This window comes from Nicotiana attenuata, unplaced genomic scaffold, assembly GCF_001879085.1.
Source record: "Nicotiana attenuata strain UT unplaced genomic scaffold, NIATTr2, whole genome shotgun sequence".
Lineage (NCBI taxonomy): Eukaryota > Viridiplantae > Streptophyta > Magnoliopsida > Solanales > Solanaceae > Nicotiana > Nicotiana attenuata.
Window position 1 is genome coordinate 286,848 of NW_017671028.1, and position 72,089 is coordinate 358,936.

Below are 72,089 nucleotides of genomic sequence, written 5' to 3' on the forward strand. Positions count from 1 at the left end.
AAACTATTGTGCATTTTTAGCTTTATAACCGCTTTTAAATATTTAAACTGCTTTTAGGATTTATGAAATTATTTCTTGAACAAGTTACGATTGTCGTACACTTGTTTGTTTTGGAACATGCCGCAAACCACGCTACATGAAATGTACCCGCGATTCGCGACATGTTTATTTTATTATTGTTCAAAGTTGTTATGATTGGGTCGCATGAAATGCACACCCGATTTTGAGAATTAGGTATCATAACTATGTCACGGGAACCGTACCCATAGTCACAATGATTTAATTATAAAATGCGCCTAAAGCAAACTACGGATGTTCAAAGGATTATTTATTTCTAAGTTATAAGATTAACGTGAGGGACATAGGTTATGGATTTTATTTATGTATGGCACGCCTCATTTTATTTTAAAAGATTTGTACTCAATTAAAGCAATCTATGGTTGTTCATACTTAAAACAATCTTGAAATTCAATATAAGGCTATTAATTATATACATGCTTTGGGATATAAGTATTGGGGCTTTAATGATTATTTGGATAAGGGGAGTTGGGCCAGCTCTTAATCTACTGATTGAAACCATTTGGCCTGGCATGGGGGATAATAAACCAGCAATGTTAAGGTCACATGATTTCAGGCAGGATAAGGTAAGATAAATTTACCAACATTCGGAGTGCTCACACTAAATTTGCTAATAACACTGGGCAGATAAAACTATCCGGTTCCTACCTTAAAGCAATACTATCGTACGATCCTTAATCTAGACAAATAAGGTTGAATTAGTCCAAAAGAAACAAAGAAAAATCAAAGGAACAATCAACATAAAACACGAAATCAAGGGAAGAAGAGCCAAGGTGAGACGGGGAGAGAAAGGGGAAAATGCCAAAAATCCCCTCATCTGGCGGGATCCCAGAAAAGGATTAGAGTAAGCACTTAAGACCATCAAATATTTTCCAAAGTTAATCGACCCAATCTAGCCCCAAATCATTACATTAAACTATAAAGGAATCTCTAAAGTCATCATCTGACCTTAGTCCCTTCATATCAATTTATAGTTCCTAAGATAAATTTAACAAGAAAAAGCAAATGACAAAATGCTAATGAAACAATTAATAGTACGACATAAACCCATTTAAACTAATTACACCTCACAAAAATCAGGCACCATGAGAAATGGTGTTCTCAAACAGTAAGTAAGCAATGGTGTTCCTAACATGAATAAACATATTAACTATGACAACACATTAATAAAATTAAAATAACTAAAACATTGACATAACAGAACAGACTCTTTTTTGAGTAAATTTTCTTCATTTTATTGACATCTAAGTTTGAATTATAGAAGGACAAAGAAACATCGAACAACATACTCATGAAACTTGAGCAAGAATAATATGAACTCATATGAAACTTGAGCTATCTGGTTGGAGCTTAACAAAGCACGGTACAACGGCAGCAACAGCAGAAGAATGGAAAAGAGGGGCGACGAGAAGTCTTGTAGTATCAGCCAATTGAGATCTCAGTTCTTGAAATTGTTTGACTGTTAAGCCTTTATAACTGATTCCAGCTAAAAGGTAACAATCTTCGAGCTGTTATTTTACAGTTGCGACTCTTTTTTCTTTCTTGGTTCTGCTAATGGCTGAACAGATGATTAAAGTTTTGGAGTTGGGTTTGCAATGGGGGTGTGTGAGGACGGTGAGGGGGTTTTTTCTGAGAGAGAGAGAGAGAGATGAAGATGGATGAGGCGTCGTTTCTCTCTATCAGGAAAGGAGAAGGGTTCTATCTTGGTTTTCGATGGAAAAATGGAGAAGCTTTTTTAGCTCCCAAATGCGCCGTTTCGTTCAAGAAGGGGGGGGGTGGTGTATCTGATATTGTGATAATGTGTTAGGTCTTAATTAAAAAGGGAAGGGAAATGGGTCTTGGGTTTTGGGCTTGAAGGGATTTGGGTCATGAATTTTGGCTAATTAACTTTGGCCCAATACACTAAGACTAAATCAAAATCTTTTTCCCATTTTCTTTTTCTTTGATTTTAAAATCTAATGAAATCCTAAATTAGTCCTAAATCAATCTAATTTGTAAAAATTAAATTTTTTTTATCTATTAAAACAACTAATTAATTTAAAACTAAATAAAAATACTACTTTCTAAAGACTACAAGCTAAATATGTAAAAATGGCCATTTTTATGATTTTTCTTAATAAAATTAATTCCTACATGCAAATTGAACCTAAGATGGCATGAAATTAAAATGTGACAATTTTTTATGAATTTTCTATGATTTTAAAAGATATTAAAAATGCATGAAATGCAACTAAATAAAGAAAAACTTCTAAAATCCCTTAAAAATTATTTTGGTCTATTTTTTAGGAGTTATTTTCATGTAGGGCAAAAAATAGGTGCTCACATCACCTATGACCAGACTAACCCAGAAGGGTGCTCCGTTCCAGTGGACGGAAGAGTGTGAGGAGAGCTTTTAGAAGCTCAAGAGAGATTTGACTACAGCCTAATTTTGATATTGCCTACTAGTTCGGGGTCTTATACGGTCTATTGTGATGCCTCGAGGGTTGGCCTTGGAGCGATATTGATACAGGACGGTAGGGTGATTACCTACGCATCCAAACAGTTGAAGGTGCATGAGAAAAATTATCCTGTCCATGATCTCGAGTTACCTGTTATTGTCCACGCCAAGAAGATCTGGCGTCATTATTTGTACGGTGTGCCTTGTAAGATTTATACTGATCACCAGAGTTTACAGCATCTGTTCAAGCAGAAGGACCTCAATTTGCATCAGAGGAGATGGCTAGAGTTGTTGAAGGACTATGATATCACTATTTTGTATCACCCTGGCAAGGCCAATGTGGTGGACGATGCTTTGAGCCACCGGGCAGAGTGTTTGTGGAGTTTGGCTTATTTACCAGCAGCAGAGAGGCCCATGGCGATGGATGTTCAGGCCTTAGCCAGCCAGTTTGTGAGATTGAATCTTTCGGAGCCTAGTCGGGTTCTAGCTTGCGTAGTCTCTCGGTCTTCCCTGTTTGATCGTATCCGGGAGCGTCAGTTTGATGACCCTCATTTGCTTGTCCTCAAGGACAAGGTTTTTTATGGCAATGCCAGAGATGTGACTGTTGGTGATGACGGGGTATTGAGGATGCAGGGTCGAGTTTGTGTACCCAATGTTGATGGGCTTCGGGAGTTGATTCTAGAAGAGGCCCATAGTTCGCGGTATTCCATTCATCTGGGTGTCGCGAAGATGTACCAGGATTTGAGATAGAACTATTGGTGGAGGCAGATGAAGAAAGATATAGTTGGGTTTGTAGCTCGGTGCCTTACTTGTCAGCAGGTGAAGTATGAGCACCAGAGACCGGGTGGTTTGCTTCAGCAGATAGAGATTCCGGAGTGGAAGTGGGCGCGGATCACCATGGACTTCGTAACTGGGCTCCCACGGACTTTGAGGAAGTTCGATGCCATTTGGGATATCGTGGATCGACTGACCAAGAGTGCGCATTTCATTCCTGTGAGTACTACATATTCTTCAGAGCGGTTGGCGGAGATTTATATCCAGGAGATTGTCCGTCTGCATGGTATTCCGGTTTCCATCATTTCAGATAGGGGTACTCAGTTCACATCATGGTTCTGGAGGGCCGTACAGCATGAGTTAGGTACTCGGGTGGAGTTGAGCACAACATTTCACCCTCAGACGGACGGACAGTCTGAGCGCACTATTTAGATTCTTGAAGATATGTTCCGTGCGTGTGTGATTGAGTTTGGAGGGTCTTGAGATCAGTTTTTTCCATTGGCGGAGTTTGCCTACAACAACAGTTATCAGTCCAGCATTCAGATAGCACCGTATGAGGCTTTATATGGTAGGCGGTGTAGATCCTCGGTAGGTTGGTTTGAGCCGGGTGAGGCTAGATTATTGGGCACAGACTTGGTTCAGGATGCTTTGGAGAAGGTTAAGGTGATTCAGGATAGACTCCATACAGCCCAGTCCAGACAGAAGTGATATGCGGACCGGAAGGTTTGTGATGTTTCCTACATGGTTGGAGAGTAGGTCATGCTTCGGGTTACGCCTATGAAGAGCGTTATGAGGTTTGGGAAGAAAGGGAAGTTGAGTTTGAGGTTTATTGGCCCTTTTGAGATATTGATGCGTGTTGGGGAGATTCCTTATGAGCTTGCCTTACCTCCCAGCTTGGCAGGAGTTCATCCGGTATTCCATGTTTCGATGCTCCGGAGGTATCACGATGATCTGTCGTACGTGTTGGATTTCAGTTCAGTCCAGTTGGACAAGGATCTATCATATGTTGAGGAGCCGGTGGCAATTTTGGACAGGCAGATTCTAAAGCTGAGGTCAAAGAACATTGCATCAGTGAAGGTTCAGTGGCGGGGTCAGCCGGTCGAGAAGGCAACCTGGGAGACCGAGCAGGATATGCGCAGCCGTTACCCTCATCTTTTCACTGCTTCAGGTATGTCTCTATGCTCGTTCGGGGACAAACGAATGTTTAAGTGTGGGAGGATGTAACGACCCGGCCAGTCATTTTAAGAATTTGCGCCCCGATCCCCTATTAACTGCATTTCTCGTGTTTGTTTCTGCTATTGTGAGTTGCCGGGAAGGTTTATTTGGAAATTCGGAGAGTTTTGGGACACTTAGTCCCTAAATGAGAGTTTAAGTTTTAGAATTTGGACCGTTGCCGGAACAGTGTGAAGACAGCCTCGGAATGAAATTCTGTTGGTTCCGTTAGCTCCATTGGGTGATTTTGGGTTTAGGAGCGTGTTCGGATTGTGTTTTGGAGGTCCGTAGCTCATTTAGGCTTGAAATGCCGAAAGTTGAGTTTTTGAAGTTTGCGGTTCGATAGTGAGATTTTGATATCGGGGTCGAAATCGAATTCCAGAAGTTGGAGTAGCTCTGTTGGGTTGAATGTGACGTGTGTGCAAAATTTCAGGTTATTCGGACGAGGTTTGATAGACTTTTTGATCGAAAGCGTATTTTGAGAGTTTTGAAGTTCTTAGGCTTGAATTCGATGCTAATTGGTTGATTAGATGTTGTTTGAGGTGTTTTGAAGATTTGTATAAGTTTGTTCAGTGGTATATGACTTATTCGTGCTTTTGGTTGAGGTCCCGGGGGCCTCGGGATGGTTTCGGAGGGTTAACAGTTGAGTTAGGAATTCGGTTTGGCAGCTGAAGCTTTTCCATTGCTGTCATAACCGCACCTGCGGATAGGGGACCGTAGGTGCGGACTCGCAGAAGCGAGCATGGAACCGCACATGCGACCACACGCGAAGGCAGCAGAGACCGCAGAAGCGGAAGAGTTGCCGCACCAGCGGGACCGCATGTGCGAAATCTGGGTCGCAGGTGCGGAGTTAGAAATTATAGTGAAAACCGCAGAAGCGGTTCCTTCAACCGCAGAAGCGGTAGCGTAGGAGTGGGTATTCAACCGCAGGTGCGGATTTACTGGGCAGAAAATAAGAATGTTTAGTTTCAAAAGTTGGAAAATTGATTTGGAGCTCGGGAGACGGCGATTTTGGGAGATTTTTGAAGAGAAAATTAGTGGGTAACAATTCCTTATCCCTTTTCTAGTTGTATTGCATTAAACTATTGTTAGTTTTATCGTTTAATTTCGGATTTCAGAAGAAAATTGGGGAAGAAATTTTGGAGAAAGTTTTTAGACCTAAATTTCGAGTTTTGATTGGGAATTTGACGTTGGATTTTGATAATTTTGGTATGGTTAGACTCGTGAGAGTATGAGGATTTTGAAAATGTAAATTTTACCCATTCCGAGATGTGAGCCAGGAGGGCATTTTGGTCATTTTACCTAATTTTGCGTATTAGCTTAGAATTTATTGTAGAATCAGTTACTTGAAGTGTTATTTACATTATGCAATTGAATTGAATAGATTTGGGCCATTTGGAGTCGAGTACTCATGGCAAGAACGTGGTTTCGGGTTGATTTTGGAGCCGGTTCGAGATAAGTGGCTTGTCTAACCTTGTGTGGGGGAAACTCCTCTTAGGATTTGGTTTGTCATAATTGAAATGCCCTGTACGTGAGGTGACGAGTGCCTACTTGTGCTAATTGTTGAATAATCCATTTTCTTTAAGTAACTATTAATGTGATTTCGTGTTTCCTGTTCTTACCGCATGTAATTTAAGCCTGCTATTAGCTTAGGGAAGCATGTTTAGTTGAGTTAATTGCCTTACTTGCTCAAATTGCCCTATTTGGATTATGTGCAGCATGCTAGGCCAGAAATACCTGTTTATTTTGGTATGGAAATTTGGACCGAATTGAGTATTCTTTTGTGTTGCTGCTGTGTGTTTACTTTGGGACTACGGGACAATATCTCGGGAGATCCCCCTATATATTTACTTTTGGACCATGGATTTGTATTCTGGGAGATCCTCCCTGCACTTTTACATTGGAACTACGGGACTGTACCCGGTTGATTCCCCCAGTATTGAGTATTTATATTTGGGATTACAGACGTGGTATTCCGGTAGATCCCCGCGCATTATGAGTTGGACTACGGGACGGTATCCCGGGAGATCCACTGGATATTTATATTTGGGACTACAGGACGGTATCCTGGGAGATCCCCGGTTGTTATCTCTACCTTGAGTTGTATTTATTTTCGTGATTACATTGTTTCTGTTAAAGTTGCTGTTTTTCTTCTATCTTGTGTTACTTTTTACTGCTGCACTTAAGTATACTGTCTTATTCTACACTGTTATTACGTCTTGTATTTTCTTTAACCTCAGTAGGGCCCTGACCTTCCTCGTCAATACCCAACCGAGGTTAGGCTTTGCAATTACTAAGTACCGCTGTGGTGTACTTATGCCCTTCCTGCGCATGTTTTTCATGTGCAGATCCAGGTACTCCCACTCAGACTTATCACGCTTGAGGCAAGGCATTTTGTAGAGACTCCGAGGTATATCTTCCGCGTCCGCAGACCGAAGAGTCCCTTTCTACTCTCAGTACTAGTATAACCCTTTTCTGTATTTTCCCTTGTTGGTAGACATTCTGGAGATAGAGCTTATTATGTAATCTTTTAGCTTGTGATTTATGGGGTTCTGGATTTTAGGAGAGTGTTAGATTGAGATTTTGTACTTTTATATGCCAGGCGGCATCTTAAGCACTATTTAACCTTGTTATCTCGGTTTTTAATTACTTTCTTCCGCAATTTATTTCTTTTTCCGCATTCGTTAGGCTTACCTAGTCGTAGCGACTAGGTGTCTTCACGACAATTCACGGAGGGCGAACTGGGGTCGTAACACTAATTATCGCTTGTTCTAAATTCAAATTTAGAGATTGTGGTAACTGTTTTGGAAAAGTAAAAACTAGTCCTTATTAACATTTTTGTTTTGGCTTGCCTGACAACGGTGTTGGGCGCCATCACGACCTGAAGTGAAATTGGGCCGTGACACAAATGGAATTTCTTTTGAGTGTTTATTATTTTAGGAATTTATAGTAATTGTTTGGTAATTGTTTGCATTTAGTTACATTTTGGTGCATATTTAATATTTTAAAAATCATGAGAAATACCCTAAAATGTTCAAATTTCATGCATTGCACTTTTAGGTTGATATTTGCATTTTTAGGTTTAAGTTGTTAGTTAATGCATTAATAGATAAAAAAAATATTGGCCATTTTCTACACTTTTAGCTTTTAATCTCAAAATAGCAATTTCCTTGCATTAGCTTTAAGTTAGTTATTTATGTTTAGGTTAAAATATAATATTACAAATTAGATTTTAGTCTAAGGTTTCTAATTAATTTTAGTATGATAGAAAAATCAAGAAAAAATAACAAAAAAGAGATAAACTTTGAAATTGAGCCAAATCCAATTTATAAGCCCAATTTTTCGCCCAAATCACCCTTAGCCCAACACCCATCCCCTGTCACTTAAACCCAAATCCGCCCTGCCCAAACCAGACCAACCCCTAACCTGCCCCAATTTATTTTTAAATCTCAGCCGTCCAAACACTTTGATCCAACGGTCCACAGTACCTCACACCCCTAATATAAACCTAATATTAGAGAAAAAACCCTAATCCTATCCTTCTCTAACCCAAACGGCGCCCGCCCTATCTCCTCCGCCTCTCTGCCGCGAACAACCAACCCAAGCCACCGAAAAATTCCCCCCCCCCTAACCAATCACGTGGTTAATTCCCTTCCTTCCATCCACGTGGCCTGACACATAATCGTTTTCGTATGATCCGAATATTCCCTCGCCTCTCTCACGCGTGCTTACCCTCTTTGTGGACGGGTTTAAGATCCATGGGAGCCGTGGGATTGAATCCTTGATCCTAACCCTCCATTTGTCAAAAATCCATCCGATTCAAAGAGATCTATGGGCTGAATTCATTGCTTGGAGAAGAAGCATAGAAGCTTCGAAAGGTGAGTATATATTGGGTGGATTTTTCAGAAATTCGGGGATTTAGAGAGATTTTTGGAGAAAGAGAGCTAGGTTTTCTTTCTCTGATTTTCATTAAAAAAAAAGGTTTCATTTCCATTTTCCAATTTTCACATTCAAAAAAACAAAAAAAAATCTCTTGGATTTCTGGTTTCAAAACTGGTGTTCGTTTGAAGTCTGGTTGTCGTCGTGATTCGAGTCCCCGGATCCCGAATCACTCATCATTGTTTCACACATTTCTTGTTGAGTTTGTCGACATCAAATTAATCGAATTTTTTTTCATATTCAGGTGCACCTCTTTTTCTATTTTTTTTGTTGTTGTTGTTGCTTAATTTTGTTTGTCGTGGAATGAGACAAGGTGTTTGTTCATAGCCTATTCTGATTGATTTACTGCTTTCCGTTTGAAGCCTTTACTGTCATTTGGAAGTTTTGGTATTTGCTTCATTTTCCTCGAGTTTCATGCTTACTCACTTGTGTGATTTTCTGAAGTGTTATGGTTTGTTTAAGTTTCTCTTGGTGTTGATTCATGGTATTTTCTAAGGTCTCTCCCAAAGTTAAAAGTTACTTTGTCGAGCAGTATGGTAACCGATTTGCTGGAATTCGAGTCTTTGTTTGTTGAATTTAAACTGACTCCCGTTATTGTTATCCTCTGTTAAGAAAAGCATCAGTATGATCTCTCCTTGGTCATGCTTTAAGTGAGGTTTCAGCATCCATGTTAGAGGTTCAAATGAATGCTATTTGAGATTTTATCAAATGTTTGGTTTCTGCTTCATAACGATACTCGAGTCAGTATTAGTTTGATTATTCGATATTCTGTTATCACTATGCTGACCATGCTTGAGCACTCTTAGATAGCAAGAGCTGTAGTAACCAAGTTGGATTTAATCTCGCATTAATCAGCTTGCATTTCAGCTCCAGTGAGGTCTTATGCTGACTGTATCTACCTATGTTTCTCTCATAATGTTTGAGCGTGAGAATTGGCTTTACTACCCCTGTTTTGATAATCTGATGTTGAGAATGTAGCTTAAAGATCTGTTTAATCTCCCTGAAGTTTTATGGTATGATGGCGTCGTGTGCTTGAGTGAAAGTTCGTTCCTCATTGTTTAGGCTAATTGGTTCCTGATAACCTGTGAGTAAAATCATGCCCGCTATACAGTTTTATAACCCACATAGGCGCGTTGCTATAACCTAAACTCCTGTAATAAAATCATTAGCATGGCTATTGTGTTGTCTGCTTATTTGATAAGTCTTGTAGCCATGAAATCTTGTAGAAGTCTCCTTGTGTATAAGTTGGGTGAATTTGGTTGACCTTCCATATTTATGCTCATGTATTTTCTACTTGCTCTCATTCCGGAAAGATCATTGCTTATGTTATCATCTTCTTCACTTGAGATTACCTTATAGAATATGCCAGCTTTAAAAACTCAGTTGTATGGGATCTGAAAAATGGAAATCTGTTGTTGTCACTCTTAGGCCTAATGAAGTTCGCTGATGTTTCCTTGCCTTGTTTGAAAGTACACTGCACCATGTTGGATTGAATACCTTGGCTTGTTAAAGATCTAGTGTGAATCTGGACCACTGATTGGGAATCTGATAGTAATTATGTTTCTAAGTCCAGAGTAAACTGAGATTAATCTTCTAGCGTATATGTGTAATTTTGTTGGTGTTATTGCTCTTTAAGAAGGCATGAACTAGGTTATTAGTCCATGTACATAGTAGAGTGAGGATTTAACCATGAGTGTGAACTTCTAATTATTCTGAATACAGTCTAAATAGTGGTTAAGGTACTGTGAACTTAATTAAGGACTCATGTATGTTTGAATTTACCCGTCTAAGTTTGTTCTGTTTGCTGAATCTGGAGAAGGAGTATGAAATTCCTTAGCCACGGTTAATGCATAAAGTTGGTTTAAGTGTGGCACGTGTTGAAGTTTTAATAAATTTTTCTCTCATGGTGAGCATGAATAGTTGATTTAATTCTTTTCACAAGCCATAGTTGTTATAATAGATTAATAGTGTTAAGAAACAAGTTTGGGGCACAGTGATGATTTTAGAATTGCAAAAATATCCTTAGATTCTAGTTTTTTTCTATAAGTTATGGGATTTAATTGCTAAAGAATGAAGGATCCTTATGTCGTGATATGCTTGATTAAATATTCATAGCTTGGTTTAGGCGCGATTTAATATATTGTCGTGATTGTGTACACGTTCGCGTGACATAATTACGATCTTGAAAACTAAATCGGGGTATGCGTTCGCGCAAAATCGACTAAACCTTCTTAATATTAATGAAGCGTTATTAATTGTGGACGCGTACGCGTGACACCATTTTTGACGTGCCAAACAAATGAGTAAACGTATGCATGACACGTTTTAAGATAATTTCTTAATTAAAAGAGGTAAATACACATAGGTGCTAAAATAAGCAATTAGATAGTTTAATTGAGCCAACTATGATTAAAGAGACCGTGCTAAAACCACGGAACCCGGGAATGCCTAACACCTTCTCCCAGGAACAGAATTCTTTACCCGGATTTCTGTGTTTCGCGGACTGTATAACAGAGTCAAACTTCCTCGATTCGGGATTTTAAACCGGTGACTTGGGACACCATAAATTATCCCAAGTGGCGACTCTGAATTTGAATAAAATAATCCCATTTCGATCATTGTCACTTAAATTGGAAAAACTCCCTCATATCCCTTTCGGGTAGGAAAAGAAGGTGTGAGCTTTGACGACTCTGCTGGGGAGAAGAACCCAGAATCTCTGGTTCAGGGTTCAAGAATTCGAGCTTTTAAATATGATATTTACTTGGCTTTATTTATTTTTGATAATAGTGTAAGGGGAAAAGACCATTTTACTTTGATTTTGGTTTTTTTCTTTCCTTTAGAAGTTAAGAATTGGTTTTCGGAAAAGTCCACCGGAGTCAGCCCTAACCTTAACCATCCACAGGTACCAAGATGAACACTGTCCAGAACCCGGCACAATTGGTCATAGAACAGGCTTAGTTGCAGTTGCATATGTGGTGGTATGATTTGGATGAAGATGGTCAGGATTGGGTGAAAGAGCAGTTGGGTGCCCTTACGGATATTATGGAAATCAAACCACGGGACGATTTAATCAAGGCCTTTGGTAACCTTTTGGGATCCTGTGCACAACGTTTTTCGTTTCTCGGATTTTGAGCTCACCCCTACCCTGGGAAATAGCTGGATACATTCACTTTGTCAGGACTTGAGAAAACAACAGCTTATATTCCCGAGGGCCCCCTCTGTGCACAAATTCTTTGATCTTCTTAATATCAGCAAACAAATGAAGAAGGCTCATGTGAACAAAGGATGTTGTTCCTTTCACTTTTTGTATTCATGATTTGGGCATTCAGTCGGGTTCGAAACACACGAAAAGGGATTGAACAACAAACAAGATAAGAGCATTTGGCAAATTCATCGTAGGTTCGCTTTCATAGTGGTGTTCTTGGGAATCATAGTCTTTCCAAATGCAGAGGGGACGATAGATACCCGCATGGCCAGAGTTGCACAAATACTCACTACAAAGAAAGATCACACACTTGCTCCTTTAGTGTTGGCAAACATTTTATCGGGCATTGACATTGTGTAGATCTGGGGCTCAATTCTTTGAAGGTTGTAATGTTCTTATACAAATGTGGTTGATCGAGCATCTCCGCCATCACCCCAAATTCATAAGTTATGGTTCAAGCAAAGATAACTTCATCAAGAGTTACGAGGAAAGGGTGAAAGACTGCAATGCTCCAGAAGGGTTTGAAGCCTGGGTCTCCCACTTGAGAACTCTAAAAGCAAGTCAGGTCGAGTGGACTCTAGGATGGCTTTCGGTGACGGAAATCATACACATGACGGCTACAAAAGGCTACCTGATGCTGATGGGTCTGAGGAGTGTCCAGCCAGACGCACCGCAGACGGTTTTAAGGCAGTTGGGGAGATATCAGGTGGTGCCCGGAGATGAAGATTTAACCAATCAGGTCATTGAGCTACATCCAGAAGCTACATTACCCGAGGCTTTAGTCCAGCAGGATTGGAATTGTTTCCGATATTTGAAAAATGGCACCCAGGTACCAGATGTTGCAACGGGGGAAGTGGATCCAGATTATGCCATGTGGTTTGAGAGAAAGTCTTGTGCAAGTAATGAGCGAGAGCCCGAACCAGAGCCCGAGAGACCCGCAAAGAGAACGCATGTTCAGGCTTTTGATGACAAAGCCCGGGAAAGTTTGGCCTTGGAGAGAAGGAGAAAAGATATCAAGCGGCCATTCACGCTCTGGAAGAGAAATTGAGAAACGTTGAGTTCAATAATGATCTGCAAATGCAAGAAGCCGAAGGAGAAAGGAGAAGGTTGGTCCAAGAAAATGAAGCCCTCCGAGCTCAGATTCAGAGGATGAAGATCGCCGCTAAAAATCCAGCCAGAACCAGACAAGATGAAAAACTCATAAACAGTCTTAGACGGAAGGTGTGTGATTGCGGGGCTGACTTGGAAAAGACCGAAGAGGAATTAGCTAAAACCCGAGCAAGGTTGGCACATAATGCAGAAGGGAGGGCAAAGTTTGTTCAACGGCTAAAGGAAAGATATGAAAAAGAAGTCACGTTGCTGAAGAAGAGGCTGACTACCCTGGAAAATGAGATGGCCCAGCACATAAAGAATTTCAAAGCAGAAAGGGAGCATTGCTATGCACTGATTGGCCAATTGGAAGAAAGCATGCAACAATTACAGGACCAAAACAACACCGATACCCAAGTGTTGGAAGCTCGGGCACAGCAAATAGGGCGTTTGCTTCAGGAGAAAGGTGTCATCATAACAAGGATTAAAGAAATAGCTGACTATGTCGTGATGAAGTGTCACGGATGTGAGGACATGACTAGGTCGATGTTTTTTGCTTCGGTGATGACATTCGTTAGCCAGGTGATGGCTAACTTGGACCATCTTCAGCAGGATATTGCACAAAGTCCCGCGCAAAGACCGGATAATGTTCCGCAGGCTCCCAGGGCACCGGTGGAAGCTCTTATGTACTCCTGACTTTCTGTGGTTTAAGTCTGTATTTCATTTCTCGAGTCTAGTTTTTTTTAATGTCTAGTTTGTTTTTCCTATTCAGAGTCTGTATGTCAGAGTCATTGTAATAGAAAATCCAAAAAGATTTTATTTTAATGGAATATTGGAAACCCCAAAAATTTTCTTTCTTTTATTTTACATTTATCCCCTGGACTCCGTAATGATCTGATTCATGCGGCGTCATGATACATAGGCAATCCCTATAGGATTCGATCATAACCCTAAAATGGAAGGAGAGGAAAGAAACTGAGTGAGAAGTGAGAGTGGCAAAACAAGAGGGGAAAGAAAGTGATAAAATAAAAAAAAGGAGCGACAAGAACCAAGTAAAGGAAGGTAGGAGTGAAAAGAAAAGAGAGAAGAAAAAATGCAAAGTGAAAAGAGTTAGTTAAGGCCGGGATGAAGCATGCAACCGCTCAAATTCATAATAGAAGCGGTTAACTGTTTAGGTGCATTGCATCCTAAACGTGTTGTTACCTATCTGTTAAACTCTTAAACACTAACAAGTTTGCTGTTGTTATTTGAGTACAGGAAGGTGGTTAGTTTGTTTGGCATTCTGGCAAGTCACCCGTATAACACCAGGTCTAAACACAAGGCGATCATGGCTAGCAAAGAATTGGACGCAAGTGTTATTGACCCACCGAAAGAGATGGAGGAATCTGAGTCTGGTTTGAAAGAAGAGGTATATAAGGTGAAGCACCAAATGGCCGAAATGTACTAGGCATGGATGAAAGGGCATCCTCCATCGACATATCCCGCCAACCTTGCTTTCATCCCACCACTAGCTCAGTCTCAAGAGCCCACCATTGTTGATCTATCTCCACAACACGCAGCAAGATTTACCCCTTACCATCACTATCCGGGCACCTCTTCCCAAGTCATCCAAGCTCCACCAGCAAAGCAACTTCCCCCTCTGCTCTGCCGGCTGCCCCTGTCTTTGTAGCACCTCCACCAGCTACCCTCCATCGATCTTCCAGTGAGCCGTCATTCCAAGCCCAAGATAACCAGTACTATGACCTAGAACCTACCATCAAAGTCCCAGATCATTACTCTTACACACCTCAGTTTGAACTTCTTGCCGAAACTGAGAAGCCATCCAAAAACACGAAGCAAGGGGAGATATTTAGGAAGGTGAAAAGCTTGGAGCAGTCGCTGAGAAATATGCAAGGGTTAGGTGGCCAAGTGAGTGGCATATAAAGATCTGTGTTTGTTCCCTGACGTCCAGCTACCTGCCAGATTCAAAATTCCCAAGTTTGACTTGTACGACGGGCATGGAGACCCTGTGGCCCACTTAAGAGGATTTTGTTGCAAAATGAGAGGTGTCGGTGGGAAAGATGAATTGTTAATGGCATATTTTAGTCAAAGTTTGAGTGGTGCAGCGTTAGAGTGGTACAACCGCCAGGACAACAGCAGGTGGTACACCTGGGACTACTTGGCCCAGGCTTTCGCTCGGCATTTCCAGTACAACGTGGAGATTGTTCCAGATCGCCTATCCTTGACTAAGATAGAGAAAAAGACCAGTGAGAGCTTTAGGGAGTATGGTTTCTGGTGGAGAGAACAGGCAGCACGAGTCAACCCTCCAATGGAGGAAGCTGAAATGGTGGAGTATTTTCTTCAGGCCATGGAGCCTACCTACTTTGGGCATCTGATCTCGGCCATAGGTAAATCTTTCAATGAAGTTGTCAAGATGGGAGGATGGTGGAGGAAGGACTAAAATCAAGGAAGATCATGAGTTACTCCACCATCAAAGCAACTACACAAGCAATCCAGAATGGCACCGGAGGTGTGTTAGGGAAGAAGAAGAAAGAAGATGTTGCTATGGTCACCACAGGATCGTGGCATGGCCCAAGGGGTTCATCACAGCAGTACACCCAGCCTCGACCCCAACCTCAAACCTACACCCAAACCCCATATAATCCACCCCAACACAACTATCCACCACAAAGCCCTCAATATTCCGTCAGATCACCCCAATACCATGTCCACCACGCACAGTCATATGCTCAACCCCCTCCTTACCCGCAATGGCGTGCACCAGCTCCACAAAATCCTTATCCCCCTCCACAAACATACCGAAACCCTACTGGTCCAAGCTTTCGACCCAGGACGGAGTACAAATGAAAGACAGCAGCGGAAGAAAACTTTCACCCCGCTTGGGGAGTCTTATACCAGTCTGTTTCAGAGGTTGAGGCACTTGGATGTTCTGAGGCCAATTGAGTCAAAATTACCAAACCCCCCTCCAAAGAACCTGGATTATTCCCTTAGATGTGCATATTGTTCTGACGTTCCGGGGCATGACACAGAAAAATGTTGGCATTTGAAGAACACCATTCGGGAGCTCATCGATACAAACCAATTTGTGGTCCAGAGCCCGCAAACTCCAAACATCAATCAAAATCCATTGCCAGTCCATGCTGAAACGCGCATGATTGAGATACTGTACAAGGATGGGGAGCCCGAGAAGCCTTCGAAGTCTGTCATGATAATCTGTGCCAGTGAAAGTAGTTTAGTCAAAACTCCAGTTGTCACGAATGCAACATCTCCAACAGTTGACGGGCTGACAGACAAGCTGCGCCCACCCAATGTTAACCCGCCTGTATTGGTTGTCAAAGGGTCCCCAGATGATGTTGAAGTAAAGAAAGGAAAGCCAAAGTTTGTGGTGCCGGGAGCAGCAGGTAAGCCTGTCATAATCGTAGAAGGGGCCCGCACCGACCCCATTATTATTAAGCATGTGACTCAGCTGCCGATAAGTAACACCAAGGCTATTCCATGGAATTACAAGCAAGTGATAGTAACCTATAAAGGAAACGAAGTGGAAGAGGAAGTCAATGAAACCCGGGAGTTGACTCGTTCTGGGAGATGCTTTACCCTAGAGGATGTTAAGGAAATCTAAGCCACTCAAAGATAATCCCATCCTAGTGAAGAAACCAGTCACCGAAGAGGAGACAGAAGAATTTTTGAGAAAAATGAAGGTTCAGGATTACTCCATCGTAGAACAGTTGAGGAAGACACCCTCTCAGATTTCTCTTCTATCATTGTTGATACATTCGGATGAGCACCACCGGGCCCTCATGAAGATCCTGAATGAAGCTCATGTCCCTGACAAGATCACAGTAAACCATTTGGAGAAGATTGCCAACAAGATATTCGAGACAAACAGAATCACCTTCTTAGATGATGAGTTGCCTTTGGAGGGTACAGAACATAATCGGGCTCTTTATCTCACAGTGAAATGCGAAGATTCTGTGGTCACAGAGGTGCTAGTTGAAATTTGTTCCAGTGCAAATATTTGCCCTCCTTCCACTTTGCACAAGTTGAACATTGATACTGAAAGGATCCACAAGAACAGTATATGTGTCCGAGGTTTCGACGGAGGGGGAAAAGATTCTGCTTGCGATATCGTGCTCGAACTGACAATATGACCAGTTGAATTTACCATGGAATTCCAGGTACCAGATGTGGCCGTCTCCTATAATTTGTTGTTGGGCAGGACCTGGATGCATGTTGCCAAAGCACTCCCTTCTTCCCCGCACCAGATGGTAAAGTTTGAGTGGGACAGAAAGGAGATCGTCGTGCATGGTGATGAGAACCTGGGTGCTCACAATGATACCTCCCTCCCGTTTATTAAGGCCGAAGATGATAAGGGGCCTTGGGTATACCAAGTTTCCAAAACAGTGCCAGTTGAGAAGGTTCTAGAGGGGGAATGTATTCCAGTTCCAAAGTTAGCCTCCGCATCTGTCATGGTGGCATCTGAAATGCTGAAGAATGGTTTTGTACCAGGCAAAGGTTTGGGCGCATCTTTACAAGGTATCGTGGAGCCAGTGTCTCTAACTGAAAATCTGGGTACATTTGGTCTAGGATTCAAGCCCACAGGGGACGATGTGAAAAGGGCTAAAAGGTCGAAAAAGAATGCATGGTCACTCCCGAAGCCTATCCCACGCCTCTCCAGGTCCTTCGTCAAGCCAGGGGTCGTGAAGCGCCCAGTGTCAGAAGTCCCAAAGCATGTGGTCGACGTTGATGAAGAACTAATTGAAAGGTTCCAGAGGTTATTTGATGAGGTGAACATGGTGGAAATTATAGAAGGTTCCAGCAAAGCGGATGTGCAGTTCGTCGGGCCAAAAGTGAAGCTTATCAATTGGAAGGCTACTCCTCTCCCTACTCGGAAGGAGTTTTGGTAGTTTGCTTTGTTTTCCTTTCTGTTATCTGGGTTATTCCAGGGTTGTAATCCAGATTTTATTTTTTGCTTGTTTTTATGTACAAACCCTTCTATCCTTTATTTTCAATGAAATGCAATTTACCCTTTCCATTACTCCTGATAGTGTCATTTTTGTTTTTTTTCTTTGTAGAGTTCTTTTTATGCTGGTTTCAGTGACATGACATGCATGAGGAATTTTCAGCCAAGTCTTAAAAGTCAATCTAACACTGAAATAATAATCCAAGAAGTAGAGTGCGATGACGAAACAGAATACGATGAGGAGGAGGAATTTGAGGAAATTAGTAAAGAACTAAATCACTTTGAAGAGAAACCCAAGCCTAATTTGAATGAAACTGAAGCAATCAATTTAGGAGATCCAGATAATATCAGAGAAACCAAGATAAGTGTACACCTGGAACCACAAATCAAGGAAGAAATAATCAAAGCACTGTTTGAATATAAAGATATTTTTGCATGGTCGTATGATGACATGCCAGGTTTGAGTACTGACCTGGTAGTTCACAAATTACCAACTGATCCAGCATTCCCTCCCGTCAAGCAGAAGTTAAGGAAGGAGCAGGCTATTTATTATCTCAGCAAGAAGTTCACTTCTTGTGAGGTCAAGTATACTCTCCTTGAAAGGACGTGTTGCGCTTTGTTTTGGGTGGCACAAAAGTTGAAGCATTATCTGTCGTCCTACACTACTTATCTCATTTCTTGCGTGGATCCCCTAAAATATATCTTTCAGAAGCCTATGCCCACAGGAAGACTTGCAAAGTGGCAGATTTTGCTCACAGAGTTTGACATCATCTATGTGACTCGAACTGCAATGAAAGCCCAAGCCTTGGCCGATCATTTGGCCGAGAACCCGGTGGATGAAGAGTATGAGCCATTGAGGACCTACTTTCCTGATGAAGAGGTGATGCATATTGACGAGGCTGACCAGGATGAAATGCAAGGTTGGAAACTTTTCTTTGATGGGGCCGCTAACATGAAAGGTGTTGGAATAGGAGCTGTACTCATTTCTGAAACAAGGCATCATTACCCTGTCACAGCCCAGCTGCGTTTCTATTGTACCAACAATATGGCTGAGTACGAGGCATTTTGGGTTTAAGGTTAGCTGTACACATGGGAGTCCAGGAAGTACTGGTTTTGGGAGATTCAGATCTGTTGGTGCACCAGATTCAGGGAGAATGCGAGACTCGAGATTTGAAGCTCATACCGTATCGACAATGTCTGCAGGATCTTTGTCAACGATTCAGATCAGTAGAGTTCAGGCATATTCCTAGGATCCATAATAAGGTTGCTGACGCCTTGGCTACTCTAGCGTCAATGATACACCATCCAGATAAGGCTTATATTTACCCTCTACATATTCAAGTTCGTGATCATAGTGCTTATTGTAATGTGCTGGAAGAGGAACTTGATGGTGAACTGTGGTTCCACTATATCATGGAGTACATCAAGTCGGGGGTATACCCGATACAGGCCACAGGGTGATAAGAAGAGAACGATTCGATGCTTGGCTAGTGGGTTTTTCTTAAGTGGAGGAGTTTTGTACAAAAGAACTCCAGATCTTGGACTGTTGAGGTGTATAGATGCTAAACAAGCCACGACCATCATGACCGAGGTGCATTCCGGAGTTTGCGGGCCGTATATGAGTGGATATGTTTTGGCAAAGAAAATTCTTCGAGCAGGTTATTACTGGCTCACCATGGAACGAGATTGCATTAGCTTCGTGCACAAATGTCATCAATACCAGGTACACGGTGATCTGATTCATTCTCCGCTATCAGAGTTGCATACAATGTCCGCACCTTGGCCCTTTGTTGCTTGGGGCATGGATGTCATTGGACCAATTGAGCTAGCAGCGTCGAACAGGCACAGGTTTATTCTAGTGGCCATTGATTATTTTACAAAGTGGGTCGAAGCTGTAACTTTCAAATCGGTGACCAAGAAGGCAGTGGTGAATTTAGTTCATTCAAATCTCATTTGCCGGTTCGGAATCCCCAAGGTAATCATCACTGATAATGCTGCGAATCTCAACGGCCATCTGATGAAAGAGGTATGCCAACAGTTCAAGATTATGCATCAAAATTCCACCCCATATCGCCCCAAGGCAAATGGAGCTGTTGAGGCGGCCAACCAGAACATGAAGAAGATACTTCGAAAGATGGTGCAAGGTTCTAGGTAGTGGCATGAGAAGTTGCCTTTTGCTTTGCTGGGTTATCATACTGCTGTTCGCACTTCAGTAGGTGCAACTCCTTATTCGCTTGTATATGGCGCTGAAGCGGTTATACCCGCGGAAGTTGAGATTCCATCCCTTCGGATTGTCGCTGAAGTTGAAATTGATAATGATGAGTGGGTCAAAACCCGATTGGAACAGTTAAGTCTGATTGATGAGAAAAGACTGGCAGCAGTATGTCACGGTCAATTGTATCAAAAGAGAATGGCAAGAGCATACAACAAGAAGGTGCGTCCCCAGAAATTTGAAGTGGGTCAGCAGGTATTGAAACGCATCCTGCCACATCAAGCTGAAGCTAAAGGTAAGTTCGCCCCAAACTGGCAGGGACCGTTCATTGTAACGAGAATGTTGGCCAATGGTGCTTTGTATTTAACAGATATAGACGGCAAATGTGTAGATATGGCTGTTAATTCTGATGCAGTCAAGAGATATTATGTATGATTTCTTTTGTTTGTCGTCAATTGCGTTGTTTGTATTTGGCATTTCTCAAAGATTGGAATGACAAAGGCATCTTATTCTGCTATTCAAACACTTTATCCTTTGTTACCCCTTTTGGGCCTTATTTGTTTTCTTTCATACCCCTCTTTTGGAATCGGGAGTAGAGCTTAAGAATAGAGAAAAGAAAAAAAAGGAAAAAGAAAAGAGAAAAAGAAAGAAAAACACGAAAAAGAAAAGAGAAAAAGAAAGAAATAAGAAGAAAAAGAGAAAAAGAAAAAAGAAGGAAAAAAAAAGAAAAAGAGAAGAAAAGAAAAGCAAAAGAAAAAGTAACAAAAGCGAAGCAACTTTATGTCTTGAACTACGTTCGACCTGATTCCTTTTAATGATACGTAGGCAGCCTAACGGTTCGGTCCCATCAAAATAAAAGTCCAAATTTCCCCAGACTCAAAGAAACTGGGGCAGAAGTTGTGGTGTCGCGAAAGATCCGATTCCAAAAGTTGTAATTTTGAACGATTTTCTATCCAAAAGCTACATTACGGTCCAAAGAAAGACCTTCCGACCAATCTTTGAAAAATGCTAAGTCAAGCGAGCTAGAGGTGTGATCCACATCATGGGTAACACTTGTTCGTTGGGCAGAAGGAAAAATAAATAAATGAGAGTCTTATTGGTGAAAACCCTCACGGGCACCGTAAGGCGATGGAAAGTTGAGAAAAAATTAAAATGAGAGATTCTTATTGGTGAAAACCCTCGCGAGCATTGATAACTAGGGATTTTGATACATTTTATACTCCTTCTTGCTTAAGTTTTGATTAGAAATGTGTACAAAATAGTCCCAAAGGCTCACAAGTGGTGCTTGATTGCAGGTTTGATCAACAAAGTTAAAATAAGTCAAAGACCAACTCAAAAGGAGTGAAACTTGCACAAGTATCAAGACAAGACAAAGCTCAGGCAAAACAAGGCCAGTGCGGCCGCAAACCATTCTGTGTGGTCCGCACTGTGAGGTTCAGAGAGGTGGCATTCAGGCAAAAAGGGCAATGCGGCCGCACTAGGTATTGTGCGGTCCGCACTAGGATCAATGCGGCCGCACTGGATTTAGTGCGGTCCGCAGTAAGAAGGATCAGAGAGTTGCAAACTTCCGAATTTCAAGCCAATGCGGTCCGCACTCCATTTTATGCGGACCGCACTAGAAGCCTCCGCGGCCGCAGTCCATTCTCTGCGGTCCGCAGTGCTTAAGTTCAGAGAGATGGGTTTTCAAGTTCAGAGCCTTAGTGCGGCCGCACACCATTTTGTGCGATCCACACTAGCCCTGTAGGGGTTTTTTTGTCCAGAATTGTCAGCTTAGTATAAATTGCTTCTTTTCCATTTTTAGGGGAAGTAGATAGATTTTGTACTGAGCTGCGCTCGTGACTCCCGTTTCTTTAGCTATTTTGGGCAATTTTATCTTCATTTCAACATTGAATCTTCTAGTTCATCTTTGAAATTAATTAATATGAGTTTTTCTTCATCTATTTCTTTGTTTCTTTCTCTAATTATGAGTAGCTAGACCCATCAGCTAGGGTTGTGGCTCAACCCTAGTGTGGGTAATTGATGGGTCTTGTATTTTAGAGCTAGATTGACTATGGGTGTTTGATATTTGGGGTAATTCCATGTTTAATTGCTAAATTAGTGGTTGCAAACACTAGTTTGTGTTTAGTTGACTTTTGCTCTTCTTGAGAAAGAGAGCCTAAGTCTCTAGAATTAGTCCAACAATGAATTGGGCCGTACTTAAGAGAATTGATAGACCCAATTAAAAGGTTAAACCGAGAGATCGTAATACCCGACTTGATCAGCAATTGCTTGTGCAAATTCGCATACCCAATTGGTCTTGAGAAAGTCAATTCGGGCAAAATCACTCGAACAACCGAGAGGTATATAGTGAGTATAATCGAGCAATGGGTATATCATACTCCCCAAATATGTCAATCTAGCTTTAGATTCAAGAATCCGTCAATTGACCACCTAGGCGAGAGTCACTACCCTAGTGCCCTTTAATCATTTGAACAACTTGCAATAGTTTAATTCTACCTTATTATAGTTTGATTGAGCATTGTAGTTTATAGAATTAGATTCATAATTAAAACCCCAAAATGTGTAGAAGTGCAATTTGGAGCAAACACACAACTCCACTTAGATAGACACCCAACTCCAATATCTAGCTCTCTGTGGAAATCGATCCCGACCCTAAATCGGGTAAAAGCTACTTCGACCCTCTCTCGCTACTTAATAGTAGTGCGGGGTGGGTCGCGATCAACTTTTTGGCGCCGTTGCCGGGGAGCTAACAGTTTTGGCTATCTATCTAAATAGATTTGTGTTTTCTTCTTCTTTCCTTCTTTGTTACTAATTTGTTTGTGTCAATACTTCAGGAACAAAATGGCATTAAATGCTAATGACCCTCTTGGAAACGTGAATGCGGGGGAGGAGGTAAATGATAATGGAGAGGATGAGGTGCCTTTTGTACCTCAAGGACAACGTAGAGGCCGCCAGGCCAATGCAAATGAGAACGTCCCTGACCCTCCTCCGCCACCTCCAAGAGTGGCTCCTAGAGTTCTTCCCAACCAAGGCTATGCAAGTGCAATTGTTCCGCCCCGGATCCGGGCGGGCAATTTTCAAATAACCAACATGATGATGACATTGCTGGAGCAGTGCGGGTACTTCACGGGCACTGCCACTCAAAATTCTTACAAACATCTCAAAGGGTTCGTGGATACCTGTTAGGGGAGCAAGCAAACTAATGTGTCCGAGGATGCACTTCGATTGAGGCTTTTCCCGTTCTCACTTAGAGGGAAAGAATTGCATTGGCTTGAGTGACTCCCCAACCATTCCATCACAACTTGGGATGAGTTGGAGGATAAGTTCATTGCCAAATTTTTCTCACCAGGGCACATGGCAGCACTACAGGATGAGATCTTAGCCTTCAAGCAGGAACCTACTGAACCATTGCACGAGATTTGGGAGCGATATAGAACTATGGTGAAGGAATGCCCCAACAATGATATGACAGAGGCAATGATGCAACAGACCTTCTATCGGGGCATCAATACAACGAATCAGTGCATAGTGAATCAATTGGCTGGGGGAAATTTCATGAAGCTGCCTTATGATGAAGATTGTGCTATTCTTGATGAAATGGCTGACAATCCTTCGCTTGGCAAAGTAGAGCCAATGTGCCATAAGGTGACCCCACAGTCACTCATTTGCACAAAGAACTACATGACCATGGACAGGCTATAGCAGAACTTACAACAACAATGAACCAATTAGCAAAGGCACAGTTGCAACAAGTTCAGAATCCTCGCCAAGTAAATGCCATGGAGGGTGTTAACATGCTTGTGAACAATAGAAGACAGAGAGTTCAATAGAACCAAGGGAACTCGGATCAATTTGACAATGATTGTGGTGGATTCCAAGATGATTGCTATGATGGGAAGAACGAAGAGGTGCAATATGTGAATAATTACCAAGGTCAAAGAGGAAATTCGTCTAACCAACAACAACAGTGGAGATCCCAGGGCAATTGGGGTAACCAACAACAAGGCAACAATAACTGGAACAATCAACAACAAGGGAACAACAATTGGGGAATGCAAAATAATAATCTGAACAATCAAGGAAATTGGGGCAACAACGACAAACAGGGTGGATGGAACAATAACCAAGGAAATCAGGGGCAAGGCTTTCAAAGGCCCCCAATATACCAACAACCGAGCAACCCACCACATTTTCCATCACAGGGTTATAGTTCTTCCAACAATGAAATGGGTAAAATTGAAATGATGTTTGAACAGATGATGAAAAAGATGCTGACTCCAATGCACAATTGGCTTCTCACAATACTTCAATTAGGAATTTGGAGGTCCAGCTAGGCCAAATCTCACAATCTTTGAATACTCGCCCTAAGGGGGCTCTACCGAGTGATACGGTAGTGAACTCGAAGGGTGGGAACAATCATGTTATGGCAGTAACTACACGAAGTGGAAGAGGCGGTGATGTGAATGCCTCCAAACAAAAGCAAGTTTTGGGTGATGAAGTTGAGTTGCAAGAAGATGAACTTCCTTTGGTGGTTGAGAATGTGGTTGATGAGAATGTAAATCAAGAAGTAAGGATTGATATTCAAGATGCCGAGGTGGAAACACAAAATGACATGAACCCGTCTAGGGAGCACGTAATAGACAAGCCAGAGCCGGTTGTGCCAAAAGCCAAGGCACCCTTGCCTAGGCCACCTCCACCTTATCCTCAGAGGCTAGCCAAGCAGAAAAATGAGAATCAATTCAAAAAGTTCATAGACATGATGAAGAGCTTATCCATTAATGTTCCTTTGGTAGAGGCTTTAGAGCAGATGCCTGGCTATGCTAAATTCATGAAAGATTTGGTGACAAAGAAAAGATCCATGGAATGTGAAACTATCAAGATGACCCACCAAGTTAGTGCCATAGTACATTCAATGGCTTCGAAGTTAGAGGATCCCGGTGCTTTCACTATCCCTTGCACTATAGGGAGTGCAGACTTTGCTAAAGCTTTATGTGATCTAGGGGCAAGCATCAACTTAATGCCCTACTCAGTTTTCAAGACATTGGGTATTGGCCACTGAGGCCAACTTCCATGCGATTGCAAATGGCAGACAGATCAATGAACCGACCATTGGGTATTGTTGATGATGTGCTCGTCCGGGTGGACAAATTTATCTTGCTAGTAGATTTTGTTCTCTTGGACTGTGAGGTAGATTATGAGGTCCCGATCATATTAGGGAGACCTTTCCTTGCTACGGGGAAGGCTCTAGTAGATGTGGAAGCAGGGGAACTCACTTTTAGGGTGAGTGATGAAAAGGTCATTTTTCATGTGTGCAAGTCAATGAAGCAGCCCAATTGTACGGAAGTATGCTCATTTGTAGATCTTGTCACAGCTGTGATAATTGATGATACCAGTGCAATGATCAATGTGGAGGACGCTTTGGAGACTGTATTGTTGAATATTGATGTCAATGATGATGAGAGCCGAGTGGAGTGCGTGAATGCTTTACATGGAATGGGCTCTTATTCTTATGAGCCTAGGAAACTCTCTTTGGATCTCAAAATAGAAAGACCCCTCCAACAAAACCTTCAATTGAGGAACCCCCGGTGTTGGAGTTGAAGCCATTACCTCCACACCTCAGGTATGAATTCTTAGGCCCTAATTCAACTTTACCAGTTATTCTTTCCTCTTGTCTTACTAACATGCAGGTAGATGCCACATTGGCGGTGCTCAAAAAGCGAAAAAAGGCAATTGGATGGACTTTAGCTGATATTCGGGGAATAAGCCCTGCATTCTGTATGCACAAGATTTTTCTGGAAGATGATGCAAAACCCTCCTTGGAACATCAAAGGAGGCTGAACGAGGCAATGCAAGAAGTTGTGAAAAAGGAGGTGATCAAGTGGTTAGATACCGGAGTGGTGTATCCTATCCCTGATAGCTCGTGGACTTCACCGGTGCAGTGTGTGCCAAAAAGGGTGGTATGACCGTGGTGACCAATGCTAAAAATGAACTTATCCCAAACGGGACAGTGACCAGATGGAGGGTGTGCATGGACTACCGCAAGCTGAACAAGGTGACCCGCAAGGATCACTTCCCATTGCCTTTCCTTGACCAGATGCTTGAATTGTTATTCAGGGTACTATCAAATTTTGATAGCTCCCGAAGATCAGGAGAAGACAACCTTTACTTGTCCATATGGCACCTTTGCTTTTTCTCGGATGCCCTTTGGGTTGTGCAATGCACTGGCAACATTCCAACGGTGTATGATGGCCATTTTCACCGATATGGTGGAAGATATTTTCGAGGTGTTTATGGACGACTTCAGTGTTGTGGGTGATTCATTTGATGAGTGTCTGACAAATCTGGATAGAGTGTTGGCCCGGTGTGAAGACACCAATCTTGTGCTAAATTGGGAAAAATGCCACTTCATGGTTGAGGAGGGCATAGTGTTGGGTCATAAAATTTTAAAGAATGGTATTGAGGTTGACAAAGCCAAAATTAAGGTGATTTCAAGACTTCCTCCCCACTTCTGTCAAGGGTGTTAGAAGTTTTCTTGGGCATGCGGGGTTCGGTTCTACCGGCGATTTGTCAAGGACTTTTCGAAGGTAGTGAATCCTTTGTGTAAGCTGCTAGATAAGGATACAAAGTTCGTGTTTGATGAGGGATGTATGCAAGCCTTTGAACTTCTCAAGCATAAGTTGACCACCACCCCGATCATTACCGCACCCAATTGGAGCTTGCCTTTCGAGCTCATGTGCGACGCGAGTGATGTTGCGGTTGGGGCAGTTTTGGGTCAAAGAGTGAACAAAATGTTTCATCCAGTGTACTACGCGAGCAAGACAATGAATGAGGCTCAAAGGAACTACACGGTGACTGAGAAAGAATTGGTGGCTATTGTGTTCGCAATGGAAAAATTTCGGCCATATCTTATGGGAGCCAATGTCATAGTGCACACCGATCATGCAGCTCTTAGATACTTGATGACAAAGAAAGACTCCAAAGCTATACTGATGCGATGGGTCTTATTACTTCAAGAGTTTGATTTGGAGATTGTGGACCGGAAAGGTAGTGAAAACCAAGTGGCGGATCATTTCTCCCGCTTAGAGGAGGAAGGAAGGCCGTGTGATAGCCTAGAGATCAATGATGCATTTCCCAATGAGCAGCTACTTTCTGTGTCGATGAGTGATATGCCAAGATTTGCGGATATTGCTAATTTCCTTGTGACTGGCATCATCCCGTGTGATCTCTCTTCTAACCAAAGGAAGAAGCTCAAACGGGATAGTCTGGACTTCTATTGGGATGAGCCATACCTGTTCAAGATTTGCACCGACGGAGTGATCCGGAGGTGTGTACCTGAGGAGGAGCAATCTAGCATTCTAGAGGCTTGTCATTCCTCCCCCTATGGTGGCCATCATGGAGGGGCGGGGACAGCTTCGAAAGTTCTAAGTTGTGGATTTTATTGGCCAACTCTGTACAAAGATGCAAGTGATTTAGTGAGAAGGTGTGACCAATGTCAAAGAGCGGGCGGTATTTCGAAGAAAGATGAGATGCCTCTAAACACCATTCTAGAAGTGGATATCTTTGATGTATGGGGTATCGATTTCATGGGCCCATTTGTAAGCTCATGCGAAAGCACCTACATTCTTGTAGTGGTTGATTATGTGTGAAAATGGGTCCAGTCTATGGCTTTGCCCAACAATGAAGCTAGGAGTGTGGTTGCATTTCTAAAGAAGAGCATTTTCACAAGGTTTGGCACTCCTCGTGCAATTATAAGTGATGGAGGATCGCATTTTTGCAATAGAGCTTTTGACACCTTGCTTGCCAAGTATGGTGTCAACCACAAAGTGTCTACTCCTTATCATCCTCAGGCGAGTGGCCAAGTTGAAGTCTCAAACAGGGAAATCAAGAATATTCTGTCTAAAACGGTCAATGCAAATAGGACCGATTGGTCTAAGAAGCTGGATGATGCTCTATGGGCGTATAGGACTGCTTACAAAACTCCGATTGGTATGTCTCCGTATCGGTTGGTGTTCGAGAAAACATGCCATTTACCGGTTGAGTTAGAGCATAAGGCAATGTGGGCCTTGAAGGTTGAATCTTGATTGGGATGTAGCTGATAATCTTCGAGTGGAGCAACTCAATGAACTTGATGAATTCCGTTTCCATGCCTACTCCAGTTCTTCCTTGTACAAGGACAAAATGAAGTACCTGCATGACAAATATGCTCGTGGAAAGGAGCTTAGAGTAGGTGAGTTGTGCTCTTGTTCAACTCTCGGTTACGGTTGTTTCCGGGAAAGCTAAAGTCAAAGTGGAGCGGACCTTTTGAGGTAGTGTGTGTGACCCCGTTTGGTGCCCTTGATTTGAATAACAAAAATGGGGAGATTTTCTGGGTTAATGGTCACAGGGTCAAGCACTACTTAGGAAAGTTTGATGATAGCCATGTGGTGGCACTTGTTCATTTCAAATGACTGAATGGTAACATGCGTCGTGCTGCGACATTAAATCAGGCGCTTCTTGGGAGGCAACCCATGTGTTTTTCTTCTTGTTTTTCTTTGTTTTTCATTGTAGTATAGGATTGATTTTTGGGCTAACTGGTTGTGAGATGCTACAGGATTGTGTTGATGCAGTGCAGGACATAGTGGATAAAATGATCACGTCTCTAAAGTTCCCAATGCGGCCGCACTACATTTAGTGCGGACCACACTGAAGAAAGGGTGAAAATAACACTCTCTGAAGTTTGCCACTGCGGCCGCACTACATTTTGTGCGGTCCGCGGTGGACCACTACGGCCGCATGACATTTTGTGCAGATCACAGTGTGTAGCCTCCTCAAGCTTGGAAATTGCTGTATAGTGCGGACCGCGGTCCATTTTGTGCGGTCGACACTGGGTTGGTAAGATGGGCCCCAGGTCCTTTACTATAAATAGGGCCTGAGGCTCTCCTGTTACACTTTTCGAACCTTTGAATCTCAGAACCTTAAAAGCACTGTTCATCCTGCCTGCTACTCGTAATTCATTGCTTGGACTTGTTAATCTTCATCCCATCTCACATCTGGTAACTTAACGTCAATTTAATTGCTTTAATTTTGTTATCTTCTTTTCATTTTTGTTTAACTTGGTTCTTATTTCTCTTCTTCCCGTATTTTCTTCAATTGATTAGGTTAGAGCAATTAATCGCTTGATTAGAGTAGGCGTAGGTAGTTAAAAAACAATGGGCAACTACTTAGGGACTGTATTAGGTGTAAATTTAGGCTTAAAATCAAAATTCATGAAACCCTAACTTAGTGCCACAGCTGGGCACTCAGTGTGGACCGCGGTCGATTCTGTGCGGTCCGCGATGCCCTTGTGCGGTCCGCAGTAACATTTTGTGCGGACCGCATTGCTGAACGCTAGTTTTCTGAAGTTCGGGGACTACGGCCGCACTACATTTTGTGCGGCCCGCAGAGCAATTGTTCAGAGAGTGGGTAGTCTGAACCCTACCTCTGTGCGGACCGCGATCGATTTTGTGCGGTTCGCATTGACCGTTGTGCGGCCGCACACCATTTTGTGCGGTCTGCACTGTGTGACTTCTGCAACCTTCTGCATTTTTTCTGCAATTCTGCTTCTTAACTGCTGCAACTGATACTAACAAATTTATTTGGATTGTGTTTGCAGACAATGGTGAAACGACGAGGTAAAGCCTCTAAGCAACCAGGCAGAGGAGAATCCTCCCGAGGAGGGAAGGAGAAAATGATAAAACTGACTCCTCAAGCCCGAAAAAATATTAAAAGGACAAGAAAGTTGATAAAAGCTGCTTCCCGGTCCTCGGGAAGTGAGTATGAGCCCTCCCGGGAGATTTCTTCAGACTCCGTGCCAGAGTACATCGAAGACTGGCCGGAGAGGTTCCGGCTAAGAGAAACACCTATATCATGCCCCACTGCCCGAGCGTCAGTGAATGTTTCTTCTGGGTCGTCTGACGGCTCAGCTAAAGGTAGTGGGGAATACTCCACCTCTCCCACAGCTTCATTATCCGGAGAGGGTGCAGTAGGAGCTGAAGAGGAAGTAGGAGGAGCGAGAGATGTAGGAGAAGGGGGTGAACCTCAGGTTGGCGGGGTTGATAGAACTAGGAAGCCGGAGGCGTGGCAAGACCGGTTCGTGAGTGAGGTAGCATATCATAAATTCCGGGAATGGTGGCCGGTGAGGAAGTTGATCCCGGAAAGGAGTTTTGTGGATAGAGACTTGCTACCTCACAACCCCAATGTGAGAAGGCAGTTTAGGGAGAGAATTGGTTGGGAGTACCTTTTGAGTGATTGTGTAGATGCCAATGAGCACTTGGTCAAGGAATTCTACACCAACGTTGCCCACATCAAAAAGGGCACCAAGGTGCGAAACCTGAAAGTGTTATTTGACGGGAAGACTATAAATGACTACCTTGGCTTTGATGAGGAGGATGAGACATTGTACATGGCAAAGATGGAAATGGGCGAGGAGGTCTGTCCCTGGTTGGCACAGTATCTGGCAATCCCAAGTACCACCCCCGATTGGTTGACTGCGGGCGTCAAGATTCTGAGACGTAGTTTGAACTTCGAGTCAGAGGTGGGAAACGTTTGCGTGCAGCAGACTGGACCCGAGTACTCATGACAACACCCTCCCTCTTCACCGGGCACTATTGGTGGCCTCGATCATGGCGGGGTACCCGATCAATGTGGGGAATGTCGGATAATCTCTATTGTGGGTAGTGAACATGATAGAAACTACCCTTTCCCCAGCTTCTTGACTATTTACTTCAGGGACCTCAAGGTTTAGAAGAGGCCATTTGACATAAAGGTCAAATCGAAGGCCCCATTCTCTTAGTAAAACATGCAGGGGGATGACAACCCCAAGAGCAAGACCTTTAAGGGAACAGCTACTGCTTTAACTGGCCAGTCTGAAGAGCCAGTTGTGGTAGTGGCTCCTGCTGAGCCTGCCTCCACCTCCACTGATATCCCTCCTGGCCCATCCACCTCAGCGGACCCGGAGATACCATCTTCCCGTGCCTATCCAGTGACTTCCCACCGACTGAGCCAGGCTCTTCTCAGTATCAACAACTAGATGCAGACTATGTCATCCAAGTTGTCTACCCTTACTACCACAGTAGAGGCTCAGTCGGCACCTCCACCTCCATAGGTCCCCCAGTCCATAGAGGATGCTCTTAAGGAGATTTTGGCCAACCAACAGAAAATCCTCGACACTCAGAAGGTGCTCACAGAGGGAGTTGATTCACATAGCAAGGCTCTCAAGGAGCTTGCTAGGGAGCATAAGAAGCTGAGGAAGACACGGGCCTCCAAAGAGTCCGTGAAGGAGTTGAGAGCTGATGTTGACAGACTGAAGGCAGATCAGCTGCCTTTAGATTTACTGCTCTAGGACTTAGTACCAGCAGCTCATTCCCAGCCAGAGCAGTCATAGAGTCCTCCCAAGAGGAGGAGGATGATTCCCCGAGCGGACGATGCAGTCATTCAGTTGGCAGACCTACCGGAGACCTCCTCTAGTCAGCCACAGGATGCACCTCAGGAGCCTGTCCAGGTCCAGGCTCAGGTCCCAGCTGCAGAGCAGCAAGCCACAGTGAACTAGTCTGAGGTTCCCGAGCACAGTGAGGACCCAGGGACCACTCAGAAGCCCATGCAGACAGACAGGCCATAGGGAGTCTCTATATCCTTTTCCATTATCTTTTTGGTGCTTATTTTGTTTAGTTGGTACTGAGGACAATGCCAGCTTTCATTTGAGGGGGTAGGCCCTACATTTGGGTTCATTCGGATGATTGTATATATTTGATACTTTTTATGCTTTCTTTTTTTCTCATCTTTGGTTTGTATATATTTTTAACATTTCGCTACATTTCTCGCACTTTTAGTTTACTTTGGGTCTGTATATAAAGTTATGTTACATTGTATATATTCATCCCATCTATTGTATATTCGACAAATCCCCTCTTGTATATATTCATTTTACTTTCCGCAAATTTTTTGTTCTTAGCTTCTTAATTATGTTCGTAACTTCTTATTTTGAAAGTTTGCAATAAGCCTTTGGTTTTCTTAATGCCACGGTTCTTTCCAAAGGTGGAGTTTGTGTGAACCGGGTGGCTCTTCCCAATGATGGATGGCGTGACAACCTTCTTAAGGGTTTGAGTCCATTTTTTTTTCTTTTTGTTTTTAGTAGTTAGTGGTTAAGTGTGCCTCAAGCAAAGCTTCACTTGGGCCTAGCACATTTGCCTTTGATCTTATGGTCAAAAACAAATTGTTGTGTTTAGGATGGTGAAAGTTGTGACTTGAGACTCTTGTGTTGGCCGATAATCATCAAGTGGTTTTTCGGGACCATTGTGTGCTCAAATCTTATGTGTGGTCGTTGTGGGCCCCCGACTCTGTGTCATTAGTGATCCCATAGCGTGTGTGGTGAGAAATTGCATTGCAGGTCCAAGTCCCGAGCCATTGGTCCAGAACTTGCCCTGAATGTTTGTTGAGGCAAAATACTAAGTGAATTTTGACTTGAGACATGACTATAGGCTCTCCTTGTTCCAAATGATAGCTTGAACACATCCATAACCAACCAAAGATAAAAATCCCTAGTCAACCCTTTTTGAGCCTTAGACCTTTTTCTTTCAAAAACCATGATACAAGCCCTTACCCGTTCAAAACAATACCCTCTCTTGGCACCCGATCTTTCTTTTAGCACATGGCAAAAGTATAAGTTTGGGGGGAGAGACGATGATTGCAACAAAGTGGTAAAAAGGCATGAAAATGAAGAAAAGGAAAGGCAATGAAAAAGAAAGAAAAGCAAAAAGACAAAAAGAATGTTCAATATGAAAAAGAACAATGAATGAAAGGCGTGGAAATTTGAAAGAGGAGAAATGGTTTGAAATGTATAAGAAAGAGTGACAGTGTGTCTCTCTAACCCCTTAGAAAGAAGTGAAATGACTCAAAGAGTCAAGTGAAAGTGTGCCAAATGAAACAAAAGAAGTGCTTAAGGAAAGATGGAACCTACTTCGACCAAACATTCCCTACCCTGAACCAAAAGCCTTCACAATGTCTCCATAAAAGCCCTATATGATCTTGAGTTGAATGGAGCTTACATTAGTGGATACTCACATAAGGGGAAAGCATATGGTACCTAGAGCCGGACTTGTGACTTTCTCTTGAGAGAGATGAGTGAACTTCCATTGACCTCGTTCTGAGTGCCACTGTTCTAAAGGTGAGGTTTGCTTAGGGAGAGTTGAGGATGTGTGAGTTTGGGTTCCACAATAACCGAAGTAATAGAAAAGAGTTCTTTGATGTGTTGAGTCAATTCTTGATGCTCTTGTGTCGCACTTAATCCATGGAGTTTCAAATAGTAAAAGTTAATAATGATTCATTTGTATTGAGGGCAATTGTTAGTCCCAATTGAGGCTAGATGAGGTTAGTTAGGACAACTGAATTTTTGTGGATTTTCCCTTGAGGGGTGGGTCTTATTTTGTTTGCTTGAGGACAAGCAAAAGCTTAAGTTTGGGGGAGTTGATAACTAGGGATATTGATACATTTTATACTCCTTCTTGCTTAAGTTTTGATTAGAAATGTGTACAAAATAGTCCCAAAGGCTCATAAGTGGTGCTTGATTGCAGGTTTGATCAACAAAGTGACAAGAAGTCAAAGACCAGCTCAAAAGGAGTGAAACTTGCACAAGTATCAAGACAAGACAAAGCTCAGGCAAAACAAGGCCAGTGCGGCCGCACACCATTTTGTGCGGTCCGCACTGTGAGGTTCATAGAGGTGGCATTCAGGCAAAAAGGGCAATGCGGCCGCACTAGGTATTGTGCGGTCCGCACTAGGATCAATGCGGCCGCACTCGATTTAGTGCGGTCCGCAGTAAGAAGGATCAGAGAGTTGCCAACTTCCGAGTTTCAAGCCAATGCGGTCCGCGCTCCATTTTATGCGGAGCGCACTAGAAGCCTCCGCGGCCGCAGTCCATTCTATGCGGTCCGCAGTGCCTAAGTTCAGAGAGATGGGTTTTCAAGGTCAGAGCCTTAGTGAGGCCGCACACCATTTTGTGCGGTACGCACTAGCCCCGCAGGGGTATTTTTGTCCAGAATAGTCAGCTTTGTATAAATAGCTTCTTTTCCATTTTTAGAGGAAGCAGATAGATTTTGTACTGAGTTGCGCTCGTGACTCCCATTTCTTTAGCTATTTTGGGCAATTTTATCTTCATTTCAACATTGAATCTTCTAGTTTATCTTAGTAATTAATTAATATGAGTCTTTCTTCATCTATTTCTTTGTTTCTTTCTCTAATTATGAGTAGCTAGACCCATCAGCTAGGGTTGTGGCTCAACCCTAGTGTGGGTAATGATGGGTCTTGTATTTTAGAGCTTTATTGACTATGGGTGTTTGATATTTGGGCTAATTCCATATTTAATTGCTAAATTAGTGGTTGCAAACACTAGTTTGTGTTTAGCTGACTTTTGCTCTTCTTGAGAGAGAGAGCCTAAGTCTCTAGAATTAGTCCAACAAGGAATTGGGGCGTACTCAAGAGAATTGATAGCCCCAATTAAAGGGTTAAACTGAGAGATCGTAATACCCGACTTGATCATCAATTGCTTGTGCAAATTCACATACCCAAATTGTCTTAAGAAAGTCAATTCGGGCAAAATCACTCGAACTACCGAGAGGCATAGAGTGAGTAGAATCGAGCGATGGGTATATCATACTCCCCAAATATGTCAGTCTAGCTTTAGATTCAAGAATCCGTTCAATTGACCACGTAGTTGAAAGTCACTACACCTAGTGCCCTTCAATCATTTGAACAACTTGCAATAGTTTAATTCAAGCTTATAATAGTTTGATTGAGCATTGTAGTTTATAGAATTAGATTCATAATTAAAACCCCAAAATGTGTAGAAGTGAAATTTGGAGCAAACACACAACTCCACTTTAGATAGACACCTAACTCCAATATCTAGCTCCCTGTGAAAATCGATCCCTACCCTAAATTGGATAAAAGTTGCTTCGACCTCTCTCGCTACTTAATAGTAGTGCAGGGTGGGTCGCGATCAGGCACCGTAAGGCGACGGTGAGTTGAGAGATGAACAAATGATAGAGGTTTGTTGGTGAAAACCCGTCGGGGCACTATAAGCCGAATGAGGATCGCGACTTTGCAGAGAGATTGGTTATGGAAAATCCTGGTTTCGAAGTATGAAGACAAGGCACAAAATGAAATATGATTAGGTGAACGGTCTGGGCTGATTAATCCAAAATGCATGTCATGATCATTGGAGCCAGCTGCTTCACTCAGATAAGTCTCTTTCAATGTTATCTCTGTTTAAAATTTCCTCTTTGTCTTTGTTTCTCAAAGTCACTTTGCGTCGTTTTCTTTTGGGTCTACCTCTTTATGTCTTTTTCAATGTTAGCCTTGTTAAGCAAGCAAGAAAGGATTTCAAAGCTTATTACCAACTTTCAATTGCACAAAGCAAAAGTCCGGCCAGAGCACTTCACAAATAGCATGATCCAGAATAAGCAATAAGGTTTTATTGGGAGTTCAAGTGGTCAAGTGGCTCATGAATTTTGAGAAGTACAATGTTTCAAAATTGGCAAGATAGAGTTGTTAAATAACAGGCTGAGTGTAAGTTACTCGGGTCATTCAGGGTTCTGTGGTTGAGGTTCGGTCAGAAAGTCAGACAATTCTTTGCTAGCCCAATGCAGCTAACCGGAACAAAGCATAGAAGTGGAAAGGCCACCTTCAGCAAGAATGCCGCAAACTAACCACCATATTTTCAAACTGATAAAATTTTCTTTGATTGAAATAGGGGCAGGAAATTTCGTGTTTTGGAGGAACCCTCCGCGAGGAAAGCATGTGCCAGACAGGTTTGACCGTAAGTTTTCAGGACCCTCCTGGATAATGGAATTTAGTTTTAAGTTTTTAACACCCTCATAGATAATGAGACTTGGCATAAGTTTTACCTTTAGGAAATAGAATTTAGCTTTCAAGTTTTCACTCATGAGATGAGATTTAATTCTATGTTCTCAGGACCCTCCTGGATAATGGGATTTAGTTTCAAGACCGCAGGACCCTCCTAGATAATGGGATTTAGTTTTAAGTTTTTAAGACCTTCATTAGATAATGAGATTTAGCGTAAGTTTCACCTTTAGGAAGTAGAATTTAGCTTTCAAGTTTTCACTCCTAAGATGAGATTCAGTTTTAGTTTTCAGGGCCCTCCTGGATAATGGGATTTAACTTTAAATTCTTAGAGTTCTTTAGATAATAGGATTCGATTAACACTCACAGATGTTCCCGGTACCAAACTGGGGCAAAAAAGTTTCTTTTGTTTTGTCTGTTTTGTTGTAATGGCAGGCTCCCACCTGGAGAACAAGGGAATTCATTTCAAGTTCAAGCATCAGGCGCCCACCTAGAGAACAAGGGAATTCATTTCAAGTTTCAGCCTCAGGCGCCCACCTAGAGAACAAGGGAATTTATTTCAAGTTTAAGCAGCAGGCGCCCACCTGGAGAACAAGGGAACTTATTTCAAATTACAAGTCAGTATCAAGCGCCCACCTGGAGAACAAGGGAATTCATTTCAAGTTTTAGCATCAGGCGCCCACCCGGAGAACAAGGGAATTCATTTCAAGTTTTAGCATTAGGCGCCCATCTGGGGAACAAGGGAATTCATTTCAAGTTTAAGCATCAGGCGCACACCTGGAGAACAAGGGAATTTATTTCAAATTTTAAGTCAGCATCGGGCGCCCGCCTAGAGAACAAGGGAATTTATTTCTAGTTTTAAGTCATTAGCAGGCGCACCGCCTGGAGAATGAGGGAAGTAATTTCATAATTCAATTCAGAGTCATTTTTAAGTTTCATGTCAGTGGCAGGTGCCCACCTGGAGAACGAGGGAATTTATTTCAAGTTTCCAGTCAGTAGCAGGCACCCACCTGGAGAATGGGGGAAGTCATTTCAGAATTCATTTCAAGTTTCAAATCGGAGGTAGCACGAGTTGCCTGAAGAATAAGGTTTTTACCTCGAGGCACGGGGTTTGAGATGACCAAAGAAGAAGTCTCAATCTAAGAAAAAGAAAGAAAAGAAAAAAAATAGGGAAGTGAATCCAAATGCAGAATCAGGTGAAAGATGTGAGTTGCTCAGGACATGGCTGAAGTCACGAGCACTGCATGTCCGATCTTGATCCGAAGAAGCCGTGGAAGGATGAACTAACACCTGCAGCTAACAAGCATCAAGATTCAGATCAGAGTCCGCATGAAGAACCAACCAAGACTCATGATCAAGCTTCAGAAGACTCATAGATAGGAATCTTGTAACTCGTAGCTGATAGGCTTAGTTAGTATTTTTAATCTTGATTTTTCATATAATAACAGGACCGCGGACCGGAACCTCGACGGAACGGCACCTCACTCGACTCTCCAACTCATCCTTCCATCATTTTCCAGAACTACACTGACCTGATTCCTTTATAGCCAAGGATATGTAGGCAACCTGTGAAGCAAGATTCGGTCAAACTTTTCAAAATGCTTCCCGTGGAGTGTCCAAACGGGCAAAAATCGCTCATATTTTCTCACTTTATCTTTGCCCAAAAACTCCTCGTGTTCCCGAGCAAAGAGAGGCAGCTGTGAGCACGTGATTTTTGCCCGAATAATAACATTCCTACAAAAGTCACAAATGGAATTTCTTTTGAGTGTTTATTATTTTAGGAATTTATAGTAATTGTTTGGTAATTGTTTGCGTTTAGTTACATTTTGGTGCATATTTAATATTTTGAAAATGATGAGAAATACCCTAAAATGTTCAAACTTCAGGCATTGTTTTAGGTTGATATTTGCATTTTTAGGTTTAAGTTGTTAGTTAATTGCATTAATAGATAAAAAAAATATTGGCCATTTTTACATTTTTAGCTTTTAATCTCAAAATAGCAATTTCCTTGCATTAGCTTTAAGTTAGTTATATATTGTTAGGTTAAAATATAATTTTACAAATTAGATTTTAGTCTAAGGTTTCTGATTAATTTTAGTAGGATAGAAAAATCAAGAAAAAATAACAAAAAAGAGAGAACCTTTGAAATTGAGCCAAATCCAATTTATAAGCCCAATTTTTTGCCCAAATCACCCTTAGCCCAACACCCATCCCCTGTCACTTAAACCCAAATCTGCCTTGCCCAAACCAGACCAACCCCTGACCCGCCCCAATTTATTTTTAAATCTCAGCCGTCCAAACACTTTGATCCAACGGCCACAGTACCTCACACCCCTAATATAAACCTAATATTAGAGAAAAAAACCCCTAACCCTATCCTTCTCTAACCCAAACGGCGCCCGCCCTATCTCCTCCACCTCTGTGCCATGAAAAACCACCCCAAGCCACCGGAAAATCCCCCCCCCCTCCTTAACCAATCACATGGTATATTCCCTTCCTTCTTTCCACGTGGCCTGACACATAACCATTTTCGTACGATCCGAATATTCCCTCGCCTCTCTCACGCGTGCTTACCCTCTTTGTGGACGGGCTTAAGATCAATGGGAGCCGTGGGATTAAATCCTTGATCCTAGCCCTCCATTTGTCAAAAATCCGTCTGATTCAAAGAGATTTATGGGCTGAATTCATTGCTTGGAGAAGAAGCATAGAAGCTTCGAAAGGTGAGTATATATTAGGTGGACTTTTCAGAAGTTTGGGGATTCTGAGAGAGATTTTTGGAGGAAGAGAGCTAGGTTTTCTTTCTCTGATTTTCATAAAAAAAAGGTTTCATTTCTGTTTCTGTTTTCCGATTTTCACATTTAAAAAAAAACAAAAAAAATCTCCTGGATTTCTGGTTTCAAAACTGGTGTTCTTTTGAAGATTGGTTGCCGTTCGTGATTCGAGTCCCCGGATCCTGAATCACTCATCATTGTTTCACTCATTTCTGGTTGAGTTTGTCGACATCAAATTAATCGAATTTTTTTTTTCATATTCAGGAACACCTCTTTTTCTATTTTTTTTGTTGTTGTTGCTTAATTTTGTTTCTCGTGGAATGAGACAAGGCGTTTGTTCATAGCCTATTCTGACTCATTTACTGCTTTCCGTTTGAAGCCTTCAGTGTCATTTGGATGTTTTGGTATTTGCTTCGTTTGCCTCGAGTTTCATGCTTACTTCACTTGTGCGATTTTCTGAAGTGTTATGGTTTGTTTAAGTTTCTCTTGGTGTTGATTCATGGTATTTTCTAAGGTCTCTCCCAAAGTTGAAAGTTACTTTGTCGAGCAGTATGGTAACCGATTTGCTGGAATTCGGGTTTTTGTTTGTTGAATTTAAACTAACTCCCGTTATTGTTATCCTCTCTTAAGAAAAGCATCAGTATGAACTATCTTTGGTCATGCTTTAAGTGGGTTTAAGCATCCATGTTAGAGGTTCAAATGAATGCTATTTGAGATTTTATCAAATATTTGGTTTCTGCTTCATTACGGTACTCGAGTCAGTATTAGTTTGATTATTCGATATTCTGTTATCACTATGCTGACCATGCTTGAGCACTCTTAGATAGCAAGAGCTGTAGTAACCAAGTCGGATTTAATCTCGCATTAATCAGCTTGCATTTCAGTTCCAGTGAGGTCTTATGCTGACTGTATCTACCTATGTTTCTCTCGTAATGTTTGAGCGTGAGAATTGGCTTTACTACCCCTGTTTTGATAATCTGATGTTGAGAATGTAGCTTTAAGATCTGTTTAATCTCCCTGAAGTTTTATGGTAAGATGGCGTCGTGTGCTTGAGTGGAAGTTCGTTCCTCATTGTTTAGGCTAATTGGTTCCTGATAATCTGCGACTAAAATCATGCCTGCTATACATTTTTATAACCCACATAGGCGCGTTGCTATAACCTAAACTCCTGTAATGAAATCGTTAGCATGGCTATTGTGTTGTCTGCTTATTTAATAAGTCTTGTAGCCATGAAATCTTGTAGAAGTCTCCTGGTGTATAAGTTGGGTGAATTTGGTTGACCTTCCATATTATGCTCATGAATTTTCTACTTGCTCTCATTTAGGAAAGACCATTGCTTATGTTATCATCTTCTTCACTTGAGATTACCTTATAGAATATGCTAGCTTTAACAACTCGGTTGTATGGGATCTGAAAAATGGAAATCTATTGTTGTCACTCTTAGGCCTAATGAGATTCACTGATGTTTGCTTGCCTTGTTTGAAAGAACACTGCACCATGCTGGATTGAATACCTTGGCTTGTTAAAGATCTAGTGTGAATCTGGATCATTGATTGGGAATCTAATAGTAATCATGTTGCTAAGTCCAGAGTAAACTGAGATTAATCTTCTAGCGTATATGTGTACTTCTGTTGGTGTTATTGCTCTTTAAGAAGGCATGAACAAGGTTATTAGTCCATGTACATAGTACAGTGAGGATTTAACCATGAGTGTGAACTTCTAATTGTTCTGAATACAGTCTAAATAGTGGTTAAGGTACTGTGAACTTAATTAAGGACTCCTGTAAATTTGAATTTACTCGTACAAGTTTGTTCTGTTTGCTGAATCTGGAGAAGGAGTATGAAATTCCTTAGCCATGGTTAATGCATAAAGTTGGTTCTAGTGTGGCACATGTTGAAGTTTTAATAAATTTTTCTCTCATGGTGAGCATGAATAGTTGATTTTAATTCTTTTCGCAAGCCATAGCTATTATAATAGATTAATAGTGGTAAGAAACAAGTTTGGGGTACAGTGATGATTTTAGAATTGCGAAAATATCCTTAGATTCTAGTTTTTTTTTATAAGTTATGGGATTTAATTGTTAAAGAATGAGGGATCCTTATGTCGTGATATGTTTGATTAAATATTCGTAGCTTGCTTTAGGCGCGATTTAATATATTGTCGTGATTGTGTACACGTTCGCGTGACATAATTACGATCTTAAGAACAAAATCGGGGTATGCGTTCGCGCAACTTCGACTAAACCTTCTTAATATTAATGAAGCGTTATTAATTATGGACACGTACACGTGACACGATTTGTGACGTGCCAAACAAATGAGTACACGTACGCGTGACTTGTTTTAAGATAATTTCTTACTTAAAAGAGGTAAATACACGTAGGTTCTAAAATAAGTAATTAGACAATTTAATTGAGCCAAGTATGATTAGAGCGACCGTGCTAAAACTACGGAACTCGGGAATGCCTAACGCCTTCTCCCGGGTTAATAGAATTCCTTACCCTGATTTCTGTGCTTCGCGGACTGTATAACAGAGTCAAACTTCCTCGATTTAGGATTTTAAACCGGTGACTTGGGACACCATAAACTATCCCAAGTGGCGATTCTGAATTTGAATAAAATAATCCCGTTTCGATCATTGTCACTTAAATTGGAAAAACTCCCTCATATCCCTTTCGGGTAGCAAAAGGAGGTGTGACATACTTTAGCTACTTCGTGCCCGAATTCACTCCCTAATCACATTATGCAATATTCACTACTGCCCTCAAAGACCCTTAAAAATATAGATAAATCCAGCGTAACTTCTTATGGGGCACAAATTCTACCTCTAAAACACTCCACCTAATAAAATGGGACACTATCACCAAGCAGGAAAAATAAAGGGTGGTTTACGGATCCATACAGCTAGAAATAAGAATTTGGTTAACCTAACCAATCTTTCATGGAGACTTCTAGCAAATGCCTACTCACCTTGGGTTAAGATTATCCACGAGCTCCATGATAATAGGAATAACAGTAAAAATGGCTCTTTTATCTGGAATAGCATTATCCAATGTTGGGAGATTTGTAGAAAAGGCATTACTTGGATCCCCCACAAGTTTTCTTCTCTAAATGCCTGTGACAATTTATGGATCCACCAAACTCCTCCGTTACGTCAATGTATCTATGGTCCTCTTGGTCAGAATGAAAATTTACTCACTAGTAAAGACTTATGGATTAACAACCAGTGGGACTTCTCTAAATTATCTTTACAAATCCATGCTCCATTATTAAACAAAATTATAGACATCACTCCCAGCTCCTACAATTGTGACATTCCGATATGGTCACTAACCACAAATGGTCTTTTTTCTAGTAAGTCTTGCGATAATCTTCTAGACTCCAACCCTAACATAACTCGAGACTTTACTTGGGTTTGGGACCTAAAATGTCCAAACAAAATAAAATTCCTTTTACGGAAATGCCTCCACAACAAACTACCAACTAGAACCTACTTAAACCACATTGGAACCAACATTGATCCTAACTGCTCCTTTTGCAAGCACGATAAGGAAAGTATTACCCACATCTTTATGCATTGCTCAGCAGTCAAAGACTTTTGGCTCCAGTTAGGCATCAATATGAGTGGTTACAACTCGACAAACCATTCGTTGGTCAATATTCGTGACCTAAACTGTTCTCTAGGAAAGGGCCACGTAAATTGGAGTGATATGTTTCCCTTTGCAATATGGTCCATTTGGATAAACAGGAAGAACAACCTCAATAATAACACTACGAATAAAGCATGTATACAATATTCTTACAAGTTAGCGGTTGAATACAAATTTCTTACTGAAAAGGAATCTATGCCTCAAAAAAAGCATCCTTATTTCTGTGAAATGGATCAAACCAGCTGCTAACCATATTAAGCTTAATATAGATGGCTCCTTCAACAATGAATACATCCACATGTGGCTTTGGTGGTTTATTTAGAAATAGCAATGGCATATGGGTGCTGGGGTTCCAGGGATCTTCATATGGTTTATCTCCCCTGCATGGTGAATTATGGCATTAAAGAAAGGCCTACAGCTTGCAAGGGAACAAGGTTTTACTAACATTGATGTTGAGACAGACTCCACAGACGTCATTCTATGTCTACAACATGGTTACACACTGCTTAACAATATTATTCATGACTGTAGGTTATTGATGCACCAGGTGAAAGTTCAAATAGTGGAGCACAACTTCAGAGAGGCCAACAAACCAACACACAAACTGGCTAAGGATGCTCTTCGTATGAACAATGGCAGGGATCTCGGAACTATGCACTATCCACCACCTTTTGTAACCGCCGTCTTAGCAACTGATTATGAAGCTATTACCTAACTAGTTAAGAATATTAAGAAAGATGCATGCACTAAGCTTGCATCCCTTGGAAACAAAAATGTCCTTCGTGACTTTTCAATATTATGTAATAGCCAAGTAGATAACGCCCCGTTGGGCGACTTTGACAATGTAGCTACTGCTTTATAATTATTATAATATAATAGATCCCTGCTTATCAAAAAAAATATATGGAATTTAAGCAATGAACTGCATTATGTGTATCATGAAATTCGCGTTATGAGGGTCAAGATATCTCGCCACTTCTCAGTCTTAAGGGTCTCTCTCGTTTAGTAGTTGTTCGTTCTTGTCGGTCTTTGTTCTCCTCAACCTCTGAAAAGACCAAATTAAATCTTTAAGCCAGGCACCACATGAATAATTAAGTCTAAAAGTTCATTTTGGCCTCCATCCAGAATTGCATTGTGACACTTGAAGTCTCACATTGACAAGATAGGAAGACCTGAGCAGCTTATAGACGGTTTACGACTCTTCATTCTATGAGCTAATTTTTGGGATCGAAGATAGATAAACCGTAATGGAGTAATATCAAAATTTGTGTCGTCTCGTTTGAACTAGTGGTGTAGTTGAGTCTAGCGGTCGAATAGCTGCTACCGATCAGGTCTTGCTGATTCTAAATGGTGAAGGAGTGACACTCGAAATTGCACATGAAGTTGTTTGAGCCTGTGTCATAATTAAGTCGAACGACCCAATAGTAGTGAGGGCGTTACTAATTATACTCCGATAAATAATATCGTTACACTATGAATTAAGTTGAAAATTAATTAAATTAAAATGTTTTCTGAAAGTAAATATTAATGAGTGGTTTTGAGAGTGGATGAAGCTGAGAACTTTTCTTGTGATTATTATTAACCTTCAACCCGATCAACACGCCGATATTCATACAGCATTGTGCATATATATATCCTCATACTTGGAAGTTTGAACGTCAAGTTGTTTGTTTCTATCCTGTTTAAAATGATCTTGTTTGTCTTTGTACTTTTCCATACTACTCCTGCATGTAATAAACCAAAAGGCTCGAGTTTACATGAGATACAAATATAAAATAAAAGGCCTTTCAACTCCAGGTTTTGGGTATATGCCCATTCTCCGAGGCAAATACAGAGCCGAAAACCCCTCAAGCAATGAAGAGGCCACATCATTCCCCAGCCATACCTGATGATTAGCTTCTCCACTAAGTAATTAATAGGCGCGAAGGAATGAAGCGAAACACAAATAATCTTTTGCCCATTTTATTTTGACAACTAATATAATTAAAGAAGACTAATTAAGGTAAGAAACAAATACATACTCCTTTCAGTCCCTTTCTTTATGTCATTTTAATTCTTAAAGTAGTCCAAGATATTTGTCATTTTAGAAAATAAGGTGTTAATTTTTCTTTTCAATTTCACCCTTACTGCTATAAGTAAGCGTATAGTAATGAATTACATTTTACAAATTAGATTCTAACAACATTAAACTATAGATATGTTGATACGACTCCTAAAAAGCTATCTACTAGTATATGGATCGTTGTGAATCATTATTTGTAATTATATAGATCAACTAGCTGTTATTCATATTGAATTGTACTTATCCTATAATTTGGAAGTATGATCATGAAGTTATTGCCTCTTCGAAGGAATAGTTTGTTTCCTTCTTCGTTTTTATAATGGGAAAGAGGAAATGGACATTCACTGAATGTGCGACAATATCTTCCAATTTAAAGTTATGTTGTATCCTTCTTCATATCAAGCAGTTCCTCTCCGTCATATTAAATCTCCCACCGTTATGCTAGCCAATATTTCAAATTAAGCCCGTAGCCCAATCACCATCCACTAAAATTCCTAAATCACTCCAAACTTTCCTCAAGGGTGTAGTTATCCTGCCACTGAATCCACGTGCTGCTCTGCCACTCTCCCACTTTGGCCAAACCCTCTTCTTTAAGCAACTATTCGAATTCCGCTTCTTACACTTGGCCTTCTAGAAATTTAACCACCGCATTAAACTTTCCACATGTCCTTCATCATCCTTCGCCGCTCAGCCGATGCCTTAGATCAAAAATCTAACTCTGTAGCTCTTGAGCCAATAGACCGCTACTAACTTTAAACCTCTCCGAAGATCATCTCTTCTCGAGCCATCGACATTATAAACATCGATTCAATCCTGAATCACCGCACCCCGCGATCTCTGATAGCCGCTTCTCCAATCCTATCTTACAATATCCTGCCCCAAAGGCGAATTGTAGAAGGTCTTAACACCGGCGAACTTACTACATTCAACAAGGACAACGACACTTCATCACATATGAAAATTCCACCACGCTCGCAAATACCAAGCCTCGCTACTCCATCAACCCAAATCTGAACATTCTTAGCCTGATTGCCTTTCCCCTGCCGGGAATAAAATACCGAATCTCTAAATCATGCACTGAGTAAACCTCCATTCGAATCATTCACTGCCCCGACACGTATGCAAGCATCCTACCATCACCTCAATAATGCGCGAGAACCGTTCATAAGCATCATGGCAACATGTGCCTATCCTCAGAGTACTCAGAAGTACAGCTACTGAGCTGAAATGACAGAATATCATTCCACAAGGCGACGACAATAGTCAAATCAACTACGCTAGGAGAAGCATCCCGTACCACCTCTGTAGTACCTTTAAAATTTCTCAATTCCTGATTTATGATAAGCGCTTCATGTCGCATAAGATTAAATAGGAAGGAAATAAAGGCATAAGCCTCAAAGGAATCAAACCGCACGATGAGGAATCAAGAAGGGAAGTACTGCTAACAGCCCTATAACCTCCCGAAGATAAGTACAGACGTCTCCGTACCGATCCGCGAGACTCTACTAGACTTGCTCATGACTCGTGAAACCTAAGGGAACCTAGTGCTCTGATACCATGTTGTCACGACCCAAAATCCACTAGGGTCGTGATAGCCCCGGACACCGCTGTCAGGCAAGCCAACCATAAATACTTAATTAAATTCTCATTTGAATAATTGTGAAAACTATGACTTTTCTTTCAATTTGTCTAGTAAAAGATAATCTTTACAAAATAAATAAAAATGTTTCGAAGTTATTACAAAATATCCCATAATCATCCCAGAACCCGGTTCACAAGTGCATGAGTAATTACTAAGGAATCAAATAAAGTACAATAACTGTCCGGAATACAAATTGGACAGAAAGTAGATACAATACGCTGAAAGAGACTATACTAGCTGCGGGTCGCCTCGAGAAATGCAACTCACCTAGTCCCCGTATCATCCATGCTGCTACGCCCAATAAGCCACTAGAAATACAGGTGCATGTGCAACAAAAATGCACAACAAGTGTAGCATGAGTACAAAAACAACGTGTACTCAGTAAGTATCCCGCCTAATCTCGAAGAAGTAGAGATGAGAGGTCGACTTCGACACTTACTAGTGGTCCAATAATGATACATCAATAATATGACAAATTGAGGATTTATATAAACATGATTGTAATTCAATAGAGTGAAGCAAGTAAACAATCCTTTCTTTTATGTGAAATTCCCAAATTCCTTTTTCATCATTTATACATATATTCTCAAACCGAGAAGAAACAATATCAACTTCAATTAATTTCAGGGCAAGCAATACAAGCATGCGCAAATCATGCCGAGGACGTACGGCCCGATCCAACAATATTTAAACTGTGCACTGCCAGAGGGTCGAATGGCGCGAACCATAGATGCATCTATTACCCCGCTCGCGAATCATACATGCGACGCTGTCAAATATAAATAAACACAACAATCAGTAAATCAAGAATTCATCAGAGAACAGTTATCCAAAGAAAAGCCAATTCCCTTTTAACAATTCAAGAAAATGAAGTTTAATCTTTTTAGAAATTCATTTACTAATTCGATGTGATTTAAGCAATTCAAACTGTCAATAAGATTATAAATATTCCAAGTATAGCATGCTTTTGGGTCCTAGACTACCCGGACATAAATATAATAGTAGCTACGCACGGACTCTCGTCACCTCGTGCGTACGTAGCCCCCACAAATAGGAGCACAAATCTAGTTAATTCACCTATGGGGACAATTCCCTCTTACAAGGTTAGAAAGGAGACTCACCTCGCTCCATAGTTCCATAACCGGCAATCCACACCCTTCCGAAGACTCAAATCGAAGCAAAAGGCTCCAACACTAGCCAATAATTATGTAAACCCATTAATATGAGATCAACTACTCATTATAATCCAATTTATAACAATTCCTAACCCCGATCGAAAAGTTGACAAAATCTCCCTCGGGCCTACATGCCCGAATTCCGAAATTTTTTGAAAATAAACTTTGCCCATATCCCCACGAACTCAAATATATAATTTACTCTTAATTTCATACCCAAAATCGTGGTCAAAATCCGAAAATACAAATTCTAGGTCTTTCCACCCAAACCCCAAGTTTCTACCAATTTCCATACTTAAATCCGCAATAAAACCATGTATTTAACTTACAAGAGGTGGGATTAACTTACCTCATGATTGATGATGACATCCCTCTCTTCAATGGCTCCAAAATCGTCCGACCAAAGTGAAAAATGTGTGAAAATGAGCCAAAACTCGTTCTTTAAAGAACACACTGGCAAGCGCGACCTCCCCCACCTGTGGTCGCTTGACCGCTTCTGCGGTTTGCAGATGCGGTTCCAATACTACTTCTGCGGTCCTCCTCCAGCTACCCAAATTGCTTTTGCGCTGCCCAGACCGCATCTGTGACCTCGCAGGTGCGGGAGATGCATCGCACCTGCGGTCTCTGACCCTTCCACTTCCATCCGCTTCTGCAGGTCACCCCCCGAATCTGCGGGCCCGCACCTGCGGTGCTCCTCACGCAGGTGCGGTTACACCAGAAGCCCAGCTGCTTCAGCCCTTCCTCCAATTCCATTTTCGATCCATTGACCATCCGGAATCCACCCGAGGCCCCCGGGACCCCGTCCAATCACACCAACCAGTTCCAAAACACATTACAGACGTGCTCGAGGTCTCAAATCATGTCAAACAAAATCATGAATCGACCCCCAACCCAAGATTAATGAACTTTAGAATTTCAAACTTCTACATTTGATGCCGAAACCTATCAAATCACATCCAATTAACCTCAAATTTTGCAAAAAAGTCATATTCGACATTACAAACCTACGCCAACTTCCGGAATCAGAATCTGACCCCGATATCAAAAAGTCCACTTCCGGTCAAACTCCTCAAAACCTTCAAATTTCTATCTTTAGCCAAATGACTCCAAAATGACCCACGGACCTCCGAATTCACTTCCGATCGCGCTCCCAACACCAGAATCACCATACGGGGCTATTCCCAGACTCAGAATTCCAAACGAACAATGATAACACTGATATGCACTTCAACCCAAACTTATGAAATTCTTCCAAAAATGCTAACATCCAAAATAGGTGCCAAAACGTTCCCGGGTCATCCAAAACCCGTTCCGGACATACGCCCAACTCCGAAATCATCATACGAACCTGCTGGAACCTTCGAATCCCAATTCCGAGGTCGTTTACTCAAAAATCCAATCTTAGTCAATTCTTTCAACTTAAAGCTTCCGAAATGAGAATTCTCTTTCCAAATCAACTCTGAACTTCCCAGAATTCAATTCTGACCATGCGTACAAGTCATAATACCTGAAATGAAGCTGCTCACGACCTCAAACTGCTGAACGCCACGCTAGAGCTCCAAACGACCGGTCGGGTCGTTACAATTAATGCCAACTAAAAAAATTTGATTGATCATTAAGAAATAAGTATATTAGGTGGAACTCTTTCTTTACATTTACCCTTTGGGATATATGGATAAACAGAAATTCAATTAACCAAAACAACACAAGCAACCCATTAACATAAACCTCATTATTCAAAAGGCTACAAAATTGAAACTTCTTACTAAAAATAGCTTTAAATTCCTCTGCAATTTAGCAGCCCCTGGGAATGAATGTTGTCAAAGGAGGCTCGACGGCCGGCTCATTAGCTACCACTTCAGGGGCAACTGTTTCAGTACTAGCGGCCGGTTGAGAAGAGGAAGATACAACTTGTTAGGGGACGATTTTCGATGTTTTGGCCATTGTCATTCGGGAAGTGTTTGAAAATTTGAGGAAAGAATTTAAAATTTTGGAAAAGCGGGTTTTGAAGATGAAGAACAAAGTGTGAACATTTAAAGAAAATCTGGGTAGAAACTTAGAAATTACTAAGAAATTTTGAAGAACTGGGGTAAATATATGAGAGTTTGAAGAAGGGTAGTAATAGCTTGAAAACTCGAAGGTATAAGCTTGGTCAAAAGGTGAAAGATGAACGAAGGATGGAAGCTTTTATAGAGATTTCGTGTCGCTTCGCATTCATGGGTGACCTGCCAATGGCTAATGAGATGTTTTGGCTTCTTTTATATTATGGCATATTGGAGAAGGAATCGAAAAGCATCTGTCGTTTCTCATCATTTTGATAAACCTACTCTCTAAGAAACGAGGGGACTATCTGTATACAAGTAAAACTGAGCCCGCTGAATACCTCAATTTTCTGATAAGACAAACGGAGTAGAGACGTGATCATAAGGAATCAAAATCTAGGCGAGGAACCCCTAGTATCGGGGTTCGAGCAAAGCTCCTGCCTTCAGAGGCATCAGAACCGTGTCCTCCGGGTCTGGTTTGAGTCTCAAGACTTCTGAGAATATCATCACACGGATGCACACGACTAATGAAGGGCCGTGATATCTCTGCCCAACCAGATATCATGGTGTGAATCTCGGTCCATACCGGCAGAAAATTAGTGATTAGCGAAACGAAAGATTTTTACCTTTCTTAGAATTGTACTTAGGGTAAAATTCCCCTACTATATAAAGGGGGAAGATTATTATTCAACGAACAGATTGTAACACGCATACCAAGGCAATTTATTTCAATTCTCTTTATCGTTCAAAGTTCTTATTTTTGTTCTTAAGTTCTTCATAAGTGAAAGCTTGGAATCGAGGGCAGGTTCCTCATTGAGCGATCAACCGAGCTCGGCATCACTCGTATCACTGGTTTTGTTATTTATTATGTTTTTCATTTGCTTAATCTAACGCTATTGATCATTTTTATTGAAGTAATCGGCATATCCTTTAAACCACATACAAAATTCAATTGTTACCCGTTTTATAGGGTAAACTCTATGTTTTGTAGATAACCACTAAAGGATGGGGTGCAGTTGATGGGACTGATCTTCCCTTAACCAGAAATCTCGGGTTCGAGTCTTGGGTATGAAAAAAATCCTTGGTAGGGAGCGCACCCCCCCCCCCCGAATGGGGTCCTACGCGCCGTGAATCCGGATATAGACGGGCTCCAATACGGGTACTAGACACCAGGTGAGAAACCAAAAAGAAAAGTTTTGTGGATAGCATATTATGTTACTAAACTGATGAACAGATATGATATGAAGCTGACAAAAGAACCAGGTTCATAGCTTGATGACGTTAGATCCTGATCAAAATCGTGAAGAAAGAATACGTGTGCAAGTTGGACTCCAAAAAGAAGTCAGTTCGTGCGCAACAAGGAAAGATGGAGGAGTTCATGTACTAAAAGAAATCAATAAATAAGTAATTACTTGCACGGAAGAAAAAGATTGAGAAGCAGGACAAAATTAAGGAAACAAATCAATTAATTAGAAGAGGATATTCCTTAATCGAAATATTCTAAGTTTCGGAGCATTAATTGGAGAAGTATTTCCACCACCCTCATGCGTATATAAAGAGACCTATTGTTGTCGTCTACAACTAATTCATTCATACAAATAAAGCATTTGGCAATAGCAATTACGGCAAGAAGGTGTAACGACCCGATTGGTCGTTTTGGGTATCTGCACTTCGCTCTGTGTTTTGAGGGCTCGAGTATCTTCGTATGATGTATTATGACTTTCGTAAATCGTCAATATTTGTTTTCAAATTATCCGGAATCGATTTGGAAGAATGAACTTCGAGAGTTGAGTACTAAGTCGGAAAAGTTGACCAAGTTTGACTTTTTGGCAATTGACCTCGGAATGGAGTTTCGTTAGTTCCGTTAGCTTCTTAGGGTGATTTTGGACTTAGGAGCGCATCTGCACTGTAATTTGGAGGTCCGTAGTGGAATTAGTCTTGAATTGGCAAAAGTTGGATTTTTGAAAAGTTTGACCGGGAGTGGAATTTTTGATATTTAGGTCGGATTCTGATTTCGGAAGTTTTAATAGGTGCGTCATGTCAAATGTGACTTGTGTGCGAAATTTGAGGTCAATCAGAGGTGATTTGATAGGTTTCGGCATCAGTTGTGGAAGTTAAAGTTTCAAAGTTCATAGATTTCGGCTTGAGGTGTGATTCATCATTTCGAGGTTGTCATGCATGATTTAAAACTTTGAGTAGGTTCTTCTTGTCATATGGAACTTGTCTGCAAAATTTGGCGTCATTCGGAGTTGATTTGATAGGGTTCGGATGCTCGGTTGTGATTGTAGAAGGTCTTGAAGTTTAATTTGATTTTCATGCATTTTGGCGTCTGATTCGTGGTTTTAGAAGTTTTTTTGATGATTTGAGCGTGGCAGCGAGTTCGTGTTGTGTTTTTACACCTGTGTGCATACTTGGTTTGGAGCCCCGAGGGCTCGGCTGAGTTTCGGATTAGTTTCGGAATGTTCTTGCATAGTTTTTAATTTCTGGTTCTGGTATCTTATCGCAAATGCGGCCATCGCATTTGCGAAGAAACCTCGCATTTGCGAAGCCTGGGCAACTGGGCAGCTTTTCGCATTTGCGATGAATCAGCCGCATTTGCGAAGGCTGGTCTTCGCATTTGTGATGTTTTTGTCGCAAATGAGACCACAGCAGAAATCCTTCAGGTTCGCCATTGCGATGTGTTTTTCGTAATTGCGGGGTTCGCATGCGAACCCCCTGTCGCAAATGCGACATCTGCAACCTGTTAAGTGCTGAGAAGTCCGAGTTTTTGCTTCATTTTTCTTATTTTTGAACCCTAGCTTCGAGGTGAGGCGATTTTGAGAGGGGATTTTCATGCCAAATCATTGGGTAAGTAACTTTAACCAATTTCCAACTATATTTCATGATTTTATACAAGATTTAACATCAAATTCATGGGAAAACTATGGAAAAATTTTGGGATTTTGTCAAAGTTTTGAAAAATAAAAATTTGAGATTTAAGAGTCGAATAAGACTTGGATTTCAAAACAAAACACATATTTGGACTCGTGCGGCTATGGGTAGTCAAGACCTACCTTTGGACCCGGGTTTTGACCCGGCGGGCCCGGAATTTGACTTTTGTTGACTTTTTAGGAATTGAATAAAAATCATACTTTATTAATTGAAATTGTTTTCTCTTGCATAGTGTGGTGTATTCAAGTCATCATTGGCTAGATTGAGTCGAGCGGAGGCGAATTCGTAGAGGAAAAGGCTAAATTGAGTGTTGGATTAGCCGAATTGAGGTAAGTGTTTTTGCTAGCTTTGTTGAGGGAATTTTTCCTCCTATTTTTCATTGTTTGCTACATGCGTGGGTGATAAATATATGAGGTGACGAGCGTATATGTATGTGCCAGGGTTAATCATGCTCGGGGGGTGGATTATGTATATTTGTGTTTGTAGAATTTCGTGACAATCTGCCTAATGCCTTACTTGACTCTTAGATACTAAGGACATAATATTAAATGATAGATATCAAGACTTAGTTTGTCATAACTTGATCTAACTTGATGGAAGTTGTAAGAATATGTTAATGTATCTAATTCGGTCATCTCTATGCGAAATCATTACTATATTACTACAACCGATATTCTTGAGATGCTAGACTCTATACTTGTGTTGTGGATCATTTATGAGATTCGTGGAAGTATTTGAATAATACGATTCTTGAGGGTTGTTGAACCATTGTTGACTTGGAAGGTTGTGATTTGGAATGTGTTTGGAATATCCGTTTAAGCACCTCGATGTTATTTATACTTCCTGCCTTGCCATTTTATTGATATTCATATGCTTGGTAAGGAAGAGTGCAAAGCACGAAGGGTGATGTCGTGCCATTTTATATTCATTATCATGTGAGGAACAGTGTAAAGCACAGAGGGTGATGTCGTGCCATTTTATATTCATTATCATGTTATTGAGAGTAAAAGCACGAAGGGTGATGCCGTGCCATATCATTTGAGAGGAAAAGCACGAAGAGTGATGCCGTGCCATTTTATTTATATTTTATGCTTGTATGTTATGGTGAGGTCATGGTACGAAGGGTGCTTCCGTGCAGGTGAGGACGAGGGACATGCATTATGACGTGATATCTGTTTCCCGTGTATACGGTTGCGGCCCTTACCTTGAGGTGTTATTGTTGCATTTACATATTTGGTGTGACTTGTTGTTAATGTCCTGTACTTGACCTTTATCTCAATTGTTGTTGCATTGTCCATGTCTTTTACTTGCTTAACTTGCAAATACCATGCCTATTCCTGCTTTTATAAGTATACTCATGTTGTATCTATTCTATAGCACTTTAGTATAAGCCTTCCACCATGCTAGCCATTCATGCCCTTACTTGTTAACTTGTAAAGAACATGTGTTTCCTTGTTAATTATTATATTTGTACCTAGGCCTCCAATATGTTAGTTAATTGAAGTTGATATTCCTTGTTTCCCAATTGTCGTTGTTACTCACATGCTTTCCGCTGAGTCTTTTACTGTGACCCACACGTGTATCCTTGTCCACTGTTGTTACTTGCATATTTACTACTTAGTAATTCCTATTATTGTGTTCCTGTGATATGGTTGGCTCTGTTATACAATCACTTGGGAAAGATGAGTTGAACGCACGAAGGTGTTGCCGTGCTAATTGAATTATTTCACAAATTTATTTATACATGGTGAGGATGAGATAAAAGCACGAAGGGTGTTACCGTGCCATGTGATTTGACAATTTGACATACTGTCTCGCCGAGTTGCGTATGATATTTTTATCCGTTATACTTTGAACTAGTTTACTGTTAATCTAATGTATAGGTTATTTCAATAAGCATCTATTTAACTAAAAGCCTTGTCACTACTTTGACGAGGTTAGACAAAATAGTTACCAGTACATGGGGTCGGTTGTACTGATACTGCATTTCTACACGTCCCGTGCAGATTTTGGAGCGGAGTTGCTGGTGACATCGGGTGCTGATTCGGAAGATGTTCGTGCGGTTGGATATAGCTGCCACTTGTCCTTGGTAGTTTTGATTATTGCTAATCTGTTTATGTAACCTTCAAATAGAACGTGTATTTATTTGTATCATTTTTGAAATTCCAAATCTTAGAAGCTCGTGGTTCGTACTATTAGGTCTTGGTAAACTTGTAAAGGTTCAGTTAGCTATTCTCTATTTTTTTTAATATCTCAGTCGTATTGTGTTTTTCATGTTAGTTGGCTTACCTAGCGGGTTGAGTTAGGTGTCATCACGACTTGTAGTTATTGGGTCGTGACAAGGTGCTATTAGAGCACTAGGTCCGTAGGTTCTACGAGTCATGATCAAGTATCTAGTAGAGTCCTGTGGATCGGTATGATGACGTCCATACCTATCATCGAGAGGCTATAGGGCATTCAGGAAAAATTTCCCTTTCTTCTTTCCTTATCGTGCGGCCTTATTTCAGCTTGAAACCTATGACTTTGACTCTTCCCGATTTCTCATATGTGATGTTGTGCGCTCAGTATTCGCTATGTGCCGACGATTGGTGATGCTGCAGATGGATTACGACGATCTATGGATGCTTAATTATCATCGCGATGTGTTGTCTAGCCTCAGAAGTAGATGTAGTGTTAAATCTCCCAGTCGTTCATTTGTGGTGCGAGGCAGGTTCATATGTCTGATTGGTAAGCCCAGATTTGGAAAGATTGGTTGGTGGCCTGGCTATTGTGATTAAGGTTTCATGGAAAAATGTTTATTTGAGTATAACCGGTGGGCCATCTTCTACATGATAAGTTTGGATCGTGTGTCTCGTATGAGGTTTCCATTCACTAGAGTGCGTATGTTATCATTTCGGAGAAATTGGGGAGGTTGTTCGAATGATGCAATGATAGGTAAGTGCTTGTCAGTGTCTTCGGGGTTTTCTATGATCAACATTTTATGAGTTTTGATGTATTCAACTAAATAGTCGTGTAGTATCGGGGCATGCTGCGAAGGTATGGTACTTTGGGTTGTTGATGAGGTGTTCTGTGGCTTCGAGCTAAGTGGTGGAGGCTGCTAATGACGACCGGATTGTAGGATCATGGGCCGTATCAGTTTCGGGACCGAGAGCTTTCATGGTTATTTCTTTGAATGGGCATATGTTGGTGAAGCACCGGTTGCTCAACGCGTATTAGCTGCGTATTGAAGATCTGAATAAGATGAGTAGATTTAAGGACTTTTGAAATTATCTACGGAGCAGTGAATGGTAATCGGGTCGGCGGTATTTCCTTGTCAAGAAGGGTCTACATGTCAATGTTGGAGTGATGTGAGAAATGGCTTTGGGTTCCGAGGAGGTTCCCTCAGGGAGGGCATATCAGATTGAGTTACTTTTGGGTTGGCAGTCTGCATAACTCGGTTGAGTTAGAGGCGATTGGTTCTTATTCCTTAATTATGTGTTAATGAGTTCAGAAGAATTTATCATAGTTATGACCACGGTTGGAGTTGATATTTTCTACAGGTATAGAGGCTATATTGCGTGTGGTGGTGTTTTCCTGGATTGGGTTAAGGAAAGATTCTCGGTTGATGTGGTGTTCAATTTTCTTATGGTTTAGAGTTGGCTATGAGATTTTCGTAGTGTTGCGAGTAGCATGTTAGAGGCGATGCACCGTGTGGGGTTGAAATTTGCAGGTATAAGGTTGCAGATAGTTTCAGAAGGAAGGATATAAGTTGTTGATGGCGCGGACGAGTTCGGGTGTTTAAGGTTTTGCTGGCACTATGTGTTCCTATCGGAGTAGAGTTCACCTGTTGGCAGGTACCATATGTTTTGACTTATGGGTGTTTTTTCGTGAGATGACGGAGTATGAGTTACGTCTCAGCCATTGAGTAGCTGTGTTGAGATTGAGTATGAAAATTCTGGTATTCGTGAGGCTCAGAGACTGAATGTTCTTGTTGACAGACTATTCCTGGATTACGAGTTGAGAAGGAATGTAGAGGATTGGATGATTGACGGTAGGTGTTATGGTAAAGTTGCTATAGACTTTTGGAGGGTTTATTACATATTTGAGGAAGATCGGAATTTGGTTTGGGATTATGTTGAGCCTAATGAGAATTTGTATTTTGTATTAGATCGAATTTGTTTTATTGCACAGTTGTTACCACGAGTATATCATCGGACGGAATGGATGTTACTCGCACCATGGTTTATGTTATATATATTTCTCTCTCATGCTATGACGGTTTGTAAGTCACACGTATTGTGATTCAGTTTAGGCCTCATGGCATTATGGGCAAGGTGGCCTTTTTGTGATGTTGATTTGCTTATTGCACCATAGTTGTGCTTGTCTTTCTCAGTACTGTTTGTTCCTAATGATTTTTCCCATAGTTATATTTTTGTACACTCTATTGTGCCTGATGTTGACGCACATGTGATCAGTGAGCCCGAGCATTATGGCTCGAAGGGTACCCTATATGGATTGATATGATGGGATCGGGTTGCATGCCGCAATGGTACAGTGATGAAATGTGACTCCTCACCTGTTTTGTGTATTTTGATTTCACCTTGTTAGAAAAGTTCATAGTGAAGTGCTAAAATTTCCATGTCTGTTTAGTTTATTTAATAGACTTCTTATTTAGCTTTCTCTGGTATCTGTCATGTCTGAGTTATTACTTTTTAGTGTACGGAACCGGGTTCCATGTGGCTCCATATGATTATTGTCACACCTCCTCTTTACTACACCCCCGGAAGGGCATAAGGGAGTTTTTTCCAATTTAAGTGACAATCGAAATGGGATTTATTTATTTAAAATTCAGAGTCGCCACTTGGGATAATTTATGGTGCCCAAGTCACCGGTTTAGAATCCTGAATCGAGGAAAGTTGACTCTATTTACGGTCCGCGAACCAGGAATCCGGGTAAGGAATTCTGTTAACCCGGGAGAAGGTGTTAGGCACTCCCGAGTTCCGTGGTTCTAGCACGGTCGCTTTGATAATACTTGGCTTATTAAAATTGTCTAATTACTTATTTTAGAACTTATGTGCTTTTGCCTCTTTCACCGCTTTTAATTGAGAAAATTATCTTGAAACGGGTTACGCGTACGTATACCCATTTGTTTGGCGCGTCAAAAATCATGTCACGCGAACGTGTCCACAATTAATAACGCTTCATGATTATTAAGAAAATTTGGGCTGAAGTTGCGCGAACGCATACTCCGGTTTTGTTTTTAGAATCGCAATCATGTCACGCGAACGTGTACACAATTACGATGATAGATTAAGAGCGTACCCAGAAGAATACTAACGATATGAATTACTTGTAAAACAACAGAAGAAAAGCATACTTCCTCATCTCAAATAGCGTCGAATACTATCACATAATTAAAAATCCTACTGCAGCAAACTTATCATGACCCAAACTACAGAGCTCAGAAATTAAAACTTGGAAATTAGTAAAAGCTGAATCCTTCATCTAGCTAGATCATGGACTGTATTTCCATCAACAAGATGAGAGGCTTCAAGGGAAGCTTAAGGAACGTTTTTATTTAATTGAGAACTCCAAACCAATTGACACAGAAATCAACCAACAGTCCAAACGCCGAAATGCACTGCTAACAATAACACATTCAATCAAGTTACGTTCATGCCAAACAACATACCAAAAAACGAAATTCTCCAGCACAATGCTAAATTATCGAATCGGCAGTCTAATACTTCAAACGGGTTATGTAAAATTTATAACAGAGCATCTAACATACACGTTCCATACAAAACAACAAAATAAAACTAAGATTGCTAAAATGTTAATTGAAATGAGAAAGAGAACAAACCCTTTTGCTGAATTATTTTTTTTTCAAAAGTAAAATTCGAATCGATTCGACCCCAACGGGCTACTGACTGAACTACGAACCAGCGACCTCGACGGATTGAACCTCGACCCCGCAACTCGCCAGACTTCTCGCCGGTGTCTCAAGGTCACTTTTCAGAACTGTTTTGGTCCATTTCTGTTGCGTTTTTGTTGCTGGAAAATGGTGTTTCGGGAGAAGATTTGATGGAGCTTTCAATAACAAATGACTCAAAACTCAAGGTCGCTTTTGAGAACTGTTTTGGTCCATTTCGTTGGCTTTTGAGGGTCAAAAAGGAACGGGTGCTATTGTTCCATTAGAGCAGAAGAGGACGGGGGTGCTCTTGTGTGTTCTCTCATGGAGGTCCTCGTTCTCTAAGGTCGCGAAAATGAAGAAGAAGCAGAACGGATCGAGTGTGTAACGAAGACCCAAAAGCAGGGGGTGGGGGGGGGGGGGGTTCGTGTATATGAAAAACGGTGCTGCCTCTTTTTGGTTTTTGGACCCTTCCCTTTTTTTTTGGCTGATTAGTCTTAGGTTTTATAGGTGTAGGGTCTAGGGTTATGTTTTGTGTTTTTTTGCTCATTAGTCCCTAGGTCTTTTTGTGTTAAGTTCTTAGGGTCTTTTTATTTGTTTTTGTTCCAAAGAAGAGTCTAGAAGGGTCCCTAGGCNCCCTTCAGGCGTTATTCTTTGTGGTTATGCGATGTGAGGAAGATGAGAACGTATGAGGAGGGGTCCTGTGTTGTGTATTCGGCGCAGCTCTTTCAGAGTCCTCCGCGTTTTTGCTAAGTTTTCAGCATTTACGTTTCAGCATTACGTTTATAGGTAGAGTCTAGGATTAGGTGTAGTTTTTATGTAGTTTTGCCAATTAGTCCCTAGGGTTTTTTTGTGTTAAGTCCTTAGGATCGTTTTTTTAGTTTTTTTTTGTTCCAAAGAAGAGTCTAGAAGGGTCCCTAGGCTTAATGGACTAATCCGAATTGGACCAAGAATTGGGCTCTAAAACTCTTAAAATTGTGATCCAACACCTTAATTGACTTCCTTTTAAAATAAGATAAAAATACTACACAATGCAAAATCTAACATGAAACTATTACATATTTTTTGTATTTTCAAGATTATGTAAAGATAAAAATAAGGTACTATTTTTGCATAATTCTTATTTAAATTTATGAAAGATACGTAAGCTAAAATATTTTTTTGTAATTTTCTATTTTTATGATGAAAATAAAGGAAAGAAGTCAAAAATGGCTGAAATAGCTATATTAGGCCTACATTAAATATTTACATGCTAAAATATAAAAAATCTTGGGGAGGGTCAAAAATCATATGTCTACAGCTGCCCCTCTTTGACTGGAAATACGAAGTATTTTCAGACAAAGAACGACTAGACAGGTTTTTTGACCCGACCCTTATTTGGATAGACTAAAATTAAGAGAAAAGGGGAATGTGACCGAGCCCTGGTATCTGAGCTGCCTACATATCCTTGGTTATAAAGGAATCAGGCCACGTGTAGTTCAGAAGTGAGTGAGATGATGGAGTATGCCGAGATGGAGAGCCAGTCGAGGTGCCGTTCCGCCGAGATTCCGGTCCGCGGTCCTGTTATTACATCAAAATCAAAAGAAATAAAAAAGACTAGCTAAGCTTGACAACTATGAGTTACAAGATTCCTATCTATAAGTCTTCTGAAGCTTGATCTTGAGTCTTGAATGGTTTTTCATGCAGACTTTAGATTTGAACCTTGGCGCTTGCTAGTTGCAGGTGCTAGTTCATCCTGCTTCGGCTTTTCTGATCAGGACCAGGCATGCAATGTTTGTGGCATTGGCCATGTCTTGAGCAGCCCACATCTTTCATCAACTTCTGCATTTGGATTAACTTCTTGCCTTTCTCCTTTTTCTTTCTTTATTGTGAGTAACTTATGTTGATCACCTCGGACTGTTGCCTCGTATTCTTGCCGCGAGCTTCTTTTGTTGCTGACCTGAATTGCATTCTGAAGTGAATTCTCTTATTCTCCAGGTAGGCGCCTGATTGCTAACATTCGAACTGTCTTTCTTGGAGCCTTGCTGCTTTCCCTTGAAATTTGTGCTATCTTCCTTTGAAACTTGAATTGTTTTTCCTTCGTTCTCCAGATGGGCTCTTGATTACTGTCTTCCTTTGAACATTGCTGCTTTCCCTTTAGTTCTCCAAGTGGGCGCCTGATTTCCAACGCTTGAATTGTATTCCTTTCCTCTGAAACTTGAATTGTTTTCCCTTGAAACTTGAACTGTCTTCCCTTGTTCTCCAGGTGGGCGTCTGATTGCCGAAACTTTCTGTGTTCCCTTGTTTTCCATGTGGGTTCCTGCAATCAAAACAAACAAAACATACGAAATTTTCTGCCCCGGTTTGCACTAGGAAAATTTGTGAGTTGTTAGCAAAATTGTGAACCACTTATACTACTGATGCAATGATGAGAGTAAACTAAAGACTAGACTAGGATGTGCGTCTCCTACGAGTAAAACCAAGAAACTTTGACTAGCAAATGTGTCTGCTAAAATAAAACCTGAATGAACCAAACTAGGAAGTGCGTCTCCTAGGGGTGAATTTAAATGACCAAGGCTAGGAAGTGCGTCTCCTAGGGGTGAAAACTTCAGTGACTAAAACTAGGAAGTGCGTCTCCTATGGATGAACTCTTAATTTAGGAAGTGCGTTTCCTATGGGTGAAACTTCAATGACTCAAACTAGGAAGTGCGTCTCCTATGATGAACTCTCAATTTAGGAAGTGCGTCTCCTATGGGTGAAACTTCAATGACTCAAACTAGGAAGTGTGTCTCCTATGAATGAACTCTTAATTTAGGAAGTGCGTCTCCTATGGGTGAAACTTCAATGACTCAAACTAGGAAGTGGGTCTCCTAGGGGTGAAATTTCAATGACTCAAGCTAGGTAGTGCGTCTCCTAGGGGTGAAACTCAATTTAGGAAGTGCGTCTCCTAAAACAAAAATATAACCTACCCAAACTAGGAAGTGCGTCTCCTAGGGGTGAAACTTCAATGATTCAAACTAGGAAGTACGTCTCCTATGAATGAACTCTTAATTCCTGAAAGACCCAGACTAGGAAGTGCGTCTCCTAGGGGTCAACTCTTAATTTAGGAAGTGCGTCTCCTAAACAGTATAACCTGAAAAACCTAGACTAGGAAGTGCGTCTCCTAGGGGTGAAACTTCAATGACTCAAACTAGGAAGTGCGTCTCCTATGAATGAACTCTTAATTTAGGAAGTGCGTCTCCTATGGGTGAAACTTCAATGACTCATACTAGGAAGTGCGTCTCCTATGAATGAACTATCAATTTAGGAAGTGCGTCTCCTATGAATGAATTCTCAATTTAGGAAGTGCATCTCTAATGGGTGAAACTTTAATGACTCGAACAGGAAGTGCCTATGAATGAGCTCTCCATTTAGGAAGTGCGTCTCCTGTGGGTAAAACTTCAATGAAACAGACTAGGAAGTGCGTCTCCTATGAATGAATTCTAAATTTAGGAAGTGCGTATCCAATGGGTGAAAATCAACTTAGGAAGTGCATCTCCTAAGGGTGAAACTTCAATGACTCAAACTAGGAAATGCGTCTCCTAGGGGTGAAACTTAAATGATCCAAAACTAGGAAGTGCGTCTCCTAGGGGGAAAACTTCAGTGACTAAACTCATATGATCCAAACTAGGAAGTGCGTCTCCTAAGGGTAATGTGTGATCTTCTCAATAGCCTTTGCGTAAGCAGAATTGGGGCATTACACCTGAAATTTCAAGCTTCCAATCTTTGATATGAACATAGCTTCCGTCCCTGTTTTAGACAAAGAAAACTTGTGAGTTTAAACATGGTGGTTGGTTTGTGGCCTTGACTTTGCGGCAATTGCTCCTTCACTTGCCATGATAACTTTGATTTCACCTTGAAAAGACGTTGCTTGCTTATTGACTAACCAATTTCTTTGCCACCCTTATCACTGAAAATACATCTTCTCCGTTCAGACCCAATACCCTCTATCTGTTGCATTGCTCATGAACTGACATTTACCAATCCTTTGTGTTTCACATGAATCCCAAAGCACGTCAGTTGCCACACCACTCAGTGCGTATACTGTTCTTTCTCGACTTAAACCACTGGCCTTGGCCTTGAGGTCTATTGTTCCTTCACTTGCCATGATAACTTTGATTTTCGCTTGGAAAACCTTGTTTTTCATTGGTTAACCACTTTCTCTGTCAACCTCATCACAGATAATAGCTTTGATCCGTTCACCCAACATCCTCTATCTGTTGCATTGTTCATGAGTTGATATATACCAAACATTTGTATTTCGCATGAATCCCCAAGGCATGTTGATTATTACCAACTTAGTGCCGCGTTATTCTTTCCTGACTTATGCCACTTTGATGTGCTAGCCAGATCCCATTTTGTGCAATTGGAAAGCTGGTGGCCAATTTTGAAGTCATTTCTCACTTGTTCTGACCAAACAGACTCAGGAAGAGGAAGTAAACAAGTCAAAAGGAACAGAGTAAAGGACAATGGAAAGAGATGATTCCTAACAAGAAAACTACAAAGTAGAAACCTATCAGATATGGATAGCAATTCTAATGACCACGACATGCACCTGTAGCCTATTCCGTCAAGCAAGACTGATGTTCAACTCTTGTTATACCCCCCAAACCATGAACCTGTGCTTCAATGCTCCGATCATCTAATCTGATTCACGATCCTTATTCGGCTTGTAGTGCCTGAAGGGTTTTCACCATCAAGGCTCTCTCATTTTGTTCTTTCTCTCAACTCACCATCGCCTTATGGTGCCTGTGAAGGTTTTCACCAATAAGACTCTCTCATTTTATTCTTCTCTTTGTTCAGAGCGGAGTGTTGCCCCTGATATGAATCACCTCTAGTTGCTCGACTTGGCATCTCTCGAAGATTGGTCAGAAGGTCTTTCTTTGGACCGTAATGTGGGCTTTTGGATAGGGTTAGAAAGAAAGGGTATCATGAAGGCTCAAAACAACTTGAATGGGTTCAAACTTACAACTTTTGAAATCAGATCTTTTACATAACCACAACTTCTGCCCCAGTTTCTTTGCCTGTGGCTTTTGGATTTTTATTTTGATGGGACCGAACCGTGAGGCTGCCTACGTATCCTTAAAAGGATTCAGGTCGAACGTAGTTCATGTCATAGAAATTACTTTGTTGTTGTGATTTTTCATTTCTTTTTCTTCTTCTTCCTCTTCTTTTCTTTTCTTTCTTCCTTTTCTCTTTTTGTTGTTTTATTTTTTTTCTTTTTCTTTTCGTCTCTTTTTCTTCTTTTTCTTTTCTCTTTTTCCTTTACTTATCTCTCACGCTTATGTTTCTGATCTTTGCTACTGATTCTGAAAGAGGGGTATGAAAGAAAACAAATAAGGCTCAAAGGGGTAACGAATGATAAAGTGTTTAGACAGCAGAACAAAATGCCTTCGTCATTCCAATCTCCAAAACATGCCAAGTACAACAACACAACTAAACAAACCAAGGAAAACATTTATAACATCTTTCGATTGTACCAGACTTGATAACCATATCCACACATTCGCCTTCTACATCTGTCTACTACAAAGCACCATTGGACAACACCCTCACTCTCATTACCACGAACGGACCCTGTCAATTTGGGCAAACTTGCTGTTAGCTTCAACCTGATGCGGCATGATGCATTTCAATAGGGTTTCTTTATGTTCTATTTGCCCCAGTTTCACATGGTTCGTGCTTCAAATGATCTCAAAGTATCCAATTCTTTCCTTATTTCCCTCAAATGTCCCTATCATCTTCAGAATTGTTCCATTGCTTCATGAGTGAACTCATTTTAAGTCCAAGCCTAGAATTTGTATGCATGTCATGTCACTAGAACCATTTGGAACTGTAAAAGGAGAAAAGAACTAAACAAAATGACTAGAAAATGCAGAAAACCGAGAATTGCATTGGACACAGGGTAAAAGGGTTTAAACAACAAAACAAGCAACATAAACTGGGGTACAACCCTAGATAACACTAATGAGATACTAAGACTAAAGGAACTAGATAAAATAAAGGGATAGAAGGGTTTGAGTCACAAGACAATATCCGGGTTACCACCCTGAAATAACCTGGACAACAGAAATGACAACAAACTAAGCCACCAAAGCTCCTCTCCAGCTGACCAAGAAATGGAGCGTCTTTTCAATTACCAAGCACGGTATCTTAGCCACTAAATTCTGCATCAACAATGCTAGGGCCTTCACAAGTCTTCATTTCATTGTTCTTAACAAATTGCTTTTGGGCTCCTTTTGCCGGCTCGTTCTTAAGATCAACCTCTGATAGTGCTGAAATCTTGGTAACCCTTGGACCTCCGAGGCTCCCAGAAGAATTCTCACGTTCCTTTTCAAAATAAACCATGCCCACCATAAGCGTCTCATTGTGCACAGGTGATGGACTTTAGCTAGTGTTTGCTGCATCCAGACTTTGTACGACAATGTCGCCTGCATCAATAAGCTTCTGAATTGCTTTCTTCAGATCCCAACACTTCTCTATGTCATGCCCCGGGGCATCCGAGCAATATGCACACCTTTGAGAAAAATCAAACTTCTCTGACAGAGGGTTTGGCATTTTTATCTGGATTGGCTTCAACATGTCCAATTGCTTCAGCCTTTGAAACAAACTGGCATATGATTCTCCAATAGGAGTGAAAGCCTTTTCTTTTTTCAGCAGCCTCTTGTTCTTAAACGCTTGATTGGGCCGGAAACCTTATCCAGGGGGTTTTCGGTATGCTCGTGGGGGTGGGTAGGCATTTTGTGGAGCTGGGTACGGGGAAAGTGATGTACGATTTTGGGATTTTTGTGGAAAGAAATAGCATTGGGGAGGATCATCTGGTACACAAGGATATCCATGGGGATGATGTCGAAGCTGGAAGTGTTGATCAGGAAAGCCCATCGGATCATCTTTTCGGTTTTTCTTTCTTTTACCCAAGCTTATTTGGATGTTCTGAATGTCTTTCGAACAACTCACAATTTTGCCTGACTTGATTCCTTTTTCTACTAGCTCCCCATTTTTAACACATCATTGAAAGGCTTTACCAAGGCCGGGATCAAATGACTGAAGTAGGTAGGTCCCTGGGCTTGTAGGAAAAGCTCAACCATTTCTTCTTCACCAATCGGGGAACTGACTCGAGCGGCTTGCTCCCTCCATCTGAGCCCAAGCTCCCTAAAGCTTTCTTCCGGCTTCTTTTTCCATTTTAGATAGGAAGGAGCGGTCTGGGGTAACGCCTGATTTGTATTGAAAACGTCGCACAAAATCTTGAGCCAGGTCACCCAATGTATGCCACCTACCAACATCTTGATGAGTGTGCCAGTCCAAAGCCACCCCAGTCAGGCTCTCATTGAAATATGCCATCATCAAGTCATCTCTCTCTCCAACAATTTTCATTTCATTGCAATAGACCCTCAAGTGGGCTACCGGATCTCCACACCCATCATATAAGTTAAATTTTGGCACTTTGAACCCCGCGGGCAGGCGACCGTCAGGGGACGCAGACAGTTCTTTGTAAGCCATACTACCCTGGTCTCCCCTTCCTTGTTTGTTCTCCAATGATTGTGCTATGCCTTTTAGCCTCATAGGTATCACATATATCCCTTCTCTTCCTGTGAACCTTTTATTTTCAACATGTGGCTCATTCCGTAGGCCCTTATTGTATGAGTCAAGAACCTTGTGGGTGATCTTTGAGGGGTAATACTGGGCATCACAATCTTTGAGTGGGTATTCATTGTTGGGGGTAGTGGATATGACAGGAGGGCAATTTTGGGGAGAGGTAATTGGAGGACGAGTGATGGAGCTACTGGGGTGGTTGGGAGAGCTGTGATAAGCGGGTGTATCTGGAGAGTATGGAGGATCATCTGGCATTGTGTCCGAAATTTGGGTAATGGCAGCATTTAGGAAGCTAGGTGGTGGCAGGGGTGGTGCCTTCCCAGTCATCCAGGCCTGATACATGTCTGCCATGTGTTGTCTTAACATCTTTACCTCTTCCACCAATCCATTGTCCTGTTCAACCTGCTTTCGAGCACCAATATCAACCAACCCAGTTCTGTTGTTGTCTGCCATTGCCTTTTGACTTTGTGTTGTAGAGAAGAGTTACCACCACAAACCAACCACCTTTCTGTTATGAATATGACAAAAATGAAGCCACCACGTTAGCGTTAGGGCATTTAACAAATTGGTAACCGCACATTTGGGGAGTGAATGCACCTAAGCAGTTAACAGTTTATACTATGCATTTGCTCGACTGCTTGCGTCATCCCGACCTTTTCCTTATTTCCAATTGCAATCTCTTTTTTTTTTGTTTTCTCTTTTTCTTTCTTCCTTCTTTTCATTCTAACCCTTGTTTTCTCTTTGTTTTTATTCTCTCATTTCCTCTTGTTTTGCCATTGTTTCTTTCTCTTGGTTTCTTATTTTCTCTCTTTTTGGTTTTCTTTTCTATCTTGTTTTTCCTCTGTTTTCTTTGCATTTTCTCTCTTGTTTTTCCTCTCTTTTCTTTTTCCTTCTTTTCCTCTTGCCTTGGTTTTTCTTGTTCCTATTCTCTCCTTTCCTCAAAATTGTTTTTTCGCTCTTTTCTTTCCTTTTCTCTTGCTCTCTTTTTATTTTCTCTTGTTTGCCTTTTTTGTTTTTGGTTACGGTCGAATCCTATGGAGATTGCCTACGTATCATGACCCCGAATGAATCAGACCAAGCGTAGTTCTTGCAGATAAACGCAAAAATAAGGAAATAATTTTTGAGATTTTCACTTTTTCATTAATAAAACTCCGATTACAAAGATACTAGACTATTTGTTTTTCTTAAAAAGGAAAATTACAAAACAGACTCAAAATAGCAAAATACAGAATCGACAACTAGGAATACATCAAAGCTTCAAATCCTGGGGCCCGCGGGGCATCATTCGGCATCGCCGCGGGCCTGCGTGCAAGACCCCTTTGTAACTGCTCCAAATCATTCATAAGCTGACGAACAAATATCATCACTGTAGCAAAGAAATTGGTACGACCCATTCTTTCGTCGGCTTGACATTTCATGACAATATAATCTGCAATGCCTCTAATTCTTTCCGTGATCTGGCCTTTTTCCTGGAGGAGTCGGCTTATCTGCTGGTTGCGAGCCTCTAACACCTGGGAGTCGTGGAAATGATGGTCTTGCAATAGCTTTATTTCTTTCTCCATCTCGGCCATTAGCCTATAGCACTGTTCCCTTTCAGCCTGAAATTCTTTGTCCTGCCGGGCTGCCTTATCCTCAAGGGTGTTCATCTTTCTTTTCAGATTGGCAATGGTCCCCTCATAATTTCTTTTCATTTGTTATACAAATTGGGCTCTTTCCTCTGTCTTCTTTGCCCATTGTGCCCGGAGTTTTGCCATATTCCCCTCAGATTTCTCCAATCATCTTAGCCCTCTAAGACCTGCCTTTTCAGCCCATTTATCAATCTCTCATCGGACCGACTTCTTTCTTGGTTTTTAGCAACTATTTTCATTTGTCGGATTTGCTCTTTAAGAACCTCATTCTCTTGAGTCAATTTCTTTTTATCACCTTCGGTAGCTGTAGCTTGCACACTCTTTTCAAATTGAAGATCTCGGACCTGCTGCTCCAGCGCCCCTATCCTGGCCCGGTATTCCTTTTCCTTGGCTACCCAATCCCATTGTACCTGGGCTCCGTCAGTAAATTGTTGTACATGTGGCCTTTTGGCGGCTCTCTCGGGAATCTGAAACCTTTTGCCGAACCAGGTCAAGTATTTGGGGTCTACTTCGCCTTTAGCCTGATCCTGTACTATAGTCTTAGGCTCAAGGTACCTGCACTCATTCCATATTTGTCGGATTTTTCCTTCCGGAAATGCAGCTTTTGGACCTAACTCAATGATTTATCTGCACAGGTCTTCATCATTGTGAACAGTTTGGAATCTTCCTAGTTGCCTCAGAACTCGGTAAGGAGCGTAGGGTTGGATGCTTTGAATGGCCATCAAAAGAATATAAGGTACTTCTGCCGATGTGTACACAGCCTCAGTAGCGGGAAGCCACCCGAAAGCCCATTCAACTTTATCCGCAGTCAAATATCTCAAACAGGATAGCGAAGCCTCGATGCCCTCGGGGAACTCAATACCTGTTACCCGGGTTCCAAACTCCTCGATACAACTCAGCCCGTTAAACCATAGTTCATATACCCGTGCGATGACAAAGGTGCTCCTGTATCCATAACTGTAACAACAGATTATAACCTTGAAAGAATTTTACACCCTCTCGGCATAAGGTCAAAGCTCGATACATTTCTGCCACAATCAAGGGAACCACCGTGCTGTTGGACTTCTTTATAGCAACATCCAACATTCCCACAAGGCCAATATCTATGTGACCGTCTTTTCGTGGACAGATCACGACCCCCAGAAAAGCTACCATGAAAGCCAATCCCCGCCGGGCCTCCCATTTATCTTTGTTCCCGGCGTGTGTCAAACCGGTGTTAGGCTCTCCAAAACCTCGCAGGTTGCCATATCGGTGGTATAGGAAATGAAGTGTGCAACACCCTTCTGCTAGATGCTTATCTTGAATATCCGGACTAATGCTCAACAGGTCCAAGAATCTGTGGAGGGTGACTGGTCTTGGTGCCAATGGGTATCGACCCCTGAGGTTTCCATTAAGACCCGCATATCCCGCAATCTCCTCTAGTGTGGGTGTAAGCTCGAAATTCGAGAACCAGAATACGTTACAAGTTGGGTCCAAGATTGGTATCAGTGCTTCAATAATATCCGTTCTTGGCTTAATGTTCAACAGTCCGACGAGGCCACCCAGAATCTTTACCACTGTTTCCCTGCTACCTTTTCCTAAGTCATTCCACCACATGTGAAGCTTCAATGGGATTTCACTCAGGACTGAGAAGGTTTCAATGTCAACTGTACTCATCCTGCACATTTATTTAAAGGAATTTAATGACTTATTTCATCCTAAAAGGAAAAATGCGGCTATTTAAAGAAAAATGGCTATTTAATGACTCATTTTGACTTAAAAGTAAAAGTGGCTATTTTTCAAAAATTTTATTTAAGAAAACAAAGACTCGGTTTCGCAAATACGACCTTTCAGCACTTCCGGAAGGGAGATTTTAAGGTTGTGCCTGCCAACTGTTTAAAATGACTCAGGGTGGCTGATCTTGCAAAAACAGCCTTCCGGTGTCATTTTGGGGACATTCGGCTTATTTTAAACAAGAATGGCGTCACCCGACTTATTTTGACAAAAATTAAAGTTTTGGTATTTTTGGCTGTTTTTGCAAAAAGGAGGTTGGACCCGATGAGAGTTGCCTACGTATTTCACGCCCGGTGAGAATCAAACCAGCATAGTTCGGTCAAATTTGTCAAAACCAAATATGTTTTTTGAACAATCTCTTTTTTTGAAATATTTTCCTTTTCATTTTTCAAAAATCTGGCAGCATTTCGGTACTATTTGGGCATTGGTTTTTCAAAACTAGTGGTTACCCTCACTTGGCCCTAACACTGTTATTTTTCTCAATTTTCTCTCATTATATACAAGTCGGTCAACATGCAAATCCAAAGCAAATGAATGCACAAGTAGAACGTAAGATGCATCAGGATGGTCTTTTCATTTTAGGTCACCAGTCCTAGACGGACCCAACCCCTGTGTTGAGTCCCCTAAGTCAAATGCACATGATGCAAACAAATGCTCCTACTAGGGATCCGGCATGAGGTTTTGTTCTTCTAGGTTTAAACCCTAGGTTTATTGGTCTAGACCTGGCTTACCCGAGCGGACAACTCGGGCCGAGGGGGAGGCAGCGTACCGGGGATACAGAAGCTCCGCCGGCTTAGCAACTTATCCAAACCTCGTTCTAAATGGGAAAAGACTCTAAACAGAAGAGAAGCTACACGAAGTGCACCCTTCTCCATGATGTAGAAGACTCAGAGAGAGGAAGGGATTCGTATCAGTTTATATACAATTCAACAAATATCAAAGCAGTAAAACAATTAGCACATAAGGCATGAAACATGTAGGAAAATCAGATAAAGCCAAATATAACAATTTAACTGAGCTCGAATTCTGAACCCTGAATAAAAAGTTCTGGGTCCTGTTCCCCAGCAGAGTCGCCAGAGCTGTCACACCTCCTTTTTACTACACCCCCGGAAGGACATAAGGGAGTTTTTTCCAATTTAAGTGACAATCGAAACGGGATTTATTTATTTAAAATTCAGAGTCGCGACTTGGAATAATTTATGGTGTCCCAAGTCACCGGTCTAGAATCCCGAATCGAGGAAAGTTGACTCTATTTACGGTCCGCGGACCAGAAATCCGGGTAAGGAATTGTGTTAACCCAGGAGAAGGTGTTAGGCGCTCCAGAGTTCCGTTGTTCTAGCACGATCGCTTTGATAATACTTGGCTTATTAAAATTGTCTAACTACTTATTTTAGAACTTATGTGCTTTTGCCTCTTTCACCGCTTTTAATTGAGAAAATTATCTTGAAACGGGTTACGCGTACGTATACCCATTTGTTTGGCGTGTCAAAAATCATGTCATGCGAACGTGTCCACAATTAATAACGCTTCATGATTATTAAGAAAATTTGGGCCGAAGTTACGAACGCATACTCCGGTTTTGTTTTTAGAATCGCAATCATGTCACGCGAACGTGTACACAATCACGATGATAGATTAAGAGCGTACCCAGAAGAATACTAACGATATGAATTACTCGTAAAACAACAGAAGAAAAGCATAGTTCCTCATCTCAAATAGCGTCGAATACTATCACATAATTAAAAATCCTCAGCAAACTTATCATGACCCAAACTACAGAGCTCAGAAATTAAAACTTGGAAATTAGTAAAAGCTGAATCCTTCATCTAGCTAGATCATGGACTGTATTTCCATCAACAAGATGAGAGGCTTCAAGGGAAGCTTAAGGAACGTTTTTATTTAATTGAGAACTCCAAACCAATTGACACAGAAATCAACCAACAGTCCAAACGCCGAAATGCACTGCTAACAATAACACATTCCAAGTTACGTTCATGCCAAACAACATACCAAAAAACGAAATTCTCCAGCACAATTCTAAATTATCGAATCGGCAGTCTAATACTTCAAACGGGTTATGTAAAATTTATAACAGAGGATCTAACATACACGTTCCATACAAAACAACAAAATAAAACTAAGATTGCTAAAATGTTAATTGAAATGAGAAAGAGAACAAACCCTTTTGCTGAATTTTTTTTTTTTCAAAAGTGAAATTCGAATCGATTCGACCCCAACGGGCTACTGACTGAACTACGAACCAGCGACCTCGACGGATTGAACCTCGACCCCGCAACTCGCCAGACTTCTCGCCGGTGTCTCAAGGTCACTTTTCAGAACTGTTTTGGTCCATTTCTGTTGCGTTTTTGCTGCTGGAAAATAGTGTTTCGGGAGAAGATTTGATGGAGCTTTCAATAAAAAATGACTCAAAACTCAAGGTCGCTTTTGAGAACTGTTTTGGTCCATTTCGTTGGCTTTTGAGGGTCAAAAAGGAACGAGTGCTATTGTTCCATTAGAGCAGGAGAGGACGGGGGTGCTCTTGTGTGTTCTCTCATGGAGGTCCTCGTTCTCTAAGGTCGCGAAAATGAAGAAAAAGCAGAACGGATCGAGTGTGTAACGAAGACCCAAAATGCAGGGGGGGTTCGTGTATATGAAAGACGGTGCTGCCTCTTTGTGGTTTTTGGACCCTTCCCTTTTTTTGGCTGATTAGTCTTAGCTTTTATAGGTATAGGGTCTAGGGTTATATTTTGTGTTTTTTTGCTCATTAGTCCCTAGGTCTTTTTATGTTAAGTCCTTAGGGTCTTATTTATTTGTTTTTTGTTCCAAAGAAGAGTCTAGAAGGGTCCCTAGGCTTAATGGACTAATCCGAATTGGGCCATGAATTGGGCTCTAAAACTCTTAAAATTGTAATCCAACACCTTGATTGACTCCTTTTAAAATAAGGTAAAAATACTACACAATACAAAAACTAACACTAATTAACTAAACTAAACATGAAACTATTTTTGTGTTTTCGAAATTATATAAAGATAAAAATAAGGTACTATTTTTGTATTCTTAAAATTTATGAAAAATACATAAACTAAAATATTTTTTTATAATTTTCATTTTTCTTGTAATAAAATAAAGTAAAAGA